A 72,089-nucleotide genomic window follows, 5' to 3' on the forward strand; every position below is an offset into this window, starting at 1 on the left:
GAAACTCCACGATGTACCTGTGTGTGTGGCGGAGGCAGGGGGGTGACAATAGCAAGCAGAGTCAGTGTTGTTATGAAAATGGTTCTGATGTCATAGATGCCTCAAAAGCAGTCTTCAAGCCACATTTTAAGAACTGCTAAGCAAATCATCAAAGGAGCAAATAGCTGTCGAAACAGCAAGGAGGAATTTTTTAAAAATCACAGGAAGGAAAGAGACTTAATTCAGGAGATAGGAAGAGGTCGGGATGAAAACAAAGCAACATCACCAAGGGTGACCTGTGTTTGCCTCCTGGCTCTGCCACTTAGTAACTGTAGCTTTGGCCTGATTGAAACCTCAGTTAAAGTGAAAGTGAAAGTAAAGTCACTCAGTTGTGTCCAACTCTTTGCGACCCCGTGGACTGTAGCCCATCAGGCTCCTCCATCCATGGAATTTTCCAGGCAAGAGTACTGGAGTGGGTTGCCATTTCCTTCTCCAGGGGATCTTCCTGACCAGGGGATCAAACCTGGGTCTCCCGCATTGCGGGCAGACGCTTTACCATCTTGAGCCACCAGGGAATCCCTGAAACTTCAGTTAATCCATCTGTAAATTGGCGATAACACTAGTATAGGTAAAGCATGCAGCACAGAGTGAGACACTTGGATTTGTAGAGGTTAGCCACCTTCTCCTGGGCCCAAAGAGGACTCTGTGAAAACAGCTTTTGTTCAGTAGCTAGGAGATATATAGATATACACACACACACACACACACATATATACACGCCTGGGGAGGCTGTTTATGCTTCTGTAACATGGGTCAGATGTGGACTCCAAGCACATGGGTATCTTGAAAACTTTGGTATTATTAGCACAGCTGCTCAACCCAAGGCCTGTCAAACCAGCAAGCTCAAATTCAGGCAGCATTAATGGAGATATCATGCATAGAACAAGGGAGGTAAGAGCTCCTCTAGCAGTTTGCACCGCTTACACCCTCCCTCAAGTATTGTATTCATCAGCATAACATTGTCACGTGTTCTGTGCTTAGTCGCTCAGTCATGTCCGATTCTTTGCAGCCCCCTGGACTGTAGCCCACCAGGCTCCTCTGTCCATGGGGATTCTCCAGGGGAGAATACTGGAGTGGGTTGCCATTTCCTTCTCCAGGGGGATCTTCTCAACCCAGGGATTGAATCCAGGTCTCCCACTTTGCAGGCAGAATCTTTAACACTGGCGTAACTCATTCCAAGTGAGGGATTTTTTTTCAGCATGGAGACTTGGCCAAAGGGTAAGGGTGGGAGGTGGTCTGGGAGACACAATCACTCTTCTCAAAGACCTGAGAGGTTGGCACACTGACTCAGGGTAACCCCTAGAAGTTAACCAGGCCCTGAGTATGGCCTACTACCTGGACAGGAAGAGGGGAGAGGGGAGCTTGACAATCCTGGAGTGTCTGAAATGTAGGAAGTCTGAGCTGGCGGTAGTGAGGGCCACATCCCTAGAGGTGTTCAAGTGGAGGCTAGAGATGAGGCATGAAAGCGGCCCGGTGCTTGGTCACTGGGTGGCACCCACAGGCCCGTTCCAGTCTGAGTTCCCGTGCCTCTGGCACACTGGAGACTGTCAGAGGAAATCTAAAGGGCACATTGAGTGTCCCGAGGGATGGATGAAACGGGCAGCGGGTCTTCTGTCAGGCAATTGTGCTGGGTTCTCTGCCAAATTCGATTCAGAGACATAGCTGCCAATTCCTCGGCCTAGAAACTGACAGGAGAAAAGCCAGCGTTGCTCAGAAAGTGTGTAGACATGAAAAGCTTATGTGGTGTTGCCAATGTTTGTGCCATGCTGACCAGCTGAATGGGAAGCCCACCAGCCCCCCTGGGAATGCTGAGCTGCTAACAGCTAAGGAGAGAGGACCAAGGCGCCCAGGGATCAAGGAGGTGCACCCAGCACCATTGATAATCATTCAGCCACTCCTCACATTGCAGAAAGGCAAAAAACTCCCAGCCTCCAGGACAGGCAGTCTGCAACCACATCAAACAATCCTGGCCTTGGGAATGATGTTTTCCAATCTACTCTCTCCCTTGACCCCTACTAGCAAGCTCTGAGGTGGGCTCTGCTTTAGAGGAGGAAACCTGGACACAAGGCTGAAGTCACAGAGCTGGCATGGGGCGTGAAGACAGAAATCCAGGCCAAACTCCAAGCCCAGATCTTCAGGTCCCTCTGACCTGCCCCAGCCTGAGATTCTTGGGACTGCAGCTGTCGGTCTGCTCTGTTTATGTCTCAGATGCGGACCCATCTGGAATCTGTCAACAGAATTCTGCTGCCCCTACAACCAGCCAGCTGACAGTATTATGTGTCAGGTCTTCAGAATCTGGTGCCAAGGTCCCTGGGCTGAGGAGAGAAAAACAGAGCAGACTCTGGGACTCTGTCCTTTGCCCCTTAACTTCTTAAGTTGGCTTTTAGAACTGAAGGGATGACAGACCTGGGAAGGAGAACCTGGAACCCTAGTAAAAACGACAAAGGTTGTCCCAATTATTTGTACATTGCCTGTGGATCCGTGCAGTGCTACCAGCACCTCCACCCTCCACTCGTTCTGAGGATACAGAGATGAAAGACACAGGCGTTGACTTTAAAGAGCCCGTCAGATGCTTGCTCATTCAGTGTATAGTTTAATGGGTGACACAAATAGACGATTTCAACTCAGGATTTCCACATTCAGAGTAGATACAAGTGGCCGAGGGAATAGAGAGGTCAGGTCTCTGGCTCAAGTTGGAGGGAAAAGGGAGTCATGGTCAAATGGGGTCTTGCATGGTTTTGAACACTGAGGAATCAGTAACAGAGGTGGGAACAATGTCAAACCGAATGTTTGCCGGGCCTTAGGCAACTGCTCATTAGTTGCTGAATGCATGAGGAGGAGAGTAGCATGTGCCAAGACAAAGACACAGCAGAGCACATTCTGGGGAGTAGCCCAGCCTGGGGATGCACTCCCCTCCACTCGTCTGCTCCTCCTGCTGTCTCCCCGACCACCACTAGCACCGCAAACACACACTTAGGCAGCTGAGTGGCTAAGCAGATTGTTTATATACAGAGGAGGTGACAGGTAAGCAAACATACTGAGCATAATGGCAGTTAAGTCTCTCAGTGTCCAAGAAAAGATAATGCCATTTGCAGCAACATGGACGGACCAAGAGATTATCACACTAAGTGAAGGAAGTCAGGAAGAAAAAGACATATTATTTATATGTGAAACCTAAAACATGATACAAATGAAGGTATTCACAAAAAAGAAACAGACTCACAGACATAGAAAACAAAGTTTTCCTTACCAAAAGGGAAGGGGCAGTGGGTGGGGGGGCAGGGATAAACTAAACAGATACAACTACTACGTTTTGGAAAATAGTAGAATGGGAAATATCAAAAAGTACATATAAAACATGTTACATATATGTGTATACATATACACCAGAATCACTTTGCTGTACAACAGAACATAACACAACACTGTAAATCAACTGTACTTCAATAAAAGATGGTAACTTGTTACCAAAAAAAGGGAAGGCAATACCAGTGTGAACTCAGGTTCAGTATCTGTGTGCAGGCATAGGAATACAGATGCAATGTTTGCGTATGTGTATTTATTTTCTATGTGTCTACTGAAATGCCTGGGAGCAGCTGAGACTCTAGTAACAACTCTGCACACCTAGAACAAAGCTGGTTTCTACATACAATCTGCATGAAAGGGAACCAGAGCTTCCTGCAGAAAATGGCAAATTCCAGGGCTGGTGCACAGAGAATACCGTGTGTGTCAAGAAAGTTCACTCCGGTTTTCCCAAACTATCTGGCCAACCCAGTACAAGAGCCTGAAATATATTACTGTGAGAGAAAATAAGGAAATACTCAAAAGAGTGATAAGGACATGCCAAACACAGACGCTAGCTTTAAGAACAAAACCAACAGGACAGTGACTCCCCTTGCAGGCCAGTGGCTGAGATTCACTTTTCAGTGCAGGCGGTGGGGGTTCAATCCCTGGTTGGGGAGCTAAGCTCCCACATGCCTCGTGGCCAAAAACACCAACACATAAAACAGAAACAATACTGTAACAAATTAAAGACTTTAAAAAATGGTCCGCGTCCAAAGAAATAAATCTTAGAAAAAAACAGGATAATTTGAGCATCAATATAATGATGGATTATATACTAGTGAATAAAACAGGAATAGAGTCCATACAGGAATGCAGATTACAAATGAGGGAAAGAGAATGCCAGAATACAAGTGAAGGCTAAAAAAGATGAAGAAGCCATGTCATTTGGAAAGGGCATAGCAGTACTTTTTCCAAAAATGCATAATTTGAGTCTAGTCATGAGGAAACACCAAACATAAATTGAGGGACACTGCATAAGACAAGCACCTTGTAATCTCAAAAAAAAAAAAAAGTTAAGCTCCCAAACATCAAGGAAGGACTGTGAAAGAGCATAGCCTGGAAACCAACTAAATGCAGTGTATTATTCTTGACTGAAGCCTTCTGCTATGGCAGACATTACTAGGACAACTGCAAAACTTAAGTGGGTGTGAGGAAGTAGTGGGTGGTTTAACTGGGAGCTTTTTGTGCTGTTCCCACAATTTTCTGTAAGTCTGAAACTGTTTAAGGATGAAAAAATTAAGGTTCTTCGCAAAAATGCAAACATACAAAATTTATAACCCCAAAATTTAAGATACAGAATTAAAGTGGAGATAAATATTACCTTAAATGAATATCAAACAAGCAGAAGCAACCTTATTGACCAAAAAGAAATTTGAAAACAAAAACAAAACCAAAGGAAACCCCACAAAATGCCATCAACAAATAGGACTAAAATGCAAAAAAGCTGCAAAGAAAAACAAAAAAGTCACTTCAGGGTTCATAAATGCATCTCCTGCCACATACAAATTCTAACCTTAAGCTGTTCTAAGGCATAGCCTCACCAGCCCCTTTCACTCTCATCCAATTTTTAACCAATTTTGAGGTAACTTATCATGTTCTTCTAATCTGTTGGCAGATAAAACCCAGCTGATTTCTGTGATTTACTGCCAGACACTCTTAAGAATTCTGAGACAAATGTGGACTTTGTCATAGAGATGGAAGATGTCAATAACAACTCAGGATCCACTTCAAATATCCTTTGAGACTTTAGGTTGCAGCCCAACAAGCAGTCCTGGCAGACGCAGGCTTTAGGTGTGAAAGACCACTGACAGGAAGCCATCTACAGCTGGTGTAAGTGTAGAAGTGCTCAGTTTTCATCACAGAAAACCTAACAGTTGAAACACTGGAAAAAATTGGCGTGGCTCCTTGGGAGGCCAACCTCGCCAGGTACCTGAAGACCACATGGTCTGGAGAGAACACTACCTACAAACATCTGTAACTCATTCTGAGCCAGGTGAGGAGAGGACGAAAGCCTACTAGTGCAATTAGAAAGTCTGCGTGAGACAGGAGGCAGAAGTCTGTGCTCCAGCTACGCTGTGCCTTTGAAGGACCCATTAGCGTTCAGTCTCTGTCATAGTAAACTGAGCTCAATGGCAAAGATCATCACGTTCCCATTCCCTGTGGAATCCACAGCACCACATGTGAAACAAATTCGTCACCAGTGATGCTTCTTTGGTCCTCCTAGCCTCCTCTTCACAGTGCAAACCCTTCTTGAGGGACCAGGTTTATCATATTAACATATATTAACATATATGATAGGGAAGATCTTTTATAACCAATTTATCACTACTGGGTGTGCCTCCCCAAATGCTAGTGCACAGCGCCCTTCCCTAGCAAGTCCAAGCTTTGCTCCCTACCTCCCTGTCACCGTTGCTCCCAACTGCTCTCCCCCTCCCTCCAGGGTTCCGTCCACTCTTCCAGCTGTGGTTAAGATGCTCCCTCTTACGGACCCAAGTCTGATCCCAGGGCCCAAGGAGTCCCAGATGCATTCATTTGACTGTTCTGTTCTGTTCTGAGTCATCACTACACAAGGTGCTTCTGACACCGCTTAGTGCTGAATTTTGGACTTCTCTGGTGACTCAGATGGTAAAGACTCTGCGTGCAATGCAGGAGATTCAGGATTGACCCCCTGGGTCGGGAAGATTTCCCTTGGAGAAGGGGAATGGCTACCCACTCCAGTATGCCTGCCTGGAGAATTCCATGGTCAGAGGAAACTGGTGGGCCACAGGCCACGGGGTAGCAAAGGGTTGGACACAACTGAGAATAGCACTTTCTTATTCACTTGGTGCTTTATTTAGTTATCTTACTAAAGCACAAGAAATAGTATAGCAATAGCAAAGAATAATTTTAGACATCACATACATGCCGGACTAGCACACCAGGCGCTCCTCCCTTTGATAATGAATATGTGGGGGTGATACCACACCTCTGAAAGACCCCATGATGGTCACAAGCAAAGCAAACTGAAGTTAAGACCTCAAGAGGCCCAGAATGACAAATAAAAGGGGGAAAAGCGTCATAATTTAACATATGATAGGGCTGGGTGCAATCTAAGACGTGGATGGAAAGCTTTCTGTAAAGGGCCAGAAGGTATTTAGGTTTTGCTGGCCACAGTCTTTGTGGCAACTATTCAACAGCAAACCTCTTTAGCACAAAAGTAGCTGCTTATAGATAATATGTAAATAAAGGAGCATGGCTGTGTGCCAACAAAACTATTTATGGACGCTGGAATTCGAATCTTTCTGCCTTTTTGTAAACAAAACACTGAAAACTGTAAAGGCCATTCTTAGCTCATGGCTCATACAACAGGCAGTGAGCCAGATTTGGCTCATGAGACTGCAGTTTGCTGGCCCCTGGCTTAGAACAAAGTGGAACAAAAAGGACAGTGGGAAGTCAACTGGAAGAACACACTGTACCTGAGCCGCACAGGAGACAGTTCAGCAGAACACAGATGTGGTCAGGAAGGACTCCTGTAAACTGCTTGCTTTTGAGTACTTAGCTATCTCAGGCTGGCTGATGTTTAAAAAAAAAAAAAAAAGAGGTTTGGAAAAGGGAGAACTCCCTGACATCTCTAAAGCCCCCATGAACTTTGATATATACATTCTAGGAAGTGTCCCATCTCTGTGTTGATGTTTTCACTGTGAACACAAACAGGAGACCCAATAAAACCGACCTAGTGCTGGGCATTCCACACCCTAATTCACCACCAACAAAGAAAGCAGAAGGATCAGTGATGGGGCACTGTCCATTTCCAATCTAAGATTCTATACGGTAAAATCATTTTAAAAAATGAGAAATGCCATGTTGGATATATTGAAAATATTTTATAATTAATTCTCTAGAATCCTAGCCATCGAGTACAGGAGAAAAAAAATCATATGGTGGAACACTTCAGTATTTTTAAACAATGTAAAAATATATTTGACTAGACGGCAGTAAGAATTTAACAAGTATAAACTTAAGCTTCTTCAGGTCTTCCACAGAGCAACTAAACAATCAAGAGATTTCAAGAAACAGATGACAGAATACCTCCAACGCAAAAATTCCGAAGTCATGTAGCCACTTAAGAGATTTACCAAAATGTTTGTAAATTAAAAGATAACAGCAAAAGGCCACATAAAGCCTATTTCTTTCATGGTGTCATGGCTGATTCTTTCCACAGATAAACAGAGCACTGCAAAGAATGGCCAAACGTGGCCTGAGCTGTCTTCTGCTGATTATTAATCCCACTATTTGTAGTTTTGCTGTCCAAGGACAAAAGCTCCATGTGATCGAACACCTCCTGCTGTCACTTTCCAGAGAAAAGAAGAGGTGGCTGCTGGTTGTTTTTTTTTCTCCTTTTCTAGTTTTCACTATGCTCTAAGCAATTAAGTAGCAGATAAAATATCGTGAAAATAAACGAATACTCCATTATCTCACCAGAAATGCCATCCCTCTTCCCAACTCATTGCTCTACCTCGAAAGATGAACATATTTACAAATCCTCATTTTATTCTGAGACATTTTTGCACAATCCATTATAAAACATACAGGTAATACAAAGTCCAAAGGTCTTGTTGTGTTTATGGAATAAACACATGAAGATTAAACTACATGATTAACATGGGAAAAAAAATCATAATTTTGTTTATTTTCATAAGAGATAGGTTATGAGTGCATGATGTAAAAGCTTAAAAGTCATCACCAAACTGTGCTAAGGATTAAGAGATTATGTAGGATAAAATCTGTGCAAATTCATCTTCTTAACTCAGTATAAGATGGTAGAAAAAAAATTATTTCTTTAGTCTTTTTAATACTCAGGAAGAGAGCTGAAAAAAATAAAACAAGTAGACACACCTGCCCCCTCTTCATGATCAAATAACAATGCCAACAAAGGAGATTCCAAAGAAAAAAGCTGAGATGAAAAAAATCCAAATAAAAGCCAACATTGCTATTAAGATTTTTCTTTTAATATGCCATGAGATATCTTGATTGTATATTTTCCAAAGTACTATTCCAGCTGCATCTCCCAACCCTTCCAAAAGATTTTGCCAGTCTTTCCAATGCAATAAAAGATGCTGGATTGTAGTTCTGTCCACCTTCTCTTTTCAAAAGCAAAATAATCCTAACAACTTTAATGGTCATACATTCTTATCTAATAAGGAAAAAACATTTACAAATATCAGAAACCCAGTTTTGAGACATTTGCATTAATCTTGAACTGAATCAGCATTTTGTGGGTTTTAAAAAAGGCAGCAGTTGGAATTCACGACTTGCTGACAAACACATTTCTGCTGAGGGAAGGGGAAGACAGGGAGAGTGAATGCTGCATTTCTTCATTGGCCCCAAAGTGCTAACTCCACAAAGGGATACATTAAAAGCAAACATGCAACCGTGGTTTTTATAACTTTTTACTGCAATATAACAATGAAGTAAACAGTAATTAGGCAGCTACCAATTTACCCCCCAAAATAAACCAAAAAAAAATGTAAACAGAAAAATAACTCTGCCTATACTTGTACAGCTTCGCAAATCATGTTAGAAGGGTCTCACATTCAATGATCAAGAAATTTAAAATAGCAGTTAATTATTTTCATCTTAAGAAAATGTTCCCCCATCTCCCCCCTTCAACCCCAAGTATTATCATGAAAGAATGGGCTTTCTTACACATTAATTTTATACTTATTTGAAGCAGCAACAATAACCATCAATAATTTGGCATTTCTGTTTACAGTCACTCCCATTTTTTTCCCCCAATTTCACAAAGCCATTATCCAGTGTTGCCATAAAATAGGGACTGTAGATTCTAGGTAGCAAAGATTCTTTCTGAAACCAATGTTAAGTCAAAGAAATATAAAGCAGGGCATTACACTAAATTTCTGGATCTAGTACACTAAAAAAGAGTGAAACATAGGAAAAGTTACCTACTGTTTTATAGAAGAAATAAAGACCTGCAAAAGCTGATTTTTGGTTGTATAATATTTTACACACTGTGTGGATTTGCGGCATCTGCTAACTGAAGCAGACATGCACTGTATTTATCCCTGCCCTATATCCTAGATCCCTCCCTCCCCACCCCCAACAATCTACTACCTTATACCAAGTATTGTGGATATGAGCCCAAGTCATCCCAGACAATCCAGTGAACAAAGTTAGTGTAATGCACTGGTGTGAAGTGTGAGATTAAAAAAAAAGTCCCTTTCAATCTTCATCAAAGTTTTGCTGTAGAAGAAAATTGGCAGCCAAGTTCTCATTCTTCTCACAAGCAAAATATGCTTGTATCACAAGTCCTTCAGGAAATCCTAATGCCTTTAACTGCAAGAAAGAAAGAAAACATATTATGAGGTCATCATTGTTTGAAAACATACTATAAGGGATGCAAAAAACCTTGAGAATTTTACATGAATTCATCCCTGATTATGGAGCTGCTGTCCAATTCAAGGATCTAGATAGAACTTTGGAGAAGGCAATGGCACCCCACTCCAGTACTCTTGCCTGGAGAACCCCATGGACAGAGGAGCCTGGTGGGCTGCCGTCCATGGGGTCGCACAGAGTTGGACACGACTGAGCGACTTCGCGGTAGCAGCAGCAGATAGAACTTGGGGCCCTTTCCTGTAACCACTTACAAAATTCTTTGCTCCTAGTTAAAATTTTGATGCTAAATAGATACTTTGATAACACTCACTGGCATTAATACTAAACGTTAGCTGCTGTGGTAGTTTAAAAATAAATGACCCTACAGAAATCTGTAAATCAGATGGCTTTTAGTACATAAGTGGTGAAGCTATGGATGAGAGCAACCGGAGGTGGAGGTGAGTTTAACTACCTAATCCAATTATTTGTTTAAAAAAAAAAAAGCCATATCCTTAATTAGGGTCAATCTTAACCTCCTTGCTTTATGAAACACTTCATACTACAAAAACGAGCGGTCAATTATTAGTAATATTACATGACATACTTTTGAAATCAAGACATACAATATTGTTTTTATCTGCTTAATTTTTATAGCATTTTAAAAGGTGATATGATCCATTTAATTTTATTTTCCTAGTCTATTGAAAATCACTTGCAACTCAATAATCACTGCTTTTAAAAGCCTTTAAATACACTCAGGTGAATTAATCTAATTCCCCAGGTGCCATACATTTGTCCCTTGCATTAGACTCTATCAAGAAAGGGCCTTTAAAAACTAGGCAAAACTCCTAATTCAGCATGATTATACTCATCCATATAAGGACAAGAAACTCAAAAATGATTTTGTTACTTAGGTCTTGTCCACATTAAAGCTGGGCTAGCTGAAGTAAAAGGTAAACAGGGCACAATCCAACTGTATATGCTTTACAGTAAGACACACATTTAGATTCGGAGACACAGTATGCTGAAAGTGAAAGGACGGAAAAGGACACGCACCATGCAAACCATCACAGAGAGAGCTCAAGTGCTATATTAATATCACACAACAGACTTTAAGATTAAAAGTGTTACTAAAACAAAGACATTTTATGATGATAAAACAATCAAAAAGACTTCATTATAAACAAACAGAACAACAAAGCCCCCAAATACATTAAGCAAAAACTGACAGACTTGAAGGGAAAAATGCAACAATAGCTGGAGACGTCAATATCCCCAAGTTCTATAATAGATAAGAGAAGGCAGAAGACAAGCAAGTATAAAATCTGAAAAATACTATAAACCAACCAGACCCAACAGACATTTACAGAACACCGAACAACGGCAAATTATACACCTTCTCAAGGATACACAGAACAGTCTCTAAAGACCATGTCAGGCCACAAAACAAGCCCCAACGAATTTATAAGGATTAAAGTTACACAAATTATGTTCTCTGACCACAATGGAATGAACTTAGAAATCAATAAAAGAAGGATATTCGGAAAATTCATAAATGTGGAAATTGATAAAACCCTAAAAAACCTACAGATCAAAAAATGACAAAATCAGAAAATACTGAGATAAATGAAAATAAAATGTCAATACACTAAAATTTATGGCATGTTGCTGTAGCAGTTCTTGCAGAAGTTTCTACTTGTAAATATCTACAGGTATAACTCAGAGATACTGCAGGTTCGGTCACAGAATACTGCTATAAAGCGAATATGGCAATAAACCAGGTCACAAGAATTTTTGATTCTCCAATGCATATAAGTTATGTTTACACTATACTGTAGTCTGTTAGGTGTGCAGCAGCATGACATCTAAAAACCAATGTATATACTTTAATTTAAAAACACTCATTGTCAAAAGTAACCATCATCTTGACAGTCAAAAACCTTCAATTGGTAAAAAAGGAATTAACTGCAAAATGTAACGGAGAGAGGCACAATAAAACAAGGCATGCCTATGTAATAAGAGATAGTAAACCAATAATCTAAGTTCACCTTAAGAAACTAGGGGGAAGAAAAAGGGGAAACTAAAGCAAACTGAAGGAGATAAAATAGAGACTAGAAAAACACAGACTCAACAAAACCAAAAACTCTTGCTTTTTTTCCCTTTACTGAATTGACAAGAAAAAAAAAATCTGAGAATTCAAATGACTAAAATCAGAAATAAATGTGGGAACATTATTATTACTTTGTATAGAAATGAAAGCAACAATAAGGGAATACTAAGAACACCTGTATGCCAACAAATTAGACAACATATATGAGACAAATTTCTAGAAAAACAAAAACCACCCTGACTCAAGGAAAAAAAAAAACAGAAAACCTGAACAAGTCCTATGACAAGAGACTTAATTAGTAATCACAAAACTTCCTCAAAAGCCAGGCCCAGATAACTTCATTGGTGAACTGTACCAGCAATTTAAAGAAAAATTAACACCAATTCTTCATTAACTCTTCCAAACGAGAGAAGAGAATAGAACTCACTCCATAAGACCAGTACTAGCCTGACACCAAAATCAGACCAAGACACCACAAGAAAACTACAGACCAATACTCCTTACGCATGAAGATGCAGAAATCCTCAACACATCACTAGCAGACCAACTCCAGCAACATATAAAGAGCACTGAACACCACGACCAGAGGATTCACCTCAGGAATCCAAGGCTGAGCCAACACAGAAAAATCAGTCAGCACAACAAAGCATATTGACAGAAAAAGGGGCACAGTCACATGATCATCTCAACACACAATCTGACAAAACCTCACATCCTTTGTGATAAAAACATCCAATGTAATAGAAATAGAAGAGAACTTCCTCAACCTGATAAAAGGAATCTAATGAAACCCACAGCTAACATCAAACTTAATGGTGAAAGACTTAATATTTCATTTTCCTCTACTATCTAGAACAAGATAAGCATGTTGGCTCTTATCACTGCTATTCAATAATAGAGGAGGTTCTAGCAGGACAATGAAGCAAGTAAGTATATATGTAAATAATAATAAACAAAAGACATCTGAATTGAAAAAGAAGTAAAACTATGTCTACCTTCAAATGATCTTACATACAGAAATCTTAAGGAACACAAACAAATTAAGATTTAACAACTGAGTTCAGGAAGGCAAACAAAATTGAGTTTTGGTATACAAAACTGCATGATACACAAAATTGTATCTCCATATAACAATGAACAATCCAAAAACTGAAATTAAGAAAACAATTCTAGGGACTTCCCCAATGGTCCAGTGGTTAAGACTCTGTGCTTCCAATGCAGGGGTCATGGGTTTGATTCCTGGTTAGGGAACTAAGATCCCATATGTGTTGGTGTGGCCAAAAATAAATAAATAAATAAAAAGAACACAATTCTATTTGTAACAGTGTCAAAGAATAAAAATAAGTATTTTCAATAAACGGTGCTGGGCAACTGGATATCATATAGGCGAAACATATCAATCTAGACTCCTACACCTCACACTATAAACAAAAAATTAACTCAAATGGAGCACAGACATTTTTCATTACGTAAATGTAATAAGAGCTATAAAAACTCTTTGGGGAAAACACAGGCTCAAGTCCTCTGACCTTGGGTAAGGCAATGTTCTCTTGTACAACACCAAAAGCAGAAGCAACAAAAAGAAAATTTCTCCAACACAGAAATCAAGAACTGACAAAAAAAAAAAAAAAAAAAAAAAAAGTTGCTATAGAACAAGTGAGGCAATTGTCTGTCATTTCTATTATTTGAGGGGGTAAAACAGCACAATATATAAAGTATCTTTTAAGAAATACTAGTTATAAACCTTGAACACTTATATGCTTATGTCATAAAGACAAAGCTCAGATGCTTTTCTAAGTATTAAGTTATTTAATATGCAATTTCTCTGATTTCTACCTCAAAACACTCTGTAAGATAAGACAGGGCAAGCACTATGATTCTCTGTTTACATGGGGCCCAGAGCAGACGACTGACTAGTCACCGTATCATAGAAACCAGGTTACTGCACTGGCACGACCTGTACAGGCTGACCTGATAAGGGTGAAAGAGAATCAAAGTATCAGGTTCTGATATTCACTATACATATTGTATATAATTCACACACATATATTTACATTTAGAGACAACAGTGAAATAAAATTTGAAATATAAATTTAAAAAAGGATAATCTTGAATTGAGCATATACTTTTTTCCTCTTGAATTTTAAAACATCAATGAAATCTTTAGCTTGATTTATTTATAACAATTTCATGCTAGACTGGTATTTAATGCTGGTCCTTGGGCTTCACAAAGAACACAATGGAGAGTAGGGCTGAGAAGAGACTGTCTCCACTAAAATCCCTACATGAATAACGCTCTATTTGACTCTGCTCAATAGGAGCTATCCTCCACGATGGAAATACTCTATAGTCTAGGCTACCCAATGCAGGAGCCACTAGCCCCAGTGACTACTGAGCATTTGCAACATGGCTAGTGTGACTAGAACTGAATTTTTAAGTTTTACTTAAACTCACCCTTTCTATAGCTTCTTTTTCCTGAGGCGTTACTTGAATGTAGTTCATATGACCACCTCCAGCTTCTGCGATTCCTCCACTGCCACCTCCTCCCCCTCCTCCTTGACCACCAGCTTCTTGAACTGGTTCATTTAACATCTGAATAAAATGCTCCTGATGTTGGCTAATTTGCTGCAGTGATTTAAAGAACAAAAGAACAACACGTTGATATAAAGTACCTCCAGGAAAATAAGAACTCTAATACAAATAAAAAGGAAAGCTACAACTCTGCAATTGCATTATTTTAGAATGATTCTGGATTAGTTGGTCTTTGGAAGGATGTAATTTCTTGTACATTAAAGAAACTCAGTATTTCTGAAGGAGGTAAACAGTGAAAAATTAAAAGAATTCAATTTCTCTTTCAGAAACACTCCATTCCCCCATTACTATTAAAAAAACTACTTGATGGCTAAAAGAAAAATTATATTAATGTCTATCTATTTTTATCTTCCACAACTAGCAGGCACTAGAATGCTACACAAAACTCAAATACTTCATGGCCTGAGCACTAAGACAAGCCCACAGGGGTATTTTCTAGGAGGCACTGCACCTCTAGTAATAAGCTTGAGAAAGAGAGATTTAGAAAATTAAACATCTCTTTTTGCAAGAGTTTCTCATGTTCTTTAATAAAGTGTTTCCCAAACTTAGTATTTGACTAAATTAACCCCACCCCACCCGCAATTCTCTTTTTATCAGTACCTCTATAACATTCTCCTGAGGGTAGCTTGGAAGAACAGTTTATACACCTGGTAGAGGGGAAGGAGTGCCCATTGACTTCTACAAAATGTAATACATCCTAACCATTTTTGAAACTGATTAAACAGTCACCTGAAGTAACTGAGGATTTTCTCGACCTATCTGTTGTAGCAATGCTGGAAGCAGGGAAGGATTCTGTTGAATAATTTGCCTCATCTGTTGAAACTGAGGCTGATTCCGTAAAAATTCAAGAGGGTGTCCTAAAATAAACAGGGATATTTTTAAACAATAACAAACATAATTTAGACAGCAAACACTGTGAAGAAAAAAAATGATTTGAGTTCTAAGATGTATATAAAATGAAGTAAGTAATGACAATCTTCAAATTGTACCAACTTGCAAGTCTTACACTGCAGAAATTATTCCTACTAGCTCAGGTAGAGAGTGGGTTTGCCAGGTGGTACTAGTGGTAGAGAACCTGCCTGCCAATGCAAGAGACATAAGAGAGGCAGGTTCAACCCTGGGTGGGGAAGATCCCCTGGAGGAAGGCATGGCAACTCACTCTAGTATTCCTGCCCGGAGAATCCCATGGACAGAGGAGCCTGGCGTGCTACGGTCCATGGGGTTGCAAAGAGTCAGACACGACTGAAGCAACTCAGCACAGCACACAATGTAGAGAAAACAGAACACTCAAAGAAGGAAGTTTTCCTACAACTGCCTTGGGCACTCGATTTATCAAATAATACTGAGAACCTGTGCCCTGCATATACTCTATAAAAAGTATTAAAAGTTGTTTCTGATGCACAAAAATTCCTAAGAAATATATATACCAAAACTAAGAAACACAAAAAAACCTACCCTCTTTAATTGTATACAAAAGAATTATGCTTTTGAGGTTACGAAGATTAGTGAGAATTTTCTGATGTACATTCTTATCTCCTGAATTATTCAAGACAATCATTCAAATTAAAATGGCCACAGATCAGGGTTATTTACTCTTCTTTGTGTAACACTAGTTTTACAGAAGAAAACAAGACTCAGAAACTAAGTTATCCAATAAGTGCCACTGAACGGGACAGTACCCCAAACCTGAACCACAGCTCTGCTTCCTCCATTTCCATGCTGAATCTCAGGAAATGAAAGCTTATCCTCTGGGAGACTGTACACAAAGTGCTTAGGGATTTTTATGAACCAGAACTGACTGCCATAATTAGAGCTAGGAAATACATAAAGGAATGATCTCTTCAAAATTAACAGTTTGAATTACTTTATCAATTTTACAGAAGAAAGAATGAAAGTGAACATTCCCAGGCCTCTCACAGGCTCTAGGCTTTGCTTTCTAGTCAAACCTTTGCCAACCCAAGTGTGGGTGCTAGTCAGTAAAGATACTTGAATTCAAGCTTTGCTCTCACCTCTAGATATAAGATATTAAATATACTAGGTTTCATTTTCTTGGTTCTATAATAACCATTAAGATCCTACTGGCTTTGGAATTATATTTTATGATATTTATAGGCAGAGAAAGAGACAAGGTGCGCAAACTATTCCGAATGGCTTCGGAATATAACACCAAATGCAAGCTGGGAAGCATCTCTTCCTTAGAATGAGCTAAACAGAATATGTCCTTTACCAAAACTGCAGAGATGAAGTTTAATATAAGAGTATCTTTTATATCCACGTAGTATAGTTTCTTCTGGGCCTTTCTCTAACACTAAAAGAGATTTTAAGAATTATGATGCTCTGAGAATGAACCTCACCTCAAAAGTACTTCAGGTTAAATTATTTTACACTGAAGACTCATAGCCATTTCTTCCCCATCAAAAGATGCCACTTTACCTCCAGAACTTGTTGTTGTAGTTGTTGCTGTCGTAGTTGCTGCGGCTGCAGCCACTGAAGACTGAGGAGCCCCAGTACTAGCTGCTGGAGGGGGGTCAACCACAGCCTGACTTTCTCGATCTCCAGGAATTCCCTGTAACATAATTCCCAAGCTTTAGAATAGCTCATCATTCAAAGTTAGTTAAATACTACACAGAATAAGAGACTTTATAAGTCTATTCAATATCCTTGTCTAATTTCTAAAAGCATCAAACAGATGTCTGCTTCATTCAAAGCAAAGGATAAAGACAAACAAAATCTGCACATATTCAAGATCAGAAATGGCCTCAATGTGGTATGGATGGATACACATTGCTATTATACACAGCAGCACTGCCCAACAGAACTCACCATTTTGGAACACCTCTATATTTATGTTGTCCAATAAAAATACCCATTACAAGTAGCTACTGAGACCTTGAAATGTGGCTAATGGTACTAAGACACTTAAAAAAGAGTTAAGTATTAACTTACTTATACTTATTAGTACTCAAAAGCTACCCAACTAGAGAGTGTAGATGTAAGACATAAAGGAATTTTATTAATTAAAAAAAGTCATGAAATGATGTTTATACAGCAACACATATTAATATCTAACACCAAAGTATCAGGCAAGATCCTAAACTTACATATAATACTGTCTAACATTAAAAAGCTAATTATTTAAAATTTCAAAATATCAACACAAATCTTATTAGGACATATCTGACTTTTTAGTTCAGTGGTTAAGACTCCACACTTTCACTGCAAAGGGCATGGGTTCAATCCCTGGTCAGGAAACTAAAATCCCACAAGCTGTGTGGTATGGCCCAAAGGAAGAAAGAAAGAAAAAAGTAAATGGGTATAAAAGAATCTTCAAGTTTTGGGTGATGATTTTTCTAAGTTTGTGACATTATCTTCTGAAATTGTTATAACTTAAAACTGCACTAAGATTTTTGGAATACCCTATTTTGATAAAAATGATTTATAAGACTTCTCACATATAGCTATCAAATTATGTAATCTTTATAGGTTTTGGAAAGGGAATACAGGAGAAAATAACTGCATATAAATATGAGATGGTACTAGTAATCACTTCCACTTCCCAGTAAATTAGAGGCCAAAATCACAAACATATAGAGAATGAAGGACACTAAACAGCAGGATAATAATTGCTGTATTAGATGTTCCCTCTAGGCACTGCGAACCACCCAATTCAAACCCTTAAATGAGGAGCTATCAAGTGTGGACAAACTATATACAGATCAAGGGTCCAAAAGCCTCCATCAAATTCTCAAACAAGTTAGCTAAAGTAAAAGTTAATCACCACTGCAACAGATCTACCTCAAATTCTCACACACAGGACTTAGCTTTTTGTTAGATCATTACTTCTTCTTTCTACACACTCACTTTCACTTACATAGATTCATCAAAAACTAGCAACAGTTCAAAGCCTCAAAACAGGTGCCTGCTTCAACTGAAAGTAAAGGATAAACTGTTTCCATGAACCTCTCATCTATTTATTTGCATTTGATGCTAAATAGTAGCAACTGTGAAAATAGTAATTCATTTTTTTTAAACCTCAAAATTTTAAATCTACTGGGTCAAAATATTTGATGACACCATTAAAATTACGCAGAATTCCAAAATCAGGTATAAATTAAAGCCCTTCTATAAAAGGAAAGGCAATGTTTTTATGTAATACACATTTTTTGGGGAGGAATGAGGGGCAACCATAAACCGATCCACAATAACTCTCAATCCAGTATGATTCCTCAATTTCAAACTGATAATTAAATGAACTGTCAGTATTTTACAGACTTTCAAGTGGACAATGGGAAAAAGAATTCAAAAGATAAAATGATATGTTAAGATTTTCTGAACCTCATGCCAGTAAGCAGGAAATGACCGGAGGAGAAGCAATTATCTGCTCATGACGGGGACTCTTCAGAAACTACTCTCTGAAAAGGAGTTTCTACCAGAAGCGCAACTAGAAACAAGGTAATGGACTGAACTGTGGACGGTATTCTCCAAGGAGTTAGGATCGGAGATGATGTTTAGGGTGATTCAGACTTATGATAATATTCTAACACACCAATGACAATTGCAGAATAAAATCTTAGGACTAAAAAATTAATCCAATATTACTGCAAACTTTTACAATTTGCTTTAGATCTGTGTCACATTTGTAAAACAGACATTCATTGTCATAAAATATCAAGGGTTTCAGTTCATGCCCATAACAATCTATTTCTCAAAAACTTTTATTAGTAGAGGAGTCTACAACCTAAAATTTTCCCTAAACCCTTGTGAAAATCTGGGATCTGAGTTGTCCAGATAAATCAGATTATCTGAACTTTTCAGCACTCTCTCCCAATTTTTAAAAGCTAGCAACTAATTACAAAAATTTACATATTACAAAATTTGACTTGGACTTCCAACTTGAAACTTTCACTCTACATAGTACATTCAGGATCAAACGGCAGGCAAAAAGAGCTACTAAAATGTTGGATTCAATTAGTTTTAAAACCTGCCCCACCCCTAGCCCTCTTAACACACAGCTCTCATCCTTAGAGGATGATGTAACTAGGTTAGACACTACTACTCCAAGTGGATAGCCAATTTTAAAATCCATTTAGTCACATTTTCTGATTCAAAGTCTTATCACAAATCTTTTAGAAGAGGTTATACTTTATTAGCAGCATTGGTGGTTCAGTGGTAGAATTCTTGCCTCCCACACGGGAGACCCGGGTTCGTTTCCCAGCCAATGCATTATGGTCTTTGGGGCTTCCCTGGTGGCTCAGACCATAAAGCGTCTGCCTGCAATGCGGGAGACCCAGGTTCGATTCCTGGGTCGGGAAGATCCCTTGGAGAAGGAAATGGCAATCCACTCCAGCACTCTTGCCTGGAAAATCTCATGGACGGAGGAGCCTGATAAGCTACAGTCCACGGGGTCGCAAAGAGTCGGACACGACTGAGCGACTTCACTTTCACTTATACTTTATTAACAGAAAATGTTAATTCACTGAGAAAAATACTGGGCTGACCAAAAGGTTTGCTCTGATTTTTCCGTAAGATGTAATGGAAAACCCCAAAAGAACTTTTAGAAAGCCCAATAAATGTCAATAAAAGAATTAATTAAACCAACCCAATAAAAGCATTATGCAAATGAGCATATATCACCATTATCTTATGAACTACTATTGTTTCTTTAAAATTTGTTTCTTTGAGATTTCATCCTTAAACAACTAGAACAAAGAAAGCAAAATGTTTCTCACCATTAAGAGATACTCCACTGCTCTGTCAGGGTTGTTGAAACTGGCTCTCAGGGCTGCAATTACTTGCTCTCGTTCATAGCCCATTGACATGATCTCAGTTACCATATTCTCGTAAGACTGACCTGTCACTAAAAAGAGATGTGTGTGTGGATGGAGGAAGGCAAAGAGGAAAAGAGAAAGAAAATTTAATAAACAAACATTCCCCACATAATTCCAGTGTGTATGTATGTATGTATACACTGTCAGGCACTACAGTGTTAGGAATACCTAACGATGAGTAACTAAAACACATACACAACTACTACAACATACACGTGGTAGGTAGAATAATCCACCTCCTCCCATCCTTAGAAACTATAAGTTAGGTTACAAAGCAAAAGGGAATTGAGGTTGCTAATCAGCTGACTTTAAGATAGGGAAATTATCCTGGATTACCTGGATGGGTAATCCAATGTAATGGTAAGGGTGCTTAAAAGCAGGAGGGAAGCAGATGGAGGGTCAGAGAAATAAGTGGGGGCAAGTTAGAGAAAAAAGCAGGGGCAGAGATGCTATGTGCTTCTCTGATGACAGAGGAAGGCGCTATGGCCAAGGTATGTGGTCAGTTTCTTAGAAGTTGGAAAGGACACCGAACAAATTCTCCCCTAGAGTCTCCAGAAAGGAATGCAGCTCTGATTTTAGCCCAATGATTTAGTCCCTTTATTTTAGTCCAGTGAGCTCCACGTCAGACTTCTAGCCTCCAGCACTACAGTAAGATAATAAATATGTTGTGTTATGCCACTAAGCTGTGATACAGAGCAGCAATGGGAAAGTAATACAGTACGTTAAACACAGAATAGAAACACCAAGCACAAAGGCAGCACAAACGTATAACAGAATTAGAAGTCGAGGCTGGCAACCTGCAAGAGGAGATGGATGAAATGATTTTTGAAAGCAAGAAGTGGGGACATTTCAAGCAATCAATTGTGCTGTAATAAGTTGTTTTCCTTTGACACCTTTTATTATCAAAGCAGAGGGGAAAACGAGTTGGAAGCGAGAAAGTCAGAATGTCTCATACCATATAAAATGGTAAATTATCTCTGTAAATCATTTCCCAGAGATCTCTCCAACCCCAACTCACTCTTCATGGAAATATCAGACAACACTCTGATTTAAAGCAAGTTTTCCTAATAACAATTTGTCCTAAGAAGTTTTCCTAGTGATGATGAGCATCTTTTTATATTTCTGTTGGACTTTTGTATATCTTCTTTGGAGAAGTATCTATTCAATTCCTTTGCCCATTTTTTTTTTAAACTATTGAGTTGTATGAGTTCTTTATATATCAAGGATGTTAACCTATCATATACATATATATGGCTGCAAGTATTTTCTTGCCATTCCATAAGTTGTCTTTTTACTTTGTTGATAGCAAAATTTTCAATCAAGTTCTAACAGCTATGAAAGTATAGCTTAAAAAACTAAGTATCACTGAGCAAATTCAACATTTGGTATCTTGTTTAATGACTTTTCCCTTCCTATTCCATTAAGTACTTAAGCTATTTCAAATTTTTAATTACCCACTGATACAATTCTAGCACAAAGCACTCAAGTGTCAGTATACTTTCTGTAATCTAGTTCTCAGATAAAGAAAACATTATCAATAATAAAATTATGTGCTGTGGAGTATCAGAACTATACTATTTTAACAGTGTTTTTCTCACTCAATTCTCACAAGAATTCTATGAGGTTGAGGCTTATTAGAAAGATTAACAATTTGATCAATGGCTATTAAGCCACGGTGCAGAGACACAAACACAAGCTGTCTAGACCCTAGAGCTCCCACACCTAATCCTTAATGCCATGCCTCCTAATTAGTCAAGTTATAAAAACTCAAATAGAAGTGTCTACATGCAGGCTTGGTACATTTTAGATCCTAAAGGTACAAGGGAAATGACTCCTAGGAAAATTAGGGACAATGGACAGCATCAGACAGAGCTAAGGAGACAGAAGAAATAGTGAAGAAAATGTGATTAAGAATGAATTCTGAACTTATCATCTAGGATACGAGGTGTTGTGAAAGGAACAATGACCTCATTAGACCTGCCTTTTAGAAACTCCACTGTGGCAAGGAATAGACCAGTTAACAGAGTAATACTAGAGCATCAGGAAGGGAGGGACGTCAGCTGAGGCAATTAAGTGGTAGTAGAAACAAAGATTCCAGAGACTTTAGGAAGGAGATCGGTAGGACTCCTAGTCTCACTGGTCAAGAGAGGAAGAGGTCAAGGTTGATGCTAATACTTTGGTAGAGCATGGATGACGATGGAAGCAAGAAAGGAACAAAAGAGAAGAATCAGATGGAGGAATAAAAAATTTGTCAATTTTGAATCTAAGGAGTTTATGGAGGTTTTAGGTTTTCCAGCTGGCAGCTTAAAGAATGAGTCTCAGAAGTCAGAGGGATATATGTACTGGAATTTTAACATTGAGAATCCTTAAAAGTACAGTTGACAATGTAGGTTTAACTGTGTAGGTCCACAAATAATTGGATAACTGCATTCCTAGCATACTTCTATATGATCCATGGCTGGTTGAATCTGCAGATGCAGAACCATGGACAGAGGCCTGACCGTAAAGTTATAGATGTATTTCTGACTACACAGAGTTGATGGCCCTAACCCCTGTGTTATTCACGGGTCAACTGTGTATGGGTGGTTATTTACTATTCCCATGATCTGAACTTTGAACAATGACCTAGAGCAGAACCCTAGAAAAAACCCATACATTTAAGGGCCAGGTAAGATACAAAGAATTAACCAGGAAGCCTGAGGAAGGAACAATCAGAGATAGAGTTCAAGAAAAGAGAGGCGTCACAGAAGCCAAAGAAGAAACATTTAAAGAAGCAGGGTATCGACATAAAGACTGGATAAATTAAAGATTAAAGGGCTAAGGGATCCTGAGACCATAATAGCAGTTCTAAGAGATGCAGATGTAAAAGGTAAGACATCACCACCAGAGACCACAGCAGGAGGAACTACAGCTGTGCATTCCTGGGCTCCTGCCAGGCAGCATCAATGCATTCCAACTGAAGCCTAACAGCGACAGCCAGAGCCTCCAACAGCATCAGGGGAGTGTAGGCTGGTTCCAGCTCTGAGGCTACAGAGCATTTTACACATCCCTGGGTAATCTTGAGCTGTTCCAGAACCTGTGTAACAATTTCCTAAGATTAAGCTTTTACTGTTTGAAATAAGAGTGATTTCTGTTTTCCTGCTTACTAGACACTTGACTCATACTCATATGGTAGCAGGGTAATCCCAGAAAAAAGTCCTCACAGGTATGAATGTGGGTTTGGTACACCCAGGTGATCTTAGGTTGATTAAACAACTATTTTGCACCTTGTGCTTTTTACATGGCAATCAGGGCATCATAGAGTTCAAGCTCAATTAGGTCAGAGGGCCAACCCGTATCTTGCGTGATACTACTGCTGCTGGAACCTTGCTGCTGCAGCAGCTACACAGGGCATCCAGAAGCCCGTACTCTATGGAAGCTGCACCCCCACCTGCTCCAGTCTTCCACCTCCCCACCATTTCCCGTGGTATAGAAGAGTACCAAAGGGCAGGAGCAGGGCTGCCAGCTAACCACCGACAACAAGCACCTACAGCAGGCACTGTCCTGGGGCAGTCACAGCGTAACCCAGTTACAACTGTAACCCAGGGACAGTTACAATGGGAAACGGACAAAACACCCAAACTGGTTCTGACAGATGTACATGTGAAGGGAAGATGGAAAGACATTACTCAACAGGTAAAAAGTCAGGATAAAACGGCATTTTCACTGTAAGTACAATACAAGCAACAAGATGCAGATGGGGACCTACAGGGCTACAACCTGGAGTAAAGGCTGGAGGTGAATGAATAAAGATGAAATGTGAGACAGATTTAGTAACATCTTATACTCATTTCAAAGACACTTCCTAATAAATGTATACACAGATTAAACTTCATTTTAAAACCCATATTTGGAAAGTGGAAAATATATCTGCTTTAAGGAAAGAAGTATGCTTAACTCTTAACAGCACAATTTAAATGATTCAATATATAGAACATTAATTTACAAAGTCTTCAGTAACACCGAATTATCTAAATCATTTAACCACCTGATTATAAGCAACCATGGAAATGATCTAAAGAAATGAAGCCTCTTCCCTCTTATAAAGTAATTCACCATATAGATACTTACCAAGTGCACTTGTTGCATCTTCAAAAAGGTTTGACCGAGAAGAATCACCTGATGTACTGTAAAATGTTTTTAGAAAATCATGTATCAGAAAGTATGTAAAATTTACCTTAAAGCTTAGTAGCTGTCCAATTTGTACAGACTCTTGGTTTTAATTAAATGTATAAATCTGGCTACAGTGTTTAAAAAGGCTTCCAGATTAAAACCCAAAGCTTTATCCATAACATTTATGGATTGGGAAGAATTTTAATACTCATTCTGTTCTGAAAATCCATCATTTAAAGAACTTACAAATAATCTGTAAGTCAAACCACAGTCAAAGAAATACCAAAAGCTGTACATGATAAACAGCATATGTAGAAACTGTATTTGGCTGGAAAGGCCTGGGAAGTCTTTATATAGTAGAATTTCACTTAGATCTTATAGTTAAGTTCCGAAAACAGAAACTGCAAGAAAGTATTCAAGCAAGGAACATAGCATAAAAAAAAATGCAGAGGCAGGACAGACCCGAGCTATAACCAAGTTTTAAACCAGTTTAAAAGGACTAAGTTTTCATGGGACTTCCTTGGTGGCCCAGTGGCCAAGACTCCATGCTCCCAATGTAAGGGGCCTGGGTTTGATACCTGCTAGGGAACAAGATCCTACATGCCACAACTAAGAATTGCTGCAGCCAAATAATATTTAAAAAAAAAAAAAAAAAGCAGAGGAGGCATCTCCTGATCTCCCAAATATATTTAAAAAAAACAAAAAAATTAAGTTTTTGTTAGGCAAGTGAAGAAGATGAGTCTAGAAAACAAAGTAGACACGAATACGATGATGAAAGACCAGGAAGAGAAGGCCAAAGAAAAATGAGGTTCACAAAACTGGTCAAGACAGCAGTTAGCAATTTAAATTACAACATACACAGAGACAATATACACATATACCTGTGTCCCAATTTTACAAACAAAACTCAGTAGACTTCAGTTCTGAGAAAACCCTACAGCACAGCAAGACAACGGAAATACCCCACTTTGAATTCATAAATTACTTAGAGTTTCCTTGTATCCCCAGGTGCTGTGGGCAGGGTTACTTCTGCCAAAGTGCCTGGCATCCTAACACTCAACATAACTGGTAAGCATAAAACTAGCATTTGGTACCCCACTCCAGTACTTTTGCCTGGAAAATCCCATGGACGGAGGAGCCTGGTGGGCTGCAGTCCATGGAGTCACTAGAGTCGGACACGACTGAGCGACTTCACTTTCACTTTTCACTTTCATGCACTGGAGAAGGAAATGGCAACCCACTCCAGTGTTCTTGCCTGGAAAATCCCAGGGACGGAGGAGCCTGGTGGGCTGCCGTCTATGGGGTCACACAGAGTCGGACACGACTGAAGCGACTTAGCAGCAGCAGCAGCACTTGGTATAATTTTTAATGTACCTCCATTAACTAATGTTTAGAAGGTAAAACTTCAAAATGAAGTTTTTGAACTATAGTTCAACACTATACACACACACATATATATGGAAAGAAACTCTCCTGCCCTGGACCCTACCCAGAGACAACCACCACCACTAGTTTCTATATACTGACTTGTGTCTTACTGTTGTGTTTTGGAATAACTGCATGTCAGAAGAACTACAACTGCCTCAATTTTTCCCAGAGAGGCATGACTTTCCATTTAATTGATCAAATCAAACTAATAAGAACCTGTTTGGTTTCCAATCTTTAAATTCTTTCTGTACTCAAATTTATTAATCATTTCTTTCACGACTTGTGTTAAGATTGTTTTTCCCATGTTTTCCTCTAGTTTACGATTTCACTTCTACATTAAATCTTTCTCTGTTTAAAATTTATTTACTCTTTTTTCTTTGGGCCACACTGTGCAGCATATGAGATCTTATTCCTCTACCAGTTAATCAAACCCATGCTGCTTGCAGAGCCATGACAACTAAACCACAAGGGAAGTCCATAAAACTTATTTTTATAAGATGACCTCCAGGTAACTAGACATTTACCCCAACAGCATTTCCCAGAGTGGTCTGAAATTATTTTTATCTTATATTAAGTCCCTGGATGTATATTGGTCTGTTTCTAGACTACTATTTCATCAAGTAGCCATTCTAATAAGAGCCATTCTAAATTTGCAATCACTACCATGCATAATTCTTTGGCGCTCGGCTTTCTTCACAGTTCAACTCTCATATCCATACGTGACCACTGGAAAAATCATAGTCTTGACTAGATGGACCTTTGTTGGCAAAGTAACATCTCTGCTTTTCAACATGCTATCTAGGTTGGTCATAACTTTTTTTCCAAGGAGTAAGCGTCTTTTAATTTCATGGCTGAAGTCACCATCTGCAGTGATTTTGGAGCCCCCAAAAATAAAGTCTGACACTGTAGAATTGATGCTTTTGAACTGTGGTGTTGGAGAAGACTCTTGAGAGTCCCTTGGACTGCAAGGAGATCCAACCAGTCCATTCTGAAGGAGATCAGCCCTGGGATTTCTTTGGAAGGAATGATGCTGAAGCTGAAACTCCAGTACTTTGGCCACCTCATGGGAAGAGTTGCGTCATTGGAAAAGACTCTGATGCTGGGAGGGATTGGGGGCAAGAGGAGAAGGGAACGACAGAGGATGAGATGGCTGGATGGCATCACTGACTCGATGGACATGAGTCTGAGTGAACTCCAGGAGTTGGTGTTGGACAGGGAGGCCTGGCGTGCTGCGATTCATGGGGTTGCAAAGAGTCGGACACGAATGAGCGACTGAATTGACTGACTGACTGACCGTGCATAATACATTTTATTACCTGGCAGAATTAATTAGACCCTTCATTAATGTTCTTTTATAGAACAATTTGTGCTATTTTTGCACACTTTTTTTCTTTTTAAACCTTACAGATAACACGGAGATATCGTTTAACCACCACTCAAATCTTGATTCTAACTCCACACTCCTCCCCCTCCCCAGAGGAAACCATCTTATCAGTTAGCGTGAGGTCCCTCTGCTACTGTTTCTCTACACATTAACATGCTAACCCACAGAAAATATGAATATTGTCATGTGGTTTTTGTTTGGTTTATGGTTACTGACTCTACGGTTCTGCAATCTGCTTCTTTTCACTCGATTAACAAAGCCTTGAAACCACATTTATTTAATATGCATATATACTGCATACTTTACCTGGGCTACAGTACTGGATATTAGAGTTTCTTAAACTTTAGGAAGCCTAAGAGTTCACCAGTTTTACTGTTTAGTCGTTCAAGGCGTGTCTGACTCTTTGAGACCCCATGGACTGCAGCAGGCCAGGCTTCTCTTTCACTATCTCCCTAGGGGACTCTACTAGAATTCACTAGCAGAGCTTGTTAAAAAACAGACTTCTAGGACCCTCAAGTCAAGAATTCTGATTTACAGAGGTCTGGGGTGGAGCCTAACAATTAATTTCAAAGTAACTCCCAGTAATGTTGATGCTGCCTATTTACTGCCACACTACGGAGAATTCCATGGAGAGAGGAGCCTGGCTGCTATAATCCATGGGGTCGCAAAGAGTTGGACATGACTAAGCAACTATCGCTCAATATGAATAAGCACAGTTCTCTAATATGAACAAATAACAAGTCAAGTCATGCTCTTACTAATGGAATTTAACTTAGTTCCAATCTGTCCTCAATCACAAGCAATACAGCCCTGTGCACAAGTTTGGTTTCTCTACAGTAGATATTAAGGAGTGGAATTTGCACTGTAATATGTAGTTTTTACTGCCATCCACACTTTACAGATGAGGAAAAATCCAAAGATGTTAATTTCTTTTCTAAGGTTAAGACCAAACAAATGTCAGACCTGAACACAATACTATGTAGCAACTGGAAAAACTTACTGATATGGAAAGATGTAGATGACAGATGTGACCATAGTAAAATAATATACAACAAATAATGATGGGGGACAATGTCAAGTTGTTTGTATGTCAAGCTATAATATACTGTCAGGTTATTTTATGATTCTTATTCTTTTGCATCATTTGTATTTCCTAACTTTTCTATACAAAAGTTTTTTTTCCTTTCTCCCTGGGAGAGAAAGAAAAAAAAAATCCAGATTATGGAAATTTAAACAGACATAAAAAGCATACTATTTTAGTCAGGGTTCAAAGTTTAGATAGAAAGTTTGTTTGATCCACACAATAATCAAAATAAATACACACACGAAGTACCTGTTATGAACACCCTCCTATGCAATTTCCTGGAGCCCCGTTCGTACCTGTCGGTTGACGTTGGGGTGGTGGCCACTGGGGTTTCCACTGGCCGCTCCGCAGGCTTCTCCTGCTTCGCTGCACTAGCAGGCGCAGGCTCAGAAGATGCTGTCGTCGGTGCTGGAGTGACAGACACAGGTGTGGGAGTGGGAGCCGAAGCGGGGGCAGGGGCTGGGGCCTGAGTCACAGCTGGCGCTGTGGAGGAACTGACTGTGGTGGTGGCGGCAGAATTTGACTGCTGAGTTGTAGCTGGTGCTGGTGTTGTCACTGCTTTAGGCTAAACACATTACAAAGCAAAATCATGCATTATGATAAAATACTACATTATTACCTGACCTCTGGATGCTATAAACAAACATAACAATAGAAATTTTTAGATTGAAAGCAATTTTGTAAGGTGACATAACGAGCGATAAACAGCAGCAATCTGAATCATTATTTACGTTACACATTCAAAGCTGCTAAGAGCATATATATATCAACTATCAATCTCAATTAGTTCTAGCCAATGATTTCAGTCTTAGCATCATTATGAAAAAGAATCAAAAAAGCAAATATTTTAAAACATAAAGAATGTGTGTATCCAAAAAAATAAATAAAAGAAACACATAATTCACCCCCCAAACTTCATAACTGAAGTTTCTTGGTTACAACTTTCAAGTATTTATCCTCATTTGAAAGCATTATGAAAATAACTCCCTTGAAATTAAAGTATAAACAGAAGTATGATTAATGAACATGCCAAATAATCTGCTGTATTTTAGAAGAGGGAAGAAAATCCCAATGTTGACCAGAAGCCAATGGGTTTAAGTACAAAGAGACTAACATTACTTCTGAGATGTATATATAGTTAAACAGAGGCCAAGTAACGTTATAACTGCACGCTCAGCACTTTCTGAACTAAAATCAGAGCCATAAGCATTCCCACCAAGCAAAAAGCAGTTACATATGTGTAAAAATCACACTATATGAGTTTTATCTTTCTCCGAAGGCCTATCAATGCTCACGACCTACTTAGTTCATAACTTTCCTAAGGTAAAAAGGTAACTGATTTGCTGGAAGATGAGATTAAAATTCAACATAAGTGCCCCAGGTATAAATCAACAAACTGTAAAAGAGTGGACTTGTGTCTTATTCTAACTGAGCTGGTATAGAGTGTATTGGGAAAAACGTCTTGGGCAGGTAGGGGGATGGGACGTAGCCCCCCTCCTTTACCTATAGTAAGAGTCTTGAATTTGGCTCTGCGATTTTTATTGCCAACGTAATTTCCTGCAAATTATTAATGTTCTATAACTCCAACTAGATAAGAATGTAATTTAAATGCATTATGTCCATTTACTATTTCCCTTAAGATCAATATAATACTGATTATACATATATATGTTATATATATATATTATATATGTATAGTGATTAATATAATACTATAATGTACCATGTCCTCAAGGTCTCTGTTGCCACAAACAGCTTTTCAAACCTCACTCTAAATAGTACCAAACCCATCTGCTTTTCAAAGGTCCTCTGCTTAACTTTTGATATTAATAGTTTTTTCTCTCTTCTTTGTAATAAGGGAATTTCTCACTGCTTCCAAAATGTTTAACTGTAGCAGTCTTCTTCCCCTTCTAAAAGCTGGCCTATGTAAAATAAGAATCTGCTTGGCTCCAAGTAGCTGTTTTTCAAACGCATGCACCTATTCTGAGACCCAGCCTGCTTACTTAGTTATGCTCTTAACAGTCAAGGTTACCATAATACTAAAGGAAATAAAACCATAACAAATACATACCCAAATGTCTGTGGCTACCAGACATACTATGTATGATAAAATTAAATAAGGGAATATTATTCAGCCTTAAAAAGGACAAATTCTGGCACATGCTATAATACGGCCAAACCTTGAAGACATTTTATGAAGGAAAATATTAATAAACAAGTCACAAAAGGAATCACAAAAGGAAAAATACTGTATGACTCCACTTATATGAGGTATAAGGTGTAGTCAAATACACAGACAGAAAAGGTAACAGTGGTGTTGGGCTGGGGCACGGCATGGCTATTTACTCTTTAACAGGTACAGAGTTTCAGTTTGGGAAAATGAAAAAAGTTTTAGAAATGGATGGTGGTGATGGCTACATAACAATGTGAATGTAGTTAATGCCAAGGAGCCATACACTTAAAAATGATTAAATTTGTACATTTTATGTTGTGCATTTTATCAGTTTTTGAAAAAACTAGTTGAGACAAAGTTTCCTCATATGATTCTGTTAATCTGTATTTAATGTTTAATATTTTAATAATTAAGTGCTTAAATATATATAACAAAGTATTTAAAAAATTAACCCCAATACATATGAAATGTTGAGCTGTTTTTTGTTTCTTACTACAAAAGTACGCAGTAATTAAAATCCGTTTGTTCAACTCTTTATTTTCTACTGCATATATTCCTTTGAGACTTAAAAAGTCTTTGACAAACTGGTTTGCAATTACCTATTTAAATTTAGTTTGGGTGCTTGCAAGTAGCATTATCCCTAGATTATTAGGAGCTCAGAATTTAGATCATAATTCAATCTTAAAAATGAGCGTCATAAGTACCACCACTCCTCTACTGTCTTAACACTCTACTGCATATTTATTTATCTTTCTGTCTTTCCCTTTTTCTAGTTTCTAAAAATCTATCTCATTGACTAAAAAATATCACTGAAATTTTTAGTCTATATGCCTTTTTGGCCTTCAGGCATTTGTTAGGTCTAGTACATCATTTAGCCAAGTCCTTTTAAGGCATTCTTAATAAAAACTATAAAATACGAAACATTTGAAGAATCACATTCTCTAACTACATATTTTGTGATTTTACTAATCCAACAATACCTAATAATGTTTAACAGGACATTTCACATGTATCAACTGTTTCAACATATTTAAAATTATGCTCAAACTACAAGTACATAAAACTATTAACATTATGGTTGACTCAAAGCAAACTGTTAACACACTTAATAACTATTAAGTGCATGCCACTATGGATGTATATATACTGTTTTCACTTAAAAAGTAAGTGTAAAGAAAGACTTGGGATCTTTTTTTTTAAACTCACATGGATAAAGATATATACAAGGAGGCTGAAACTTACTTTTGTCACCATAACTACCACGAAGTTTTTCTCATCAATTTTATATTCTTTTAGAGCGGTATCATCATTGAGGATTTTGCCTAGTACATTAAGAAAAAAACATATTATTAAAGGCACCATAAACTGTCTTACACTGAGGTTAAAACAATCATAAACATTAATTTTATCAATTAAAACTTTCCCCAAAGAGAAACATTAACCAATCAGCCAAGATATACATAAATGGATACAAGATTAGTTAAGAAGACATGAGCATCTGACTAAAAGACAGCAAGCACATACATTGTCTGTAGATATCTGAATCCCAAGCACTTCTTAAAAATTATTTGTAATTCAAAAAAAAAGACTTGCTAGGTAAGGAGATATTAACTAGGTCCTGAGAAACAGGAGATCATGAAAACAAATAAAATTCAATTTTGAGACGCTCAAAGATCTACCCCCAACCCGGACTGGGAATAACCTATAAACCTTCTTGATGGAGGGAGAAAAGTACTTCTTACTCCCACAAATACTGGATACTTGAAACACAGAAATGTTTCACTGCCATAAAAATTAAGTACTCATAATGACTTGGGACACAGAAATGTCAAGATACAGAACTGAGTAAGCCACATGGACTGTATGACTTCAGTCATGCAGAATGACAGACGTAAGGTCAAGATTCCTTCAGGCTTCCTTTTCCTTGAAATTAGTTTTTCATTTTTAAAGTTATTGACTTAAAAGCAGCAAGCATTAAGACAAAAGGGAATAGTGTCTCTGTCTGCATAGGAATGAAAAAAACAGCCAAGAGTAGGAACCAGAAATTCTAGTTTTATATCTGCCACCAACTACCCATGCCTCTTCAGGCTTCTGAGTCCTCATCACAGGGCTGGTATTTTCCTCTAAACTACCTCAGTTAAGAAAGTACTACAAAATCTCTATCCAAAAACAGACAAGAATCCAGGGTAAGTCAAGATCCATCTTACTGATATCCTCACTCAAAGTGCTCAGTATTTCTTCTAAAGAACACAGATAAGAATTTTCTCCACAAAATTCACCTATTAAGTCTATTTTTAACATACATCTTCCTGGTTACCAGTGAGGCTAGTTAATTTGCAACTTCCTATTCATATCCTTTGTTGCTTTTTAATTGGGTCATCCTTTTCCCTACTGATTTGTCAAGAGCTCTTCATATAATCTGAATAATAATCTTTTTTTCCCCCTGTCATTTATTGTAGTGTCTTTTGACATAGGTTTTCTATATTCTTCAGTCAATTTTGGTATTTTATTTAAAAACAGATAAACTTATGGCTTCTCTGGTGGTCCAGTGGTTAAGAATCCACTTTTCAGTGCAAGGGACACTGGGTCGATCCCTGGTCCCAGATGACCCGACATACCACGGAGCACCTAAGCCTGCGAGCCGCGACTACTGAGCCCAAGCGCCGCAACTGCTGAGGCCCCTGAGCCTGAAGTCCGTGCTCCACAATGATAGAAGCCACTGTGGCGAGACGCCCACACACCCTGAGGAGCAGCCCCTGCTCCCGACAACCAGAGGAAGCCCACGCACAAAACCAAGACCCCATAGACGAAAAATAAAACGACATTTCAACAGATTACAAAAGGTGCTCAGTTTGATGGGAAAACTAAAGAAAACACATGCAGAACAATAAAACTGGACCCCTATCTTGTGCCACTCATAATGATTAACTTGAAATAGATCAAAACTTAAACATAAGGACTGTTACCATAACACAGGGAAGAAAGCCAGAAATTGTGGCTTTACCAACAATTTTTGGGAAATCACGAAGAAAGCACACACCCACAAAATTCGACAAATGGACTACATCAAACTCAAAAGCTTCTGCATAGCAAAATAAACAATTAACAAAATGAAAAGAATTCTACAGAATGGGAGAAAAATTTCAAAAACCATGTCAGTTATGTGGCTAATATCCAAAATATATAAAGAACTTAATAACAAAAAAAGCAATCTGTTTAAAAACTGGCAGATTAAATATAAATCAACATTTCTCCAAAGAGGATGTGGAAATGGTCAAGAGACAGATGAAAAGATGCTCAACATCACTAAGCATCAGGGAAATGTAAACCAAAGCAAGAAACTACCTTACATCTGTTGGAATAGCTTGATGAAGGAGACAAGAGGGGCTGGTGAGGTTATGGTGAAAAAAGAATCTTTATACACTGTTGGTGGGAATGTAAATTGGTCCAACCACTATGGAGAATATGGAGGTTCCTTAAAAAATTAAAAACAGATCCACTGTATGACCCATTGTGTGTATGAGTTATGTCTTTTTTATTCATTCATCCCTTGATGGCCATTTTGGATTGTTTCCGTATCTTAGCCATTGCGAATAGTGCTGCTATAGTCATGGGAGTGTATATGTCTTGTCAAAATCCCGTTTTTCACTTCTTTGGGTATATACAATATTATTCAACCATGAGAAAGACAGTAACTTCCTATCTGCAACAACATGAATGGACCTTGTGAACATTATGCCAAGCAAGATAAGTCAAGCACAGTATGATATCACTTATATGTGGAAATGTATGTGGAATTTAAAACTCTGAACTGTAAAAAAAAAAAGTTATTTTACCTTGGTAGTTACCAAGCGTTTGGGGCATGGGGGAGATAAGAGTTATTGTGTTTAAGAGTACAAATGTGTAATGAGTATTAAATAAGCCATAGAGATCTAATGCACAGTATAATGAATACAGACAATAATATTGTTAATTCTGTAATGTGGTAAATATCAGTACAACAGCAATCATATTACAATATGTATCAGAGTTAACACTTTGTACACTTTACACTTAAACAATGTCACACAAAGTAATCCAATAACATTTTTTAATTCAAAAAATAAAGAAAAACAAATACAGCCAGTTACACAATGCTTACAGAAGAAAAAACTAACAAGCAAAACTAACATTACTGGATGGAGAAATACATAAAGCAAATGTGAAAAATAAGAGGACTGAATATTATAAAAGAACATTCAAATGACTGTTCATTCTCTGCTTTTATCTCTACAATGTTTCTGACAGAATCAATTTGTATATGCTACAATTCTTAAGACGGCAATTTCTAAAACTAAAAGATATCACAGTACACATGAAAATGGCATGTTAATTTCAGTACTTAATTCATACCTGCATAAATTAACTTTTGACCTGCTACAGGAAAGGCATCTTTACCCTTTTCGGATTCAATCTTCTCTTTCAGTGCTCTCACCTATGGGAAAAATTTTAAAATATTTGAAAAAAATATAAACAGAGGAAAATCCAGAATCTGAACAAGTGATGCAACATAAAAATTTTATACATATTATTGATTCCAAAAACTTAAAAGATCATGTCTTCATAATACTATTTTAAAAAATTCTATTGATAACCCATACTATTAGATATGGTTAAGTATAAACTGTTTTACCATCTGTTACACAGGTTTTTTTCCTTAAAAGACTTTCTTAGTTGACTTTAAAAATCTATTCAAAATAAATGTTTCAAAAGCAGAAACTATGATTCTCATTATAAAGTTTATGGGTTTATTTCCCACAGAGTAGGAAAGTAAAGAAAAGCTCTCTAATCTAAAAGGTTTAAGAAATAAGGTGGTCTTGTCTACAATGATAAAAAATAAGTTAAATGTGAATGTCAAAAAGCAAATTATTTACCTTAAAAGTGGCTAATGTTTCATTATAATCACCTGTGGGAACTCTATAAAGACCAATTAAAACATAATTTGTGAGTGTGGGTCTGGACATCATTATTTTGTAAAAGCTTCACATATGACTTCAAAGTTTGGCCAAGGTTGAGAGCCACTATATTACTTAACTGATCTTGAACAAGTTGCTCACCAGTCTCATCTATAAAGAGGGACTGGAACGGATGATCTTTATGGTTTTCTATCTCTAAAATTACATGACAACAGGTTCATCATAAAGTACTCAGAAAACAAATGTAAACTATTTCCTAAGTAGGGTGGCATAGAAGTTAAAAAAGAGAGACACCATAAAACTAAATTTCTCTTAATGCCCAAGAATCAAGGGGGAAAATCTCATTTCTTTCAATTCCCAGAATACTTCTGAAAATTGTACAAGTTGATAGTTCTGAGCTTTATGTGGAAAACTGTCATGGATACAAAAGGGAGGGCTCCTCCCCAAATCACACTGTTACTGTAATATAAGCAGTGGACGGAGGAGCCTGGTAGGCTGCAGTCCATGGGGTCGCGAAGAGTCAGACATGACTTCACTTTCACTTCTCACTTTCATGCACTGGAAAAGGAAATGGCACCCCACTCCAGTACTCTTGCCTGGAAACTCCCATGAACGGAGGAGCCTGGTGGGCTGCAGTCCATGGTGTCGCTAAGAGTCGGACACGACTGAGAGACTTCACTTTCACTTTTCACTTTCATGCATCGGAGAAGGAAATGGCAACCCACTCCAGTGTTCTTGCCTAGAGAATCCCAGGGACGGGGGAGCCTGGTGGGCTGCCGTCTATGGGGTCGCACAGAGTTGGACACGACTGAAGCGACTTAGCAGCAGCAGCAGCTGAAATCCAGACCCAGATCTTCTGACTCCAAGCTTTAGAGCAGAGTATTTTGCAAATGTCACATAAATCACCCTTGCTATACTTATCTTCCTGAAGTGGGTCAGTAGCATCACTGCTATTCTGTTATTTCCCAAAGTGGAAACCAGTCACAAGAATCTCAACCACTAAATATATATGAGTACAAGAGGGAAAGTAGGGCAAACAACAACAAAACACCCTTCCAATCATTTTATTACTAAATAACACTGCTTCAAAGAAATCAAAACTGTGATTAAGAATATTAAGCAATAACAATGAGAACTCTATATACATTAATACCTATATGATGTGATTTAAAAAGTAATCACAGACTAGCACTAAACATTTATTATTGAATGAAAATTAACAAACTAAGCATGTAATCACTGCAGATGGTGACTGCAGCCATGAAATTAAAAGACGCTTACTGCTTGGAAGGAAACTTATGACCAACCTAGACAGCATATCAAAGAGCAGAGACATTACTTTGCCAACAAAGGTCCGTTTAGTCAAGGCTATGGTTTTTCCAGTGGTCATGTATGGATGTGAGAGTTGGACTGTGAAGAAAGCTGAGTGCCGAAGAATTGATGCTTTTGAACTGTGGTGTTGGAGAAGACTCTTGAGAGTCCCTTGGACTGCAAAGAGATCCAACCAGTCCATCCTAAAGGAGATCAGTCCTGGGTGTTCATTGGAAGGACTGATGTTGAAGGTGAAACTCCAATACTTTGGCCACCTGATATGAAGAGCTGACTCATGTGAAAAGACCCGGATGCTGGGAAAGATTGAGGGCAGGAGGAGAAGGGGATGACAGAGGATAAGATGGCTGGATGGCATCACTGACTCAATGGACATGGGTTTGGGTAGACTCCAGGAGTTGGTGATGGACAAGGAGGCCTGGTGTGCTGCAGTTCATGGGGTCGCAAAGAGTCAGACAAGGCTGAGCGACTGAACTGAACTGAAGCATGTAATTCAAACAGAAATAACAAGACACATACCAAAAGGAAAATGCGCATAAAACAAATTAAAAGAAATAGTAGAAAATGGTTCCCGTAGCAATAGAAAAATGCACAAATGACAAGGCAGGCAATTCACAACTATACACCCAATAAAAAGAAAAGCTGAACCTCATTAATTACCAGAAGCACAAATTTTAATGTCAGATTATCATTAATCCAATAACGGTCACACTGGAAAAGATTGTCTTGAATAATTTTTGGTGTTAAGTGTGGAGAGGGATAAACTTTCAGAATGAGAGTATCAAATGATATAGTGTTTTGTGGACAATCTGCCAAAATGTCTCAGTATTTTGGCAGAGGGTGTGTGGGATTGCGTGTGTAGATTCAACCTGGCAATACCACTTTGGGTCATACATCAAAGAAAACAGAGCTAGACTTTGGAACCAGGTTCACTGACCCATCCAAGCTTCTGGCATTATTCCTTTACCTCAACCCAATGATCTTCACTTCCACTCCATTTAAGTAATCTACTCACAGCCATTTAGAACACAGGTTGAATCTCATCATCCCCAAAATGCTCTTCAAAATTATAATAAAAGTGCTAATCTCTTCCCATCAACTCTCTCAGTAACTGCTCACCACACCTGGTCTTGCACTTCATTACGACTCTGGTCCCTTGAGCCTCTCCTTTCATTCCAGCTCTGCTCAGCTTAGACAATAATGCCACTGCTTCTGTCACTTCCTAACATCACACACTTGTCTTCCTACTGCTCCTGGCGGGCACATTTCCACATGTGGGCCAACACAGCTGAAGTTTTCAGTACTCAAAATTGACTTCAACCACTCTGTGGTGTCATACACTTCTACGTTACTTAGCTAACAAATCTCACCTTTAACACCTAACCAACTACCTATCCACATTCACAGTCTGTTGTTTCAAATCTGTACTCTCCTCTAAATCTGATTCCCAACACTTGCACCCTCCCCGCAGATGACCACTTGAATCCTACTTCATTCAAGACACATTCAAGACAACACCCCAGGAGCTCACACTCTCAACTGGCTGTTTCCAAACTGACACATGGGGTTTTTTCCCATCCATTCACTAATCTCCATTTTCTTCTCTACTAAATGAAAGGTATCCCTCTCTTCAAATCTAATTCCTGTTGTCCCTCCAGTATTCTCCAGTACCTTGCTAGATTCATTCTGTTTCCTATCCCCTCATCCACTTTTATTTTCAACCTCTCCCTCAAGGCCAGTTCATTTCCATTCACATTTACACAGACCTAATTCTCTATCATCTTAAAAACAACCCCCTCCCCCAATCTGTCCCCTGCTAGTTACACTCTCCTCCCCTTAGACTCAAGCAATTTTCAAAAAAGTTAACTACATATTGCTTTTACTTACTCACAACTGCATACTTCTTACTCAAGAGTGCAATACAATGTGGATAAACTGAAGCACAGACTTTGTTCTCATTTTGCTGCTTATCTTCTGCAGCAGCGCTACTCCTACAATGACAGTAAGGTGGCCCTCCCCAGTATCCCTGAATTTAGCAGCAGCAGCAGCCAACACGTCTTAATCCTTCTCTACAGTATTCCTTGACCTCTGTCACAGCTGACAGCACTGAGCCATTTCTCCCTTTCACACTGTCTTACCTTGGATTCCGTAACACTGAACTCCTCCAGGTTTCCTCCTACCTCGGTTCCCTCCATTCTGAAATCCCCTCCCTTGCCCAGACCTTTAAGTGTTACTCAAGGCTATGCTTTTGACTGAATTTTCTTTTACACACTCTTCCAGGATAATCTACCTCATCTACTTCTAGTTTTAAGGACCAATCGGATGTCACCTGTATCTCTAGCCCAGTTCTCTCTACTAGAAACCTTCACCGGATATACTATAGGCATTTCAACCAGAATGTATTTGCTGAAGGATGGTTTCTAGACTACTTTAAGTCTTCTACAACCCAATCAAGCTGAGCACCATTTTGAAACAGCTTATACAGAAAAGCCTTCTTTTCAGATGTCGTGAAGGAGGAAAAGGTAGCAACTCTTGCACATGGCTTCTCTGGGAAAGGTTATGTCCAGCAGCCAATGTAGTTACAACTTCTCTAACATAGTCAACAAAAGAGTCCAAAATGCAGTACTTGAGTGCAACCTCAAAAACGACAGAGTGATCTCTGTTCATTTCCAAGGCAAACTATTCAGTATCACAGTAATCCAAGTCTATGACCCAACCCCTAATGCTGAAGAAGAGGAAGTGAAACGGTTCTATGAAGACCTATAAGACCTTCCAAAACTAACACCAAAAAAAGGTGTCCTTTTCATCATAGGGGACTGGAATGCAAAGTAGGAAGTCAAGAGATACCCAGAATAACAGGCAAGTTTGGCCTTGGAGTACAAAATGAAGCAGGGCAAAGGCTAACAGAGTTTTGCCCAGGGAATGCACTGGTCATAGCAAACACCCTCTTCCAACAACACAAGAGACGATTCTACACATGGACATCACCAGATGGTCAATGTCGAAACCAGATGGATTATATTCCTTGCAATTGAAGATGGAGAAGCTCTATACAGTCAGCAAAAAACAAGATCAGGAGCTGACTGTGGCTCAGATCATGAACTCCTTATTGCAAAATTCAGACTTAGATTGAAGACAATAGGGAAAACCACTAGACCGTTCAGGTATGACCTAAATCAATTTCCTTATGATTATACAGTGGAAGTGACAGATACAAGGGATTAGATCTGATACGGTGCCTGAAGAACTGTGGATGGAGAATCACAACATTGTACAGGAGGCTTGTGATTAAAACCATCCCCAAGAAAAAGAAATTCAAAAAGGCAAAATGTCTGAGGAGGCCTTACAAATAGCTGACAAAAGAAGAGAAGCAAAAGGCAAAGGAGAAAAGGAAAGATATATCCATCTGAATGCAGAGTTCTAAAGAATAGCAAGGAGAGATAAGAAAACCTTCCGCAGTGATCAATGAAAAGAAATAGAGAACAGAATGGGAGAGACTTGAGAACTCGTCAAGAAAATCAGAGCTACCAAGGGAACATTTCATGCAAAGATGGGCTCAATAAAGGACAGAAATGGTATGGACCTAACAGAAGCAGAAGATATTAAGAGGTGGCAAGAATACACAGAACTATACAAAAAAATCATCATGACCCAGATAATCATGATGGTGTGATCACTCACCTAGAGCCAGATATCCTGGAATGTGAAGTCAAGTGGGCCTTAGGAAGCATCATTATGAACAAAGCCAGTGGAGGTGATAGAATTCCAACTGAGCTACTTCAAATCCTAAAAGATGATGCTGTGAAAGTGCTGCACTCAATATGTCAGCAAATTTGGAAAACTCAGCAGTGGCCACAGGACTGGAAAAGGTCAGTTTTCATTCCAATCCCAAAGAAAGGCAATGCCAAAGAATGCTCAAACTACCACACAATTGCACTCATCTCACACACTAGTTAAGTAATGTTCAAAATTCTCCAAGCCAAGCTTCAACAGTACGGGAACCGTGAACTTCCAGATGTTCAAGCTGGTTTTAGAAAAGGCAGAGGAACCAGAGATCAAATTAATGGATCCAACATCCATCAGATCATAGAAAAAGCAAGAGAATTCCAGAAAAACATCTACTGTTGCTTCACTGACTACACTAAAGCCTTTGACTGTGTGGATCACAACAAAATGTGGAAAATTCTTCAAGAGATGGGAATACCAGACCACCTTACCTGCCTCCTGAGAAATCTGTGTGCAGGTCAAGAGGCAACAGTTAGAACTGGACATGGAACAACAGACTGGTTCCAAATAGGAAAAGAAGTATGGCAAGGCTGTATATTGTCACTCTGCTTATTTAACTGATATGCAGAGTACACTGTGTGAAATGTTGGGTTGGTTGAAGTACAAGCTGGAATCAAGACTGCCAGGAGAAATATCAATAATATCAGATATGCAGGCGACACCACTCTTAAGGCAGAAAGTGAAGAGGAAATAAAGAGCCTCTTGATGAAAGTGAAAGAGGAAGAGTGAAAAACCTGGCTTAAAAGCTAACATTCAAAAAACTAAGATCATGGCATCCGGTCCCATCACTTCATGGCAAATAGATGGGGAGACAATGGGAAGAGTTGAAGAGACTGTAGTTGTCTTGGGCTCCAAAATCACTGCAGATGGTGACTGCAGCCATGAAATTAATAGACACTTGCTCCTTGAAAGAAAAGCTATGATCAACCTAGATAGAATATTAAAAAGCAGAGACATTACTTTGCCAACAAAGGTCCATTTAGTCAATGCTATGGTTTTTCTAACAGTCATGCATGAATGTGAAAGTTGGACCATAAAGAAAGCTGAGTGCTGAAGAATTGATGCTTTTGAACTGTGGTGTTGGAAAAGACTCTTGAAAGTCCCTTGGAGTGCAAAGAAAGCAAAGCAAAGCAGTCCATCCTAAAAGAAAGCAGTCCTAAAGATTCACTGAAAGGGCTGATGCTGAAATTGAAGCTCCAATACTTTGGCCACCTGATGCAAAGAACTGACTCATTGGGAAAGACCCTGATGCTGGGAAAGAGAAGGCAGGAGAAGGGGATGACAGAGGAAGAGATGGTTGGATGGCATCACCAACTCGATGGACACGAGTTTGAGCAAGCTCTGGGAGTCAGTGAAGGACAGGAAAGCCTGGCATGCTGCAGTCCATGGGGTCATAAAGAGTAAGACATGACTGAGCAACTGAACTGAACTGTGCTGAGCCCCGTGTCAATGCTTCCAATAAGTCATCTCAAAAGATGGGCCTAATACTAAGCACTACGATCAGAGTAAACAACAAGTTTCTCCTGGCTGAAGCAGGGATATTCATTTTGCTGCTTATTTCCCCCTAAAGGATGTTAGTTTATCACTGATTAGAGACAGAATATGGTTAAGACTCAATAAATCTAGTTTTTTTTCCTAGCCACATACTTCTCTTTTATGAAATTGTGCATTTTAAAAGAAAAACATACTCAACACCTACTAGACATAGCTAACATTGCTTTTTTTACCCAAAAGGAGACAATCATAATAATTTATTGAAAAAGGCCAACACAAAAGCAGATCAGTTATCCTTTTCATCCCATTCTGTTCTGAGGTAGTTGTCTCTCACTTCTCCAATATTCCTCACATTAAATCCAGTGGTTCCAACTTATCATCTAACTTATCACATTGAAAAATGTGAACACTATATTGTATCCCATGACACTATCTTAGTTCAGGCCAACCACCATTAAAAGTAGTTATTTCCACGAATTAAAGTTGCATGTTTCAGATATAAAAGTAATGTCTTTTAAATCTTATCTCCATAGTAGTATAATGTTTTACAAGTCAGTCTTCCTACACATCACTTAGTTCATGGGTGCTACGTACTTACCATGTGTCAGGCAGTGTACAAAGAGCCTCACAATATTTAACTCATTTACTCTGTGTTAGATCTCTATTTGAATCCTGGCTGGTTATTCAGACAGACTTAGTATTTGAAAACAACAAATACTGTTGAGATTTGTGAACACTGATGCAGGCATTTTTGAGGCAATCTGCCATCCTTTGACCCAAAAATTCCACCTCTAAGAATCAATACTAAAGGGATGTTCACAGAAATACTTCAAAGATACATGAATGAAATGTGCGTAGTACACTACTTATTGTAATACTGCAAACAACCCTAAATATCCATCAACAGTGAAATGGTAAAATACATTATTGCTCATGCATACAGCTGTATTGTTAAACAATTCAATAAGAACAGTGACTATATAAAGAAATTAACAGAATGCATGTACATTAAAATGACTGGAAGAAATATTTACAATTATCTTTAAGGACAAAGGGCTCCTCTGGTGGCTCAGAGGTTAAAGCATCTGCCTCCAATGCGGGAGACCCGGGTTCGATCCCTGGGTAAGGAAGATCCCCTGGAGAAGTTAATGGTAAACCACTCCAGTATTCTTGCCTTGAGAATCCCATGGACGGAGAAGCCTTGTAGGCTACAGTCCACAGGGTCGCAGAGAGTCAGACACGACTGAGCGTCTTCACCTTCACCTTAAGGACAAAAGCAATGGATTTTTAAATACATAGTGTTGTTGTTTTTATGTATTATATGCACACATTTTTCTGAAAAAAAAAAAAAAAAGACAAGCAGCATATACAGAATTCAACAGTGGTTACTTAGACCAGGGGCCTAAAGCCTTTTGCTCTTTATACACTTTACTTACTATAACAAGTCTCGATTGTTTTTAGTAATGAGGGGAAATGTAAGTAGTTTAAAAGAAAAAACACCTCATGGTACCCTCTTCCAACCATTACTAATATTATACAAGAATACACTGCAATTTATGAGATCTCATTAAAGCTGAAAATTCTGGATAGTTCAAACACTACATAGCCTAGCAAATTAAAAAATTAGTAACAGCAAGTAAGTTTTAGCCATTAACCATTATGTATGTGTTAGTCACTTAGTCAAGTCTGACTCTTTGCAACCCCATGAACTGTAGCCTGCCAGGCTCCTCTGTCCATGGAATTCTCAGAAAAGAGTACTGGAATGGGTTGCCATTCCCTTCTCCAGGGTATCTTCCCAATCTGGGGATCGAACCTGGGTCTCCCACATTGCAGGCAGATTCTTTACCATCTGAGCCACCAGTGAAGCCCCCATTAGCAAAAGGAAACAGAGACCTAAAGCAAAATCTGTTTACAAAAGGATTCCATACAGTTTATGGGCAAAACTTTTCCTTTTTGGTTCCCTGGGCGGTATCCTTCCATTTGGGAGACTAGTGCAGGCACCCGAGAGTATTTCCTGAATCCTTCCCACAAAGCGGGTTTCAGGTAATTCTAAAAACAGAACTGATTATGAAGATGTCAACTGACATTAATGCAGCAGGAAACTTCTTCCCACTGGACCAAAGGAAAGAAAAAATGTGGTACAATCTTTTTTTTTTTTAACTGAAAAAATAATTTTCAAATTAGGGTTACGATCTAAAAGTTACTATTTTAAGTATAATTTGAAATTCATAATCCATTCTCCCCCAACAGAAACTATGATAATTAGGCTCCTAAAGCCAAAGTACTCAAAGTGTTAGTCGCTCAGTTGTGTTCAACTCTACAACCGAGAGCTGTTGGATTATAGCCCTCCAGGCTCCTCTGTCCGTGGAATTCTCCAGCAAGAATCCTGCAGCGGGCAGCCATTCCCTTCTCCAGGGGAATCTTCCCCGTCTGCGTCTCCAGCGTTGCAGGCGGACTTTTTACTGTCAGAGCCACCAGGGAAGCCCCTGGTAACCAACAGCAGCTACTAATTTCTTTTCTTTTTGTCTTTTTTTTTTAAATAAAAAAAGCCTATCTATTTATGCCAGTTTAATCTATTCTACAATATTATAAATACATTCCTAACAGTATGGTCTCATCAAGATCAAAACGGACACAGACTTTGAAGACAGTAAAGCAGAAATTCCCAAGTTACTTGTAAATTTTAAAGTCCCTATACAGGCAGAGAACGGATCTAATACACGACAAATAAAGCCACCCACCTAATACAACCAGACATGCAGAGGACAGGACAGAGGGAGAGACAACAACTGTTATCCACCTGCTCAAGCATCGAAGACCTATGCATACATATTAGTCATTTGTAGCTGGTCTACTTCCTCTGCTGGAATAGGTATATATGTTAAAGGGTTTATAAAGTTCATCCCCCTATAAAATTAGCTGTCAGAGAGCCAAATACAAGGAATGTATTTATCCAAACTTATAGGGAACAGACGTGTGATGTCCTTCAGCAGGATTCACTGTTCTATACCAAGTTTAAATTTGTAACATTTCTTTCCAAAAGCAAAAGAAATTTTATATACTATCTATCAAATAATCTCAATTTCCAGGACTAAAATGACAGAATACTTCTCTCAACACTGAAGTTGCTGACTACATCAAGCGGAGAAAATAAAGATATCTCACACAAACCATGTTCAAAAAGGACAGTGAAAACACAGATCACAATGAATGGAAAACTGATTAAAAAAAAACAGGATTTGTTTTTCTAAAAATTGCATAGATTTCTGATTTCACAATTTACCCAAATTTTCAGATCCATGATCTCATCTGATTTTCACACCAACTCTATGAGGAAGGTAAATCACTATTACTCCCATTTTACCCATGAGAAAACAGATTTAAGTATGCCACACTCAAAGACACAAGGCAACTACAAAGTGGGGAAAGGCTCCCTCTAGCTTGGGAACAGTATGATGTATCTGAAAGAGCAAGATGTTAAAAAAAAAAAAGCAAACAGATTCAAGAGCTACCCTTAAGTTCTGCTGTAAGGAAGAGGGGGAAACGGGACTGTAGACAAATGTGGAGACAAGGGAGGGTTTTATTAAAACAAGGGCAGTGTTTAGATAACTCTAGAAATGGAAAAATCAATGATGAAGAACAGGAGACCCAATGGAGTGACGTCCTTTATAAATGAGAGTTTAGGATGTCGTGGGAAAGTGAAGGAACTGGCCTTAGATAGCACTATCCACAATACAAAGCTATCTCCACAATCAAGAGAGGCTGTCAGGTAGAGTGAGAGTGGGACCATGTTGTTAAGCACTGTCACCAAACATACTGTGTATTTTCTCAAACTCACATAACCTTCAAAACGATCCTGAGACGGCAGTATTTCTGTGGCTGTATTCTTAACTTTACTGATGAGGAAACAGGCACAAAACTGGGTAACTTGCCAAAGGTCACATCACGTGGCAAGTGCTACAGGCAGGACTGAAAGTTAGGCGGCCTGGCTCAAGAGACATGCCACACCTGACCCTTGCGAGGGAGTGATTATAACCACTGGCTCTATTTTAGCTGGGCAAAAGTGGAAGCAGTAACACGAGGAGAGGGCCAGAGAAAAGCAGTATGGATAAAATGGATTGTAAGTCTCCTAAGAACTGGAAACAGAGGAACGTTAAAGTGAGGTACCAAAAACAGATTACTGTGGACAAGAGGAAGAGCTCCAGTTACTTGCCATGATAAGAGCTAGTTACCACTCCTGGGTCTGAATAAATGAGTTAAGTAGAAGCAAAGGTCACCAGATGTGCAATTAATGAATGGAGATCAGACTGTGGACAAGACCATCATTCAAAGACAGTGAAACTACCAAGGCCATTGACTGTGACCCCAGATAAGTTACTAATCATGCTGGTCTCCAATTCTTTTTAAAACACACATTATTACATATTTTTCACAATTCTGGTTTTTTTTTTTTTTAAACAATGCCTACCACAGGCTGTGACACTCAGAATTATTGCGATTGTTTTCATGTGTCTCCCATGCATTCCTCAATTCACTCAAATCTAACTTCTGGCCCCACCGCTTCAAGGAGACTACTCACCCGGGTCACTTATGACCTCCAAGTTGCCAAACCCAAGTCATGTTCCTTGTTTTCATCTTACATTTTTGCAAGTAGCAGATACACTTGACCCTTTCCTCATCTTTTAAACTTTTTTCTTCTCTTGGATTCTTCCTCCTTCAAAGGTCGCACCTTGACTGCCTGACCTTTTCACTACTCAGTCTTCACATGGAACAGCACCCCAGGTTTCAGCCCTAAGCCCCATTTCATTCCATTCTCACCAAGGCTCCTCAACTCTAGTAGCTCTAACGGGTAATTTAGGCTCTTGGGCTCAATTTTGTCCAGAATGGGCACTGAAAAAGGTTGAGGCAAGATGATCTCATCCATTCCCATGGACTGAGGTCAAACATACATGTGGCTTGTCATGTCTCTAACCCCAGCCCAAATTTCCCTCTGGAATTGAAATTCATAGCAAATCTCCTTGTCATTTCCACCTAAATGTTTAGTAGGCGTCTTAAATGTAAGTCTTTGAGTTCCCACCCCAATCCCTAAACCTGCTCCTCTCTCAACCCTCCATGTCTTAGCAAAGAACATGGTGTTCATACAAGTTATACAACTAAAACCTTTACTTAATCTTTTATTTCTCAACTTCCCCCACTACAACCCATCATCAGCTCTTCCCTTCCAACCATATCTCAAATCCCTCCAATTCTCTTTATATCTCTACTGTTACTTCCCTAGTCAAAACTTCGACTCCTGAAACTGTTGTGCAAGCCTCACTACTCTTCATACTGTCTGTTCTCCAGACAGCAAAGTAACCTTTCCAAATCATAAAAGAAATATTTTTTCTGCTCTGCTTAAAAGCCCCCAAAGGCTTCCTATTTTACAATGAAAATCTCCAGCTTATTACAAAGCCCTACAGGCCCTGGCCTCTTGCCTAACTCTAATCCCTCACCTCTCTTTCCCCTCACCTACTAGAACAACAAAACAGGCCTTTTTTGATTCCCAATGCACACCCTTGAAAGTCCTTCCCTAAAGAAAACACTCTCCCCATCTCTGAGTGCTTATTATTCAGATCTCAGTTTAAATGTCACCTTATTTAGAAAGGTCTTCTGTGACCAGTCCATTTAAAAGTAGCCACCTAGTCATGCACTATCACATTACCTCACCCTATTTCAATTCTCTACATAACTCTTACCATTATCTGGTTTTGAAAACTTGTTTTTCAACTGATTTATCCCACTATAACGTACACACCATGAGAGCAGAACCTGACATTTTTAGTAAGTATTCAACCAATACTAAATAAATTAACATGCAAAGATTGAGGGATCACTGACTTGGCAATTCACCAAAAAATGTATTTAGTTCATTCAAAAGATCTTTACCAAACTCTTGTTGCTGTTGTTTAGTCTCTAAGTCATATCCGACTCTTTGCAACCCAATGGACTGTAGGCTCCTCTGTCCATGGGACTTCTCAGGCAAGGATACTGAAAGGGGTTGCCATTTCCTTCTCCAGGGGATCTTCCTGACCCAGAGACTGAACCCAGCTCAGCTGCATTGGCAGATGGATTCTCTACCACTGAGCCACCTGGAAAGCTCCCTTAAATGCTTCCTGTGTGCTAAGTACAGATGCAAGCCATGCCAGATTTCCCAGGTACTTCCAGTATTTTGTTTTACCAAAATGCCAAGAAACCTTAGTTTTACCTCTGTGATACAGTATTTTAATACGTTAACTACTTAAAGGTTTTAATAATCTAGGAAACTTCCATAATAAGGCACTATCTCCAGCACAACTCTATTATAATACAATTAGTCACGATGGGAACAATGTGCTAAAAAATGATGGCTAGTAAATCCTATATACAGAACTAGTACTCAAGCAGTATTTTGCAGCACAAATGTATCACCAAGTGAGATAATTCTTTGCAGATTACTGTACAGATCAAATACACTGTCTATACTAATTAAAACTACTGTACTTTAGCAACTGTCTTATCAAAAACTTCCAATGTATACACATAGCTTTGTTGTGACTTATGTAGTATTTCAGCTTGTGCACTTAATGTCTCGCCTCAAACTCACTGTTGTTTTTCCCCCAGTTATTTTATAAGAGGAGATGAATTATTATTCTAATAATAAAAAGATTTTTGTAATGGTTAACACTAAGGGCAGTGCAAGGGTAACGGTCAAATAAATGGCACAAAATGGCAATGTTAAGGTTTCACTGGTTTTAAACAAAAAGGCAGGGGAGGACTTTCAACATTCAAAAACTAAAGCAAATAAGAGCACCTTAAAAACAAATCTTGCTTTTTCTACTGTGTCCGTCTCCTATGCTATAGCCACCGACTGAGCTAAGACTATGTAAATATGTCTCCCCAAAAGCCCCAGACCATGTCTCCCGTGTCCTTGCATTCCTCTGGTTCTGCCAGTCAAAGCTCACTGAACATTTACTTGTTCAGCAAACGAATCACTCCCATGATTCCTCTTATCTCTCAGTCCTCTTTCACTCATTTTTGCTCCTACTCCTCTCAAGCTCACAAGAGTTTCTACACCAGCCATTTCAAGTTACTTAAGTAATTTAAGGTTCCTTGGTTACTTCTAGGTAAAAAATCAAACCTCTGAGTGGCCAACACATAGGTTTCAGACACCAAAATCTGTTCATTTTATGTGAATCTCCCTAAAAGTCTCACTAAAATCCTACTTTTTCCCCTTTATTTTAAATTTATTTTCTTAATATCCTTGGCTATCTAGTTTTCACAAACAGGATACTTACAGTCTGCCGATAATTATATAATTTTCATTGCGTCTTTTCTTACTGGAATGCTCTCAAATACGGTATTAAAAATAAATGTTAATTTAAAAATCACTATAAAGATGCAATTAAAATAGCTCTAATGTTTTCCCCATTTCTGAAATTTAAGTCCATTAAAGTAAAAACCCACAAGTCATTTTAAAGTAAATGTTCCAGAATATCCCGATTAAATGTTTTCATTTCTTGTCCCAGACTAACAATGTTAGGTTTTACATTTATATAAACAGCAGCACAATTATACTTGGACAAACAGCAACAAAAAACTGAAGAAGCAACTCTGTAACTAAGCTTTCTGAAAATCTACCTTCAGAAGTATATGTTTATAATTCATATAAATAAACTGGAAAATAGCAACTTAGCTAATTATCTATACAAACACAATATTGGCTCTAAGATAATGAATGCATAAAATGCCTGAAGAGCAATACAAATCTAGTAGAACATAAATGTTTCAGTGGAGCTGTAGAAAGTCACTGCATATCTTCAATAAACCAGAAATATAAAACACTGCCCCGCTCCCAAACCTTTAGGTTTCAATAATTCTGGAACTAATTGTGAATACCAGTTGGTAAAGTTCCTGCAGCACCAACATTACAAAAAACTAAAGTCAACAGCTATTTTATGGAAAAATTTGGCTGAAAACTAATTAAACAGCTGCATTTTCACCTCCATCCTTTAACTTATAAGTACACAATAAGCAGTAAAGGAATATTCAGGAAGAATTTGATGTTAGTAACAGCGATCCACAGGTGTTGTCAATTTTGAGGACACTGAATTTCTCATTGAAACTTGGTATCTCTTGCACCTTTTAAGAATTTATCATGTAGCATATTTACACATATAATTAAGTGCCTTGAGCTAAAATCATTTTGTGCCACAATTTCAAAAAGCTTGGGAACTACATTTTTAAATAATTCAAGATGTAGAAAACTTCCTCCCTCAAAGGTACCCATTGATTAATAATCAATTCCATTTACTGACCACCAATTAAATACTATTTAATCTTCACATCTTTGTAAAACAGGTACATAGCAAATTATGTTAGAGCTGCAAATGGGAGCTCAGGTTTATTTAATTAACCAACACCAAGTAGACCTGGATGGGTGTGAGAGTTGGACTATAAAGAAAGCTGAGCGCCGAAGAATTGATGCTTTTAAAGTGTGGTATTGGAGAAGATTCTTTATAGAGTCCCTTGGGCTGCAAAGAGATCCAACCAGTCCATCCTAAAGGAAATCAGTCCTGAATATCAGTGGATGGACTGATGCTGAAGCTGAAACTCCAATACTTGGCCACCTGATGCAAAATGACTCACTGGAAAAGACCCTGATCCTGGGAAAGAGTGAAGGCAGGAGGAGAAGGGGACGACAGAGGATGAGATGGTTGGATGGCATCACCGACTCAACGGACATGAGTAAGTAAGCTCCGGGAGTTGGTGATGCAGGGAGGCCTGGCATGCTGCGGTCCATAGGGTCGCAGAGTCGGAAACGACTAAGCGACTGAACTGAAGGTCCCCGACATCCACCAAAATTGAATCAATTATTTTGAAAAATACAGACGGGCAGAAAGTTGCTGCTGTAAACACAACACTGTGACAACCTCAAAGGTGTACAGACTCACACTTCCAGAACACAAGAAGTTTACACTGAATGGCAATTTTTAGATCTTGGCATAAAGTTGTACTGATTTCAACACAGTGGCTTTTTGCAGTCACAAATACAGAGGATGACATGAGAATTTAACACGTGAAGTTCGAGTCGTCCAAGAGTTTACAGAAGAGATTCAGAGTTTTTATTTTATTTCTCCTCTGAAAGGCTGTTATTTGGAGGTTGGGTGCAGACTTCCGATCCTACAAGTTCAAGGCTTCTAACACAGGGAACTTGCTAATCTGGAGTTAAGTTTGCGCCTGGATTTATTGGAAGGGCTCTAATGCAACAACCTTCACCACCAAAAAGGCCTCGAAGTGCAATCTACGTATGGGTGTGGGCTGGGTGGCGGGAGAACTGCAGAAAAACGATTCAACATTTATGCAAATAAAAGGGTCACCAATTCTTCGGCGAAGAGGGCAAAAAATGCATTTTCACCACCCCTCACACTCACTCTGCGGCTGACGGAACCTGATACCATTTTATTTAAGGCTCATTATCTCCAGTTACCACCTCCAAGACCTCAGCGCCTAACCAGGTCCACGCAGGTATAGTGGCGACGCCTACCTCTCCCTCCCTAACCTGTGCACCCACACCCGGGAGCCCAGCTCGATCGCCCAGGCCACCCTGACCTCCCCTCCCCCTCTGGCCCCTCCACCGAGAGCGCCCAGGCCGAGGCCTCCGGTGCCCCGCTAACGTGTGCTTCACGCCATATGCCACCCGGGCTTCGGTGTCCGACCACTGCTTCCCCTCACTCCTGCCACAAAACTCACAGCCCACTCTGAAGGTTCGTTGGGCCGCACGCTGCCAGGTCCCTGGCCCTACCCGCGCCCGGAGCCCGCAGGCCTCATAAGCGCCCGGGTCCCTAGACCCTCCGCTCGCCATGCCCTCTCGGGTGCACCGCGGCTCTACCTGCTCAAGCTCCGCTCGAAGCTGAGGTCGAGGCCCCGCACGCGGTCCCGCCGCGCCATCCCCAGCCCAGGCCTTCCCGGCCCCTCGCGCGGACCGCCCCCGCTCCGGGCCGGGCCCAGCGCGCCCCGCCGCACTCACCGTCTCGTCGGGGTCGATGTCGATCTTGAAGGTCTGCTGCTGGAGGGTCTTCAGGGTGACCAGCATGGTGCCGTCGCGCAGCTCCGCTGCCGGGCCTGCTCCGGGTGCTGGCCGCTGGGCGGGGTCTGTGGCCTGGCGGGGCCCCGGGGTCGCCCGCGCTCCTCGCGCACTCGGGAGGAAGGTGGTGGGGGTGGGGGCTTGTCACATTCGCCCTGCAGAGCGGCCTCTCCCCCAGCCCTGGCCCCCGGCCGCGCCGCTGCCTCCGCGACTGCGGCCTTCCTCGCGAGCTCGGGCCACCGTGCTTCCTCACGCGCCCGGTTACCAGCCAGTGGGTCTGTCGGAAGCGCGAGGGGCTCTGCGAAAGCAGCAGAGAATCCGCTAGCTCACCACAGGCTGGTGGCCGCCATCATCGTGACTCGCCGAGACGCACCCTCCCCCCACCACCCTAAAAACCTGGGGGATGGGGCCGGGCTGGCGGAGCGCGCAGGCGTAGGGTGCGGCGAGGCTGTGCGCAGGCGCAGCCAAGAACTCCGCCCCGGAATTGGGGCGGGGTGGATTGCCGCTCTGGAATGCCGGCCGCCTGGATGGCGCGTGCGCAGGCGCAGTCAGTGGGCGTCTTGTTGTGGGGGCGCTGAGGGCTTCCTCGTCTCGTCTGTTTCTGGGGCCTTCTCCCGCCCGCTGTCGCTCCGCCTACGTGCAGACTCCGCCCGGTTGCCTGAGTTGCGCAATCCGTAGCCTGGGAAGCGCTACGTGGAGACACGACAGAGTGGCTGGCGAGCCTTGGAACTAGGGAACTAGAGGGTGGAAGGTCGGGGCGAGGTTTAAGTGAAAGGGTCGCGGGCAACCAGCGTAGTGGGCCAGCGCTTGCAGGGCGCTTTCTATGTGGCTGAACCCTTATGCTGGGATTCATTTACCCTGAGATCACTGACTTCAGCGCCAGACCACGTTAATGGACCTTGCGCCTAAATATAAGATCAAGTTATATCACTTCCCCAGGCAGATCTGTCCAATGGCACCTCATCTCATGAGTAAAAGTCAAAGTTCCTAGAGCTGGATACACAGCCCCTACCTCTTACATCTTATTCTCTCGGCTTGCACTAGACGTTGTTGGTGGATGTTCAGCAAATGCTCTCAACCTGAGAGTCTACCTTCACCCTTGCTGTTTCCGCTCTGAGTCCTCTTTTCCTCGATACCTGGGTGGCTCGACTTCTCACTTCCAATCTTTGCTCAGATGTCGCCTTCTCAGGGAGATCGACTCTGGATACCCGACTTAAAACGGCAACTTCCCGAGTTCCGTTACCCTGCTGTGTCTTCTATAGCACTTCAGTTCAGTCGCTCAGTCGTGTCCGACTCTCTGCGACCCCATGGACTGCAGCACGCCGGGCTTCCCTGTCCATCACCAACTCCCGGAGCTTACTCAAACTAAAGTCTATCGGGTCGGTGATGCCATCCAACCATCTCATCCTCTGTCGTCCCATTAATACATATGTATTGGGTTTATCATCTTTCTCCCTTCAGTAAATCACAGGCAAGCTGCACAAAGGCAAAGATTTTGTTGTGTTGCGTGATGCACCCCTAGCACGAAGAAACAAGCCTGGCGTGTAATGCAGGCACAGTAAATATTTTTGGAATCCATGAATGCGCTCGGTTTCTCATCAGTAAAATGGGGATAATAATAGCACTCAACTTCATTGATTATTGGAGGGGAGTGTTGAATAATGTATGTAAAATCTTTGTACCAGGAACGCACAGAGTTAGTAGCCCATAAGTACATAGCTGTTTGTAGTACGCCCAATTCAGATAAGAAAACTGAAGTATAGAAATGATGAGTTAGGTACCTGGAGTCACCCACCTGCTAAGTGGCAGGTCCAGAATCTGAATCTAAGCAGAATGACTCCAAAGTCCATGCTCCTAGGTGCCTGGCATTCCTCTCTCTTAATTACGTATCCTGCTGCACATTTAGGGGCTTCCCTGATAGCTCAATGGCACCCCACTCCAGTACTCTTGCCTGGAAAATCCCATGGATGGAGGAGCCTGGCAGGCTGCAGTCCATGGGGTCGCGAAGAGTCAGACATGACTGAGCGACTTCACTTTCACTTTCCACTTTCATGCATTGGAGAAGGAAATGGCAACCCACTCCAGTGTTCTTGCCTGGAGAATCCCAGGGACGGCGGAGCCTGGTGAGCTGCCATCCATGGGGTTGAACAGAGTCGGACACTACTGAAGTGACTTAGCAGCTGATAGCTCAGGCGGTAAAGAATCCGCCCGGAATGCGGGAGGCCAGGGTTCGATTCCTGGGTCGGGAAGATCCCCTGGAGAAGGGATAGGCTACCCACTCCAGTATTCTTGGGCTTCCCTTCTGGCTCAGCTGGTAAAGAAACCGCCCGCAATGCGGGAGCCTTGGGTTCGGCTGCACATTTAACTTAAAGTAATTCAAATGCAAAATTACAGTTAGGTCACTAGCTGTGTGACTAATTGCAAATTACCCCCACTGTACCAGCATCCTCACTGATAAAATGTCACTGCTTGGTTTTCTGTGGATTCTAGGAGCTCAGATCTAATTCTTCCATGGAACTTTGCTTGACCAACCTCCCTCTCCACTAACCTCCTGTTGTCCATTTCAGACCACATGTCTCCCTGTATTGTAATTCAGCATCTAACCCTCCACCCTCTGTATTTCCCTATATCTATTGTTAGTCACCAGGTGATCTCATCTTACTCTTTGTTTTGAAATACCTCTCTCCTGGACTTTCCCCCTTAGCTATCGTTAGCTGATTGCCTGCACAGTATCTTTTTAAAAATATTTATGTATTTAGCTGTGCTGGGTCTTAGCTGCGGCACATGGGATCTTTCGTTGCAGTGCATAGGCTTAGTTGCCCTGTAGCATGTGGGATCTAAGTTTCCCAGATCAGAGATCCAACTCGCCCCCTCATTTGGAAGGCAGATTCTTAACCACTGGACCACCAGGGAAGTCCCAACACAATATCTTGACTTGAAATATAATTAGCCTCTGATACTTAACATGGCCAAACAGAACCATTGACCCCCTCTGGGCCTCCCTTCCCCCTGAATCCTGTTCTCCCAGTTTCCCCCCATCATAGTTCATGGCACCACCATCTACCCACATGCTCAGACCAAAAATCTAGTCATCATGCCTGATAAGTCTCTTCCCTCTCTTCTTCCCCGCACCAGCCACCACATCTAATCCATTATCAAGTCCTATCAACTTTATTCTCTAAGTTATATCCCCAAGTCAGCCATTTCTCACCATTTCGACTTCTAAAACCCTAGGCTAGTCCATCAATATCTTTCATTTCAGCTCATCTTTCCAAGAGTCATGACCTACTCTTTGTGACCCCAGGGACTGCAGCGTGCCAGGCTTCCCTGTCCAGCACCAACTCCTGGAGCTTGCTCAAACTCATGCCATCCAACCACCTCATCCTCTGCCATCCTCTTCTCCTCCTGCTCTCAACCTTTCCCAGCATCAGGGTCTTTTCAACATCTTTCACCTGCCTCCAAAGTGGTCTCTCCGCTTCTACTCTTTTTCAACCTCCTCAGCAGTCAGAGTGGTCTTTTTCAGATACAAATCATGTCACATCTATTCTTAATACCTAATTATACTTGAGAATAAAATTCAAACTCCTCACCTGACCTTGCAAATTTACCTGACCTTGAACATTTCATGCAAAGATGGGCTCAGGAAAGGACAGAAATGCTATGGACCTAACAGAAGCAGAGGATATTAATAGGAGGTGGCAAGAATACACAGAAGAACTGTACAAAAAAGATCTTCACGATCAAGATAATCACGATGGTGTGATCACTGACCTAGAGCCAGACATCCTGGAATGTGAAGTCAAGTGGGCCTTAGGAAGCATCACTATGAACAAAGCTAGTGGAAGTGATGGAATTCCAGCTGAGCTCTTTCAAAGCCTAAAAGATGATGCTGTGAAAGTGCTGCACTCAATATGCCAGCAAATTTGGAAAACTCAGCAGTGGCCACAGGACTGGAAAAGGTCAGTTTTCATTCCAATCCCAAAGAAAGGCAATGCTAAAGAATGCTCAGACTACCACAGAATTGCACTCATCTCACATGCTAGTAAAGTAATGCTCAAAATTCTCCAAACCAGTCTTCAGCAATACGTGAACCGTGAACTTCCAGATGTTCAAGCTGGTTTTAGAAAAGGCAGAGGACCAGAGATCAAATTGCCAACATCTGTTGGATCATCAAAAAAGCAAGAGAGTTCCAGAAAAACATCTATTTTTGCTGTATTGACTATGCCAAAGCCTTTGACTGTGTGGATCACAATAAACTGTGGAAAATTCTTCAAGAGATGGGAATACTAGACCACCTGACCTGCCTCTTGAGAAATCTGTATGCAGATCAGGAAGCAATAGTTAGAACTGGACATGGAACAACAGACTGGTTCCAAATAGGAAAAGGAGTATGTCAAGGCTGTATATTGTCACCCTACTTATTTAACGTGTATGCAGACTACATCATGAGAAACGCTGGGCTGGATGAAGCATAAGCTGGAATCAAGATTGCCGGGAGAAATATCAATAACCTCAGATATGCAGATGACACCACCCTTACGGCAGAAGGTGAAGAAGAACTAAAGAGCCATTTGATGAAAGTGAAAGAGGAGAGTGGAAAAGTTGGCCTAAAGCTCAACATTCAGAAAACAAAGATCATGGCATCTGGTGCCAACACTTCATGGCAAATAGATGGAGAAACAGTGGAAACAGTGTCAGACTTTATTTTGGGGGGCTCCAAAATCACTGCAGTTAGTGACTACAACCATGAAATTAAAAGACACTTACTTCCTGGGAGAAAAGTTATGACCAACCTAGACAGCATATTAAAAAGCAGAGACGTTACTTTTCCAACAAAGTTCCGTCTAGTCGAGGCTATGGTTTTTCCAGTAGTCATGTATGGATGTGAGAGTTGGACTATAAAGAAAGCTGAGCCCCAAAGAATTGATGCTTTTGAACTGTGGTGTTGGAGAAGACTCTTGAGACTCTCTTGGACTGCAAGGAAATCAAGTCCAGTCAATCCTAAAGGAAATCAACCCTGAATATTCGTTGGAAGGACTGATGCTGAAGTTGAAGCTCCAATACTTTGGTCACCTGATACAAAGAACTGACTCATTAGAAAAGACCCTGATGCTGGGAAAGATTGAAGGCAGGAGGAGAAGGGGACGACAGAGGATGAGATGGTTGGATGGCATCATTGACTCAATGGAGATGAGTTTGAGCAAGCTCTGGAAGTCGGTGATGGACACGGAAGTGTGGTGTGCTGCAGTCCCTGGGGTCGCAAAGAGTCGGACAGGACTGAGCAACTGAACTTAACTGACCTGACCTTGGGGAGCTCACATGATCTGCCAAACTCTCTGGCCTTATCTCTTCCCTTCTCCCTCTCATTCATCATCATCCCTCTGCACCACCTTTCTTTCATACCCCAAACAGGCCAGGCTGGTACTAATCTCTTGGCCTTTGCATTTGAGTTTATTTCAGCTTGAAATTCTCTTCCCAGATCTTTGAATGACCAACTTTTTATCATTCAGGCCCAAGTCATAATTTACTTTCTCAGATTTCTCCAGCAACTTTAATAATATATAATAAACACACATTAACCCTTTAGGCAAGGCACCATTCGAGGCACTTTCCATGGAACCTCATATCTGAGCCCCACCAAACTATGTGATATCTGCAGCAGGAGTGCGTGTGTGTGAAGTCACTTCAGCCATGTCCGACTCTGTGCTACCCTATGGACTATAGCCTGCCAGGCTTCTCTGTCCATGGGACTCTCCAGGAAAGAATACTGGAGTGGGTTGCCATGCCATCATCCAGGGGATCTTCCCAACCCAGAGATCAACCCTGTGTCTCTTATGTATTCTGTATTGGCAGGTGGTTTGTTTATCACTAGGGCCACCGGGGAAGCCCATCTATAATTCAGTTCAGTTCAACCACTCATTCATGTCCGACTCTGGGCAACCCCAGGGACTGCAGCTTCCTTGTCCATCACCAACTCCCAGAGCTTGCTCAAACTCATGTCCATTGAGTCAGTGATGCCATCCAAGCATCTCATCCTCTGTCGTCCCCTTCTCCTCCTGCCTTCAATCTTTCCCACCATCAGTCTTTTCCAGTGAGTCAGTTCTTTGTATCAGGTGACCAAAGTATTGGATTTTCAGCTTCAGCATCAGTCCCTCTAATGACTATTCAGAACTGATTTCCTTTAGGATGGACTGGTTTGATCTTGCAGTCCAAGGGACTCTCAAGAGTCTTCTTCAACACCACAGTTCAAAAGCATTAGTTCTTTGGCGTCCAGCTTTCTTTATAGTCCAACTCTCACATCCGTACATGAGTACTGGAAAAACCATAGCTTTGACTAGATGGACCTTTGTCGGCAAAGTGATGTCTCTGCTTTTTAATATGCTGTCCAGGTTTGTTGTAGCTTTTCTTCCAAGGAGCAAGTATCTTTTAATTTCATGGCTGCAGTCACCATCTGCAGTGATTTTGGAGCCCAAGAAAATAAAGTCACTGTTTCCATTGTTTCCCCATCTATTTCCCATGAAGTGATGGGACCAGATGCCCTGATCTTAGTTTTCTGAATGTTAACTTTTAAGCCAGCTTTTTCATTCTCTTCTTTCACTTTCATCAAATGGCTCTTTAGTTCTTCTTCGCTTTCTGCCATAACGGTGGTGTCATCTGCATATCTGAGGTTACTGATATTTCTCCTGGCAATCTTGATTCCAGCTTGAGCTTCATCCAGCCCAACGTTTCGCACAATGTGCTCTGCATATAAGTTAAATAAGCAGGGTGACAATATACAGCGTTGACATACTTGTTTCCCAATTTGGAACCAGTCCATTGTTCCGTGTCTGGTTCTAACTTGCTTCTTGACCTGCATGCAGATTTCTCAGGAGGCAGGTGAGATGGTCTGGTATTCCCATCTCTTGAAGAATTTCCCACAGTTCGTTGTGATCCACACAGTCAAATTCCATCTACAATAGGACCCTTGTTTAAATTTTTTCATGGCTCTACCTGAAATTGTTATTATTTTTTATTATCTTGGCTAAATAGTACAAGTTGGGCAGGCTGTATGCCTCCGTGTCTGATATAGGTGTGTTTGCCTAGAGTCCCACAGTTCACATAACAGATGATGGGACCCCCTCCAACTCACCAGTGCAAAGGCCACCAAGGTGAGGGTGCTTATGAGCAAAGCCTTGTAGGATAGGCCTTGAGCTTCTTCAGTAGCTGTTGAGCCAAAATATAAAGATGGAAGGGAGTCATTACTTCCAAATACTTGATAACAAGCCAGGGAATTTTACTTGTATTTTTGGAAGTTGGTCAAATGATTTCAGGGAAGAAGATGAGCAAGCAGAGATGCAACAGCTACTGAGTTAGAAAATACTGGGGTAGAAAATGCCAGAGTCCAAGCCATTCATTCACTCATCAAGTAATTCTTGAGACTTTCTCCATGCCAGAAGCTGTTCTAGGTGCTGAGGATACAATAGGGAGCAAAGTCCCTGCCCTCATGGAGTTTGTATTTTAGTGGAATAATAGATAATAAACTAAAAATCAAAATTATAACAGATGGGGGTACTGATAAATACTACTTTTTTTAAAGAACATGAAGAAGATCAATAGTGCTAAAAAAAGATATACTTGCTACAGAGAATGTGCCAGCTATTTTTCATTCCCCTCCCTCACCTTCTTTTTAAAAACGATTTTTTCGGCTGCATCAGGTCTTAGCTGCAGCGTGCAGGATCTTCATTTCCTCATACAGGCTCTTTCACTGTGGCACAAGGACTGTCTAGTTGTAGCTCGTGGACTCAGAAGTTGCAGCACGTGGCCTCAGTTGCGGCACGCGGGATCGTAGTTCCCCAACCAGGGGTCAGGCCCACGGCCCCTGCATTGCAAGTCAGTCAGCGTCAGTGTTAGTGGCTCAGTCGTGTCTGACTCCTTGTGACCCCATGGACTATATAGTCCCCTAGGCTCTTCTGTCGGAGAAGGCAATGGCACCCCACTCCAGTACTCGCCTGGAGAATCCCAGGGACGGGGGAGCCTGGTGGGCTGCCGTCTGTGGGGTCGCACAGAGTCGGACACGACTGAAACGACTTAGCAGCAGCCGCAGCAGGCTCTTCTATCCATGGAATTCTCTAGGCAAGAATACTGGAATGGGATGCCATTTCCTTCTCCAGGGGATCTTCCTGACCCAGGGATTGAACCCAGGCCTTCCACATTGCAGACAGATTCTTTACCATCTGAACCACTTGGGAAGCCCTCCTGCATTGCAAGGCAGATTCTTAACCACTGGGCTGCCAGGGAAGTCCCCCTTCCCCATCTTCTTTCTTACCCCTTCTTCACCCTGCAGTCGGTCCCAAGAAGACTACCCTGTATGGGTTTCCACAGCTGGCTTCTCAGGGAGTCCTAGCAGGAGAGGACTGAGGGAGGAGAGTGAATTAGGTGTGCACTTGGCAGTGCTCTGGATACAGGATCATTGCTTCTGTATGGCCTTCCATGTGACTCTGTCCTTCCAGGTCTGGTGAGTGCTCCCTAGAGGGCCCTGCTTCTCACTGCAGGGTGCTGTCCCGTCGTTGCAGTGCGCCTATACACTTCCCTACATCATTGTGAAGAGTCCCTTTATTGACTCTCCCTGAATTACACCTTGTCAGTTTCATAGGACTGCTAAAACAAAGTACCACGAACCGAGTGGCTTAAAACAACAAAAAGTTATTGTCTCACAGTTTTGGGGGTTAGAAGTTCAAAATTAAGATGTTGGTAAGGCAATGCTGTCTCTGATACCTGACACACGGATTCTTCATGGCCTCTTCCTGCCTTCTGGTGGCTTGCTGGCAATCACTGGCATTCTGTGGCTTCCTGTACCACCTTGATCTCTGCCTCCATCATCATCTGATGTTCTCCTCTTGTATGTCTGTTCCTCTGTCTCTTCTTATAAGGACAGGAACAGAATAGGAAAAACTCTTCTTGTGTCTCCTCTACTCACTGCTCTATTACTACTTTTAATATTTACTTCTGATCACCAAATTATTATTAGTTAGTTCAGTTGCTCAGTTGTGTCCGACTTTTTGTGACCCCATGAACCGCAGCACGCCAGGCCTCCCTGTTCCTCTCCAGCTCCTGGAGTCCACCCAAACCCATGTCCATTGAGTCAGTGATGCCATCCAACCGTCTCATCCTCTGTCATCCCCTTCTCCTCCTGCCCTCAATCTTTCCCAGCATCAGGATCTTTTCAAATGAGTCAGCTCTTCACATCAGGTGGCCAGAGTATTGGAGTTTCAGCTTCAACATCAGTCCTTCCAATGAACGCCCAGGACTGATCTCCTTTAGGATGGACTGGTTGGATGTCCTTGCAGTCCAAGGGACTCTTAAGAGTCTTCTCCAGCACCACAGTTCAAAAGCATCAATTCTTCAGTGCTCAGCTTTCTTCACAGTCCAACTCTCATATCCATACATGACCACAGGAAAAACCATAGCCTTGACTAGATGGACCTTTGATGGCAAAGTAATGTCTCTGCTTTTTAATATGCTGTCTAGGTCGGTCATAACTTTCCTTCCAAGGAATAAGTATCTTTTAATTTCATGGCTGCAATCACCATCTGCAGTGATTGTGGAGCCCCAAAAAACAAAGTCAGCCACTGTTTCCACTGTTTCCCCATCTATTTGCCATGAAGTGACGGGACCAGATGCCTTGATCTTAGTTTTCTGAATGTTGAGCTTTCAGCCAACTTTTTCACTCTCCTCTTTCACTTGCATCAAGAGGATCTTTAGTTCCTCTTCACTTTCTGCCATTAGGGTGGTTTCATCTGCATATCTGAGGTGATCACCAAATAGGTGGGTTTTCTTTCTCCACACCAAGTAATTCTCCAGTTCTCTGTAGACACCAGCTGGGCATCCTACAGTGTGATTCAGTCCTGGCACTACCTGGAGTTAGCATCTGATCCCACATGCCTTCCCTGGTTACTCAGATGGTAAAGAATCTGCCTGTAATGCAGGAGACCTGGGTCGATCCCTGGGTTGGGAAGATCCCCAGAAGAAGGGAATGGCAATTCACTCCAGGATTCTTACCTGGGAAATCCCATGGACAGAGGAGCTGGGAGGGCTACAGTCCATAGGGTCACAAAGAGTCAGACACGACTGGGCAACTGAGAATGCAGGCATGCATGTAGCAGCTGCAGCTTGTAGTTCATTGGGACCATTGCTGTGTCCTCTCACAGAGTGCTCCCCATTTGAAGACCAAGACTTCTAACTGCACAGGTTTCAAAGATATGGGACCAGAAAGGTCCTCAGTGGGTCACTGGGAGTGGTAAATGGGCCCATTCCTGCTTTCCTGCCTTGATTTCTGGACCATCTGGTCTTCCTGCTGGGGACACAGTACCCTGCAGGACACTTTTATTCAGTCTGTAGGTTCTACCCTGGAGAATGAGGCCCTGTTCTTGCACAGTATTGCCCCGATAGTGAAAATGAAAGGTGCTCAGTCATGTCTACTCTTTGAGACCCTATGGACTATACAGTCCATGGAATTCTCCAGGACAGAATACTGAAGTGGGTAGCCTTTCCCTTCTCCAGGGGATCTTCCCAACCCAGGGATCAAACCCAGGTCTCTCGCATTGCAGGTGGATTCTTTACCAGCTGAGCCAAAAGGATTACCCTGAGATGGTACTTCATCTGCCCCACCAGCAGCTTGTTCCATCACTCTCTCAGGTTGGCACTTCTGGGGAAGGTGGTATGTGGTAAGACCAATAGATCCCGTGAACATGGGATCACTTCCAAACCTCCTTCGCTGTGAAGCGGGTCCCCTGGTTGGATGCTGTTACCGGTAGGGTTCTGGTCTACGTGTCAGGAACTCTGTAAACTGCAGAATGGTAGAGGCTGAAGCTCTTGTACTTCGTAATACAAACCTGTACTCAGGATAATTATCTGTTCTTGCGGGAACAAATTGCTTGGCCTTCCAGGATACAAAGGACCCTATGAAGTCAACTTGTTACCATGTGACCAGTAGGTCCCTCAGAGAATAGTACCAGATTGGGAATTCATCTCTGGTCTCTCTTTCTGGCAGGTTGGACATTCAGAGGTAATCGTGGCTAGACCACCGTTACCGAGAGGTCATGCCGAGAGGCCACACATTGTCTCCACCTCTGCCACCACGGTCACGCCACTCAAGTGCCTATCATGTTTCCACTCTTGCTTCCTTATAGTCTATTCTAGATCTAATAGCCATATTCTTTTTAAAATATAGATCAGTTCATTACTGCTCAAAACCCTGTACTAGCTCCCCATTTCAATCAGTAAAATCTCAAATCTTTACATTGCTCCCCTCCCTCCATCCTCTTTGTTACTTTTCTGATGTCATCAGCTATATATTTCCCCAGGTGCAATCCGCTGCAGCCTCACCGTCCCTTGAGTTCACCAGGTCCACTGTAATCTGGTCTTTTGATCTCTTCTTCCCAAGGCAGTCTTGCACTGGCTCTCTCCCTCACATCCTCCAATTATTGCTCAAATTTTCAACTTCTCAATGAACCCTGCTCTGACCTCTTGACCACCCTATTTGCTATGACAATGTCCATTTCCCAATCAACACTCCCTATACTCCTTACCCTGCTCTCCTCCTCTTTTAACACACTATATTGTTTATTTATTTATTATGTTTCTTTAGCATCTATCTCCCATGCTAGAAGACAGGGATCTTTGTCTGTTTTACTTGTTCAGATTCTGTAAGCACCAGGAGGAGCGCCAGGAACAGAGAAAGAACTCAACGGTGAAAGGAAAATTCAGCCACCCATTAAAAAAAAAAAGCATATTAAAACAAGGTGATATTGTTATGTGTTAAAATGAATAATTAAGACTCACCTCCAATAATATTATAAATTATTATAATATTATAAAATTATAAATAATAAAACTGTATGACAAAAAATGTCTTCATAGTTTTCTGGTGACTTTACAGTTTGTTACATCCTTTTGGAAAGCCATTTAGCCTTATAAAAATGAAAGTGAAGTCGCTCAGTCATGTCCGACTCTTTGTGATCCCATGGACTAGCCCACCAGGCTCCTCAGTCCATGGGATTTTCCAGGCATGAATACTGGAGTGGGTTGCCATTTCCTTCTCCAGGGGATCTTCCCAACCCAGGGGTCGAACCCGGGTCCCCACATTGTAGACAGACGCTTTACTGTCTGAGCCACCAGGGAAGTCCGTAGGTGGTTCTTAACTCTTGGAATTTCAACTCTTGTATGTGTGCTCATGCTTGCTCAGTCACCAAGTCGTGTATGACTTTGTGACCCCGTGGACTGTAGCCCGCCAGTCTCTTCTGTTCATGGGATTTCCCATGCAAGAATACTGGAGTGAGTTGCCATTTCTTTCTTGACCCTGGAATTGAACCTATGTCTCCTGCATTGGCAGGTGGATTCCTTACCACTGAGTCACCTAGGAAACCCATTAACTCTTATACACATTACATGAATACCTCTGAAACTACTTTTCTCGGCTTAGCTATCTAACTGTGATTAGAAAAGTTGATACAGTGGTGCAGTCAGCTGGCCACTGGGTCAAGGGCTCAAGGTTCACATGTTTTATGTTTAAACAGTATCATTTATATAACCAAACAGTCTCTCTTTTTTCATTTCAACTGAATTTGTCATTAATTTTGCAAGAGAGTAGAAAAATTGTTTCACAAAACAAGTTGTGAAATAGACCTTTTGCTAAAGTTCAATATGTTTAAATAGTTTTGGTTCTTTTGTTTTTTCTCCAATTTAACATTCCTTTTCTCATTTAGCAGGTTTTTCTTTATTACTAGCTAAAGCTGATTTTAATACATGATATATTGCAAGTATACCTGACTTCTCTTTTGAGCTAAAAAGCGTAGCTGGCTTTTTGTTGAAATCATGTTTATGTGTTAATTACTTTATTGTCATTTATTTTCCTGTATTTATTGGGAAGCAGTTATATGCCAGGCCCTACCTATGTCTGATCTGCCTCTTGGGAAATTTATATGTAGGTCAGGAAGCAACAGTTAGAACTGGACATGGAACAACGGACTGGTTCCAAATAGGAAAAGGAGTACATCAAGGCTGTATATTGGCACCCTGCTTATTTAACTTATATGCAGAGTACATAATGAGAAACACTGGACTGGAAGAAACACAAGCTGGAATCAAGATTGCTGGGAGAGATATCAATAACCTCAGATATGCAGATGACACCACCCTTATGGCAGAAAGTGAAGAGGAACTCAAAAGCCTCTTGATGAAAGTGAAAGTGGAGAGTTAAAAAGTTGGCTTAAAGCTCAACATTCAGAAAACAAAGATCATAGCATCTGGTCCCATCACTTCATGGGAAATAGATGGGGAAACAGTGGAAACAGCGTCAGACTTTATTTTCTTGGGCTTCAAAATCACTGCAGATGGTGATTGCAGCCATGAAATTAAAAGATGCTTACTCCTTGGAAAGAAAGTTATGACCAACCTAGATGGCATATTCAAAAGCAGAGACATTACTTTGCCAACAAAGGTTCGTCTAGTCAAAGCTATGATTTTTCCTGTGGTCATGCATGAATGTGAGAGTTGGACTGTGAAGAAGGCTGAGCGCCGAAGAATTGATGCTTTTGAACTGTGGTGTTGGAGAAGACTCTTGAGAGTCCCTTGGACTGCAAGGAGATCCAACCAGTCCATTCTGAAGGAGATCAGCCCTGGGATTTCTTTGGAAGGAATGATGCTGAAGCTGAAACTCCAGTACTTGGGCCACCTCAGGTGAAGAGTTGACTCATTGGAAAAGACTCTGATGCTGGGAGGGATTGGGGGCAGGAGGAGAAGGGGACAACAGAGGATGAGATGGCTGGATGGCATCACTGACTCGATAGACATGAGTCTGGGTGAACTCTGGGAGTTGGTGATGGACAGGGAGGCCTGGCATGCTGCGATTCATGGGGTCGCAAAGAGTTGGACACGACTGAGCGAATGAACTGACTGACTGAACTATGTCTGATAGCTGTCTGAATCTCTGCCCTCAGGAAGTTACTACAAAGATCTCTGCCATGTGCCGGGACCGAGGCTGATTCCAGGAAGGCAAAAAAGCCTGATAGGCTTTTAATGAGGTAGGATATGGACACAGGCATCCAACATCTTTTTAGTTCTCTATCTCCCTTTCACAGCTGGTCATCTAATCTCTGTATTGGTCACATGTTCTGAAAAGTATAGTATCTTGTCATAAATGAAACTGAATAAATTAGTGTAATCCTATGGGCTTCTCTAAAGAAACTTTAGAGCATTTAAAAAGTTTTTTCTACTTTAAATGGAAAGTATGTGTTCCTTTCCCAGACCCGTTTATTATTTGTGCTTCTGCAATACATGCAATATGTGTTTTGCAGAGCTGTTACACTATACATACATATATATATTATATATATGTATGTATAATTTTTATTTAACTATTTTAACTTTTGCCTGCACTGGGTCTCATTGCTGCATGACAGCTTCTCTCTAGTTGCCTCAAATGGGACTACTCTCTAGTTGAAGTGCATGGGCTCCTTATTGCAGTGGCTTCTCGTTGTAGAGCACAGGCTCCAAATAAATAAATAAATTTTAAAATAAGATATATGACCAGAACCAGACATGGAACAATGGACTGGTTTCAAATTGGGAAAGGAATACGTCAAGGCTATATATTGTTACCCTGCTAATTTAACTTCTATTCAAAGTACATCATGTGAAATGCCAGGCTGGATTAATCACAAGCTAGAATCAAAATTGCCAGGAGAAATATCAACAACCTCAGATATGCAGATGATACCACTCTAATGGCAGGAAGCGAAGAGGAACTAAAGAGCCTCTTGATGTAGGTAAAAGAAGAGAGTGAAAAAGCTGGCTTAAAACTCAACATTCAAAAAACTAAGATCACAGCATCCAGTCCCATCACTTCATGGCAAGTAGATGGGGAAAAATGAAAACAGTGGCAGACTTTATTTTCTTGGGCTCCAAAATCCCTATGGACAGTGACTGCAGCCACAAAATTAAAAGACGCTTGCTCCTTAGAAGGAAAGCCTTGACAAACCTAGACAGCATGTTAAAAAGCAGAGACATCACTTTGCTGACAAAGGTCCATCTAGTCAAAGCTATGGTTTTTCCAGCAGTCATGTATGGATGTGAGAGTTGGACCATAAAGAAGGCTGAACACCAAAGAATTGATGCTTTTGAACTGTGGTGCTGGAGAAGACTCTTGAGAGTCCCTTGGACTGCAAGGAGATCAAATCAGTCCATCCTAAAGGAAATCAGTTCTGAATATTCATTGGAAGGACTGATGCTGAAGCTGAAGCTCCAATACTTTGGCTACCTTATGCAAAGAACCAACTCACTGGAAAAGACCTTGATGCTGGGAAAGATTGAGGGCAGGAGGAGAAGGGGGTGACAGAGGATGAGATTGTTGGATGGCATCACCAACTCAGTGGACATGAGTGTGAGTTCATTTTCTTTAGCCTTGACTGGTTTGAACTTCTTGCAGTCAAGGGACTCTCAAGAGTCTTCTCCAGCACCACAATTGGTTGAATTGATTAGTAAATATAAAAAATCAGACTACAGAAATGGAATAAATAAGAAGCAAGTGTTTGTCAAATTTCCAATTGGCACCAAATATTCGAGCTTAAAAAAATACCCATAATGGAATTGACTACATAAAAATTTCATTGTCTCATTATAGTAACAGTGTAAACAGAATGAAAAGCATGCAGCAAACTGAAAAATGTTCCCAACATGTGACAAATTGAATATCCTTACTATATAAATTAGTCATACAAATTGAAAAGGAAAGCCTTACAATCCAGTTAGGTTTACACAGAAAATTCACAGGAAAATTACATTTAGCCAGTAAATAATAATGTGGGTCATCATTTGAAGAGTGCTTATTATGGGTTTAATCCTTTTCTAAATGCCTGATATATTAACTTTTAATCCTTATATCCATTATGAAATGACTCTGGTCAAGTTATTTAACCTTTCTGTGCCTCAGTTTCCCTCCTCTGTGAACATGTCTGAGAATTATTCCATGAAAGATGCAAAGAAGTGAGATTGCTGGGTCAAAAGAGAATGTGGATTTTCAATATAACAAATCCTACCAAAATTCTATCCAAATTGCCACATATATTCTTATCAACTTCCTATCAACACAGTTTGAGAGTACTAGTTTCCCCGGCCCCCCACCCAACACTGAATAAGTTCTGTACTTTTCTTTTTTTGTCAGTTTAATGGGCATATCACTCTTGCCTCTCAAGAATTCAAGTCCTTTTCATCCTGAAAACCAGATTTAATACCCACGTTTTCTTTGAAGAATCCCGTCAACTGCCCAGTAAAACATTTTCCCTTCCTTTCAATTCCCTCATCATTTTATCTATTCATTCAACAAATATTTGTTGAGCATTTATTATATGTTCTAGTCAGTGCAGATAAAGCAACAGATAAATCAGGCAAAAATTTCTACCTTCATGGAGCTTACATTCTAAGGAGGAAGGCGGACAATAAACATAAATTTAAATTCATAGAATCTTAAATAGCTAAGAACAAAGAAAGTTGATGTGGGGATTAAGAAAATACCAGGATAGAAATAGAATTGAAATTTTAGGTATAATGACTGAGGAAATCCTAGCAAAAGGTTGCTTGTGCCTTTCTTACAGCATTTACCACTTTCTAGTCTATATTAATTTTATTATGGTAAAATATATAACATACAATTTATCATTTTAATCATTTTTAAATATATACAATGACAGTAAGTATACATACATTCACATAGTCATGCAGCCATCACCACTATTCACCTCCAGAACTTTTTCATCATCCCAAACTGAAAGTCTGTATCCCCTTAAATTATAACTCTCCATTCTGCTCTCCCACCCACCTTTCTGTCTCTGAATTTGACTACTCTCAGTTCAGTTCAGTTCAGTTGCTCAGTCGTGTCTGACTCTTTGCGACCCCATGAATCACAGCACGCCAGGCCTCCCTGTCCATCACGAACTCCTGGAGTTTACCCAAACTCCTGTCCATTGAGTCAGTGATGCCATCCAGCCATCTCATCCTCTGTCATCCCCTTCTCCTCCTGCCCCCAATCCCTCCCAGCATTGGGAGACTCATTGGGTCTTTTCCAATGAGTCAACTCTTCACATCAGGTGGCCAAAGTATTGGACTTTCAGCTTCAACATCAGTCCTTCCAATCAACACCCAGAATTGATCTTCTTTAGGATGGACTGCTTGGATCTCCGTGAAGTCCAAGGGACTCTCAAGAGTCTTCTCCAGCACCACAGTTCAAACGCATCAATTCTTCGGGGTTCAGCCTTCTTCACAGTCCAACTCTCACATCCATACATGACCACAGGAAAAACCATAGCCTTGACTAGACAGAACTTTGTTGGCAAAGTAATGTCTCTGCTTTTGAATATGCTATCTAGATTGGTCATAGCTTTTCTTCCAAGGAGTAAGCGTCTTTTAATTTCATGGCTGCACTCACCATCTGCAGTGATTTTGGAGCCCAGAAAAATAAAGCCTGACACTGTTTCCACTGTTTCCCCATCTATTTCCCATGAAGTGATGGGACCAGATGCCATGATCTTCGTTTTCTGAATGTTGAGCTTTAAGCCAACTTTTTCACTCTCCTCTTTCACTTGCATCAGGAGGCTCTTTAGCTGACTACTCCAGGTACCTCATTTAAATGGAACCATAGAGTGTTTGTCCTTCTGTGTTTGCTTCATTTCACTTAGGATAATTTCTTCAACGTTCATCCATGTTGCAGTATGTATCAGAATTTCCTTCCCATTTAAGTTTGAGTAATATTTCATTGGAAAAGACCCTGATGCTGGGAAAGATTGAAGGCAGGAGGAGAAGGGGACAACAGAGGATGAAATGGTTGGATGGCATCATCGATTCAACGGACGTGAGTTTGAGCAAACTCTGGGAGATGGTGAAGAACAGGGAAGCCTGGCGTGCTGTAGTCCATGGGGTTGCAAAGAGTCAGACGTGACTGAGCGACTGAAAAACAACAACAATATTCCATTATTTGTATATACCACCTTTTGTTTATCCATTCATCTGCCAAAGGACATTTGGGTTGTTTCTGGGTTGTTTCTGTTGTGAATAATGCAGTGAACATAGGTGTGCAAATATCAGTTCAAATCTCTGCTTTGAGTCCTTTTGGGGATATAAGCAGAAGTGGAATCACTGGATCAAATGGTAGTTATATGTTTAATTTTTTTAAGAACTACCATACTGTTTTTCATAGTGGATACACCATTTTACATTTTTATCAGCAATCCACTAGGGTTCCAACTTCTCCACATCCTTGCAAAAACTTTTGTTTTTAATAATAGACATCGTAATGGGTTTAAAGTGGTATCACATTGTGGTTTTGAGTTGCATTTCCTTAATGATTAATGATGCTGAACATCTTAATCACGTGCTTTCTGGCCATTTGTATGTTTTCTTTGGAAAAATGACTGTCCAATATGTCTTCACCCATTTTTGAGTTGGGTTGTTTGGTTTTTTTTGTCATTGCATTCTGAGTGTTCCCTATATATTCTGGATGTTAATCCCTTGTCAGATGAATGAGAGCAAATATTTTCTCCTGTGAGTTGTCTTTTTATTCTAGTAATAGTGTCTGTCTTAGTCCATTTGGACTGTTGTAACAAAATTACCATAAGCTGAGTAGTTTACAAACAACAGAAATTTGTATTTCACCACTCTGGAGGCTGGGAAGTCCGAGATCAAGGACTTCAAGCATCAAGCAGCTTCAGTGTCTGGGGAGGGCACACTTCCTAGTTCATAGATGGCATCTTCTTGCTGTGTCCTCACGTGGGGAGGGAAGGGATCTCTGTAAGGGGTCATGAGGGTGTGCCCTCATGACCCCATCACCTCCCAAAGGCCCACCCCCTAGTAATATCATCACCTTACGGGTTTGGATCAACATATGAATTTTGAGGGGACACAGACATTCAGACCATAGCAGTGTCCTTTGATATACCAAATTTTAAAAATTTTAATGATGTACAATTGGTCTATTTTTTGTTTTGTAGACTCTGCTTTTGGTCTCATATCCAAGAAATCATGAAATCCAGTGTCATAAAGCTTTCCCCTGTTCTAAAAGTTTTATAGTTTTAGATCTTACATTTTGGTCTTTGATCCATTTTGAGTTAATTGTATATGGTGTTAGGTAAGAGTCCAGTTTCATTCTTTTGCATGAGGATGTTGGATATTCATTTTTATTACATTTGTTGATTTTTCTAAGACCCTTTGAGGATGGCACTGTGTCTTATAATCCTTTATATCCCTTATAGTACCAGGCATTTAACAAGAGCTTAATGCACTTTAAAAAAATGCTTTGTGGTTCATGACTATTGAATCAAAACTGTCTGCACCTTATTGTAGGACCTAGCACATAAGTGGCATTTTAAAAATGTTTATTAAATTAAGGAATTACATATATACTTATTCTGAAGGATCTCATGGTCAAAAAAGTTATTCTTTCAATTAAGTGATATTCAGCAGATTGGAGAATCAGTAAATTATTATAAATGTTGTATTGCATAATACATATATATAAAAAGAGAATGACATAAATAGCAAAAATAATTTCCATAGCCACCTTCAAAACAAATACTTAACTTCCATTTTGAAGAAGATGAACTGTAACTAAGAATTCATCATTTTTTTCTCCTTGAAATCTTTTTAAAATAATCCAGTTTTTTAAAAAAGGCTAACATAAGAGTTCTGGAAAACCAAGGAGGTGCTGTGATAGTTACACAAAAATGTTCCCAGTGAACCGGCTCATTGGTACTTAGGGCCTTATGTGGCCCCCCTCCCGGCTCATTGGTCCTTAGGGCCTTATGTGGTCCCCTCCCGGCTCATTGGTACTTAGGGCCTTATGTGGTCCCCCTCCCGGCTCATTGGTCCTTAGGGCCTTACGTGGTCCCCTC

General features: G+C 40.6%; 1 protein-coding gene across 1 annotated transcript; it reads right to left on the reverse strand.

Annotated features, from left to right (window-relative positions):
• Positions 1 to 7,232: 7,232 nt before the first annotated feature.
• Positions 7,233 to 52,573, reverse strand: RAD23B (RAD23 homolog B, nucleotide excision repair protein). Its single transcript, XM_070375160.1, has 10 exons — positions 52,117 to 52,573; positions 34,900 to 34,981; positions 31,750 to 31,829; positions 28,631 to 28,899; positions 24,397 to 24,452; positions 20,188 to 20,315; positions 16,892 to 17,024; positions 15,188 to 15,315; positions 14,321 to 14,491; positions 7,233 to 9,717 (listed from the first exon to the last, which is right to left on the reverse strand). Exons 1-10 carry the CDS (start codon positions 52,180 to 52,182, stop codon positions 9,604 to 9,606), a joined length of 1,227 nt encoding a protein of 408 aa, XP_070231261.1. The 5' UTR covers positions 52,183 to 52,573; the 3' UTR covers positions 7,233 to 9,603.
• Positions 52,574 to 72,089: the final 19,516 nt, after the last annotated feature.

The sequence above is a fragment of the Bos mutus genome, chromosome 8, assembly GCF_027580195.1.
Source record: "Bos mutus isolate GX-2022 chromosome 8, NWIPB_WYAK_1.1, whole genome shotgun sequence".
Classification (NCBI taxonomy): Eukaryota; Metazoa; Chordata; class Mammalia; order Artiodactyla; family Bovidae; genus Bos; species Bos mutus.

Coding starts and splice junctions, on each gene's coding strand:
- RAD23B (XM_070375160.1), bottom strand. CDS start 52,182: ATGCTGGTCACCCTGAAGACCCTCCAGCAGCAGACCTTCAAGATCGAC. Junction 31,830..34,899: donor TCAAAAGTTAATTTATGCAG/GTATGAATTAAG, acceptor TTAATGTACTAG/GCAAAATCCTCAATGATGAT. Junction 14,492..15,187: donor AAAATCCTCAGTTACTTCAG/GTGACTGTTTAA, acceptor AAATCACTGCAG/CAAATTAGCCAACATCAGGA.